The 53,915-nt window shown below is 42.5% G+C and overlaps 2 protein-coding genes across 2 annotated transcripts; one reads left to right on the top strand and one right to left on the bottom strand.

Annotated features, from left to right (window-relative positions):
- Nucleotides 1-16,252: 16,252 nt before the first annotated feature.
- Nucleotides 16,253-48,208, top strand: cdon (cell adhesion associated, oncogene regulated). Its single transcript, XM_085371042.1, has 19 exons — nucleotides 16,253-16,715; nucleotides 29,628-29,766; nucleotides 30,346-30,624; nucleotides 31,141-31,287; nucleotides 31,998-32,141; nucleotides 32,239-32,526; nucleotides 32,608-32,877; nucleotides 35,661-35,935; nucleotides 36,268-36,442; nucleotides 37,712-37,828; nucleotides 38,428-38,631; nucleotides 39,254-39,435; nucleotides 40,664-40,769; nucleotides 43,061-43,183; nucleotides 43,453-43,644; nucleotides 45,134-45,429; nucleotides 45,547-45,626; nucleotides 46,573-46,835; nucleotides 47,697-48,208. The coding sequence occupies exons 2-19, from the start codon at nucleotides 29,694-29,696 to the stop codon at nucleotides 47,849-47,851; spliced, it is 3,369 nt and encodes a 1,122-aa protein (XP_085227168.1). The 5' UTR covers nucleotides 16,253-16,715; nucleotides 29,628-29,693; the 3' UTR covers nucleotides 47,852-48,208.
- A 3,797-nt stretch (nucleotides 48,209-52,005) lies between these two features.
- On the bottom strand, nucleotides 52,006-52,816 carry LOC146619279 (uncharacterized). The gene is made up of 2 exons (XM_085370691.1): nucleotides 52,732-52,816; nucleotides 52,006-52,367 (listed from the first exon to the last, which is right to left on the bottom strand). Exons 1-2 carry the CDS (start codon nucleotides 52,814-52,816, stop codon nucleotides 52,006-52,008), a joined length of 447 nt encoding a protein of 148 aa, XP_085226817.1.
- Between the last annotated feature and the right edge of the window lie 1,099 nt (nucleotides 52,817-53,915).

Raw genomic sequence — 53,915 nt, 5'->3', positions numbered from 1 at the left:
ACAACACGAAGCAGCAGTTACTGCACTATCTGTTTCATGCTAAAAGCTCCTCCATGTGGTCATAATAACAGCTGAAAGGCACATCACACAAATCAGCTTCTGCTGCTACAGCTGAAGTAAACTTTGAGTTTTTGTTACATTATTAAACATTTAGTTTTGCATTTATAGTCACATAGAATCCAAAATTTTTATTTTCAAGTACATCCTTCCCAGGAGTGGATGTCCTATCAAATTCTCCCCAAGATCAGACTGTGCAGTGCTCTGAGAAATTACAAATTACTCAAGGTCTGATTCTCATACTCTACAGGGCTCAGTTAGCATGTTAAGTATTAAAGTTCATGATAACATTCTTCCTCTTCTTCTTCTTTCATCTGCTCCTTTTAGGGGTTGCCACAGCAGATCCTGTCCATACCCTATCCATAACATCCTCTCCTGTCCCATCATCCCTCTATGTGTTCTTTTTTTATTACATCCATGAATAATCTTTGTGGTTTTCCTATTTTCCTCCCGCCTGGCAGCTCCACAGTCAACATCCTTTGTCTAATGTATCGACTATCCGTCCTCTGCAGATGTCTAAACAATCTCAGACAGTGACGATATAAAAAAGACTGGACAAGTCTTGAGAAAGCCTCTTCTCTCTAAAAAGAACATGGCAGCACAACGTGTTTGCAGAGACGAGCAATGAGCAAATCACAAGACTTCTGGAACAATGACCTTTGGAGAGATGAGACCAAAGCGTAGATATTTTTTCGTTAATGCACAGCAGCAAATTTTTGGTTAGGTTACCTAACAGCTAAAGATTTGCAGAAACAGGGTCATGCCGTAGGACAGTGATGCCAAGCAGAAGTTAATTTAACTCTATGATAATGATTCATCAGATGCTGCTGAAATCAGTAGCACTTATTAGCAATGTTAGCACCAGCAGTCTTCTTTCACTGGATGTTAATGTCCACATAGATGTTATGCATCGGTCCACTGGCATGATTACATGCCAGTTTACTCTGATACACCTTTGATTCAGCTGTTGACCGGTTAGTGGGTTGTCATCTGCCTGATTTTCCACCCCCTTATTTTAAACTTACCTTTACACAGAAAGAAGGGTTTTGCCATCTGCATCATGGCGGGTGGCAGAACTTGTTTTTTTTAAGCTGAGGGTGGAGTCTAAAATATACCAACACCACTACGACTGGATAGGCATACCATTTGTGAATCATGCAGTGATTGAGCTTTGAAGTCCTGTTATATGTTCCACGATCTACTTGCTGCTTCTTCACTGTTTGGCCAATGAAGTGGGCTGGGCCTTGAATATTCATTATAAATCTCAATGTTAAAGATACATGAAGCTTTGTGAGCTGCCACAATTATAGAAGCTAATTGGTTGCCATATAAATTGTTCATTCTGCTTTAAAACTCTTGAAGTTTTTGTCTATTTCAAAATGTAGTTTTAGCACTAATCATATGACCTCCTATGAGCAAGCGCTTTGACAACAGTGAGAAGGAAAAAAACCCTTTTAACAGGAAGAAAGAGAGGGGGATTATTTTTTAATGGTAATTCATGTTTTAATAATCATTATCAGCTGTGTTCACATACTACTTGATTTTCTTTTCTTCTTCTTTTTTCCCCTCGCTAATAGAGCTAACTGCTAAAGATTAAACGAAAAGGATGCCTTAAGGCTAAAACTCTGACCGAGCCTGGCTTTGAGTGAACGAATTAGAGTGATTAGTGTAGAGATTACTTGTCTGTGTGTCATTTAAGCGATCCTGTTTCCCATCCTAGCAGTTCTGCAGCTCTTTATCCCTATCTTTGGCTTTTCTGCTACAGCAGATAAGAGTCCAGCATGTACATAGTGGTGATGCAGAGTCAAACTCAGCGTAAGGCTGAGCAGGCAATATCTTCTGCAATTTGGAGGGGGGGGGGGGGGGGATAGTAATTGGTCTGCTTTGCATCAACAGACTGATGCTTGCTGAAGGCTTTGGGTCCCCTACAAACCCTTCATGGCAGAGTTAAAGAAGCAGATATGCTATCTGGAAAAATCAGCAGGCTGCTCGCTTTATACAGTTCCCATACTTGTCCCTCTTCTGCTTGGCTAAAGATGCAGAATAATTGCCCACTTACTTTGTCTTTTGCTTTCCCCTTTCTCTTCCTGACAATTTTTTTTCACACAAAAACACACAAACAAAGAATCATCATGAGGTAAAAACAAAGATGAAAATACTGGCAAATCAAAAAAGGGATAAGTGACCTGGAACTAGTTTAGAATAAAAAATAAACATCTGTAGGTTAAGTCAGGCTAAGTCTCTGCATGATATCTTTTATTTCTAATTTTTATTTTATAATAAAAGGATATATAGATTTAGTTTCTGGCTTTATGCTGTTTAAATGTGCAGTTAGAGGGTTAGCTGGGGTTCATAAAAGTCTGCATCTAAATGTGCGCCTAGTTTATACATCCAACAAATCAGAACATTTGGAAAGCCGGGGTGTTTGGTGATAATCATCCAAGATTTATGGGTCCATGGACTGTGTTGCATTTTCTTACGTAGAAACAAAGCAGATGGAAGGCTATCACAATGGTTTTTATTGACAATATGGCCCAGCAAATGGAAAACCTTTCAGCCCAAGCCTTGACAGCTGGCATTGTATTCAGTATGAAGAGCAGAAGTGAAGTTTGGCAGAACATCTTTCACAGCTACAGGAGGAGTTTTATAACTATAATATATATACAAAAACATCTTCAAGGCCTCTGGTGCTTTTTGCTGATGTGTTTAAAGCTGATTTAAGATTCATCCATTGTTATTTTTCTCTACATGGCATATTTGCTGCTCAAATGTCTGTGTGTTTCCTCCATGTTGCTTTGCATGTTTTTGATTTTCCTGCAGCTTCAAATGATGCAGCTAATTCTCAGTGATCTAAAACAGGAAGGCGAACTCAGGAAGGAATTTCTGATTGATTGGAATAATGAACAGTTCAGTTTGTCAGAGTTAAAGCCAGAAGGTCAAAGGGCAATGCTTCCCGAAGAACAGACAGGAGTTGTCTTATCCGCTGAAAATCAGCCTGCTGTGGCTCTGATGTGTGTGCGAGTTTATTCTCTTTGAAGTGCACCGCTCCCGTAGGTGTAGCATGGCGTGACTCAAGAAGAAGAGGGTGAGGAGACCTATGAGGGGAGATGTTCTGGTTGTGGTTATCGGTGTGCTATGCTGGCATCCAGGCAGCACAGCATGTTGGAGAGATAACAAGCCTTTAGGGGGGAGAGTGGGGGGAGAAAGGGAGTCAGACCATCCAACTTTTAATACTATTTGACCAGGCCTCCATCCAGCTTGTGGACAATTGAAGTCTGAGCCAGTAATGCACATCTGTGCCTTATTTTATTGCTGTTCCAATTTTGTCATGGTATGCGCAGAGGGCAACAAACAAAGCACAGTTTCACCTTGTTCCCATATCACTGACTGAAATTTTCCCCCTCCCTCCAGTCGCCTTCCTCCTCCCCCCATATGGAAACCCATTTGGACACACGTAGCCATGCATTGGGGTGAATGCAAAGTTACAGATCTTATATTGAAGCAGCATTCCACTGGAGCCCCCATGGGGTACATGACGGGGTTTTACTTAAAAGAAAAAAGGCAGGCAGGGGGAGACTTCAAGTCTGAAGAGGATATTAGAAAAATACATTGAAAAAAGTCCCCTCTGGCAATTTTTTTTTCACTTTCAGGAACAATTTGTACCTTTCCCTCAGAGGGAAAAGTGTGTTCACATGAGAGGGGGCGGGAAGAAGGGATGGATACTGTTTTTCTTTTTCTCTTTTTTTGAGTAGGTCTGAAATGCAGAAGATGTAATGAAAACCAACTGGCAGGCCGTCACTATCTATCTGTCCTGGTTCAAGGAGTGCATTGACTTGGAGAGGAAAAACAGGCCCTCTCTAATCCAGTCAGGCCTGCACGTCTCTTTTTCTTCATTAGATTCCTTATTTTCCTTCTATTTTATTTTCAACATAGAAAACGGTGCTCATGTCTTTATTTTTGCAAAGCAAGAGAATGTCCTAGAAGAAGAAGAAGGCGACAGCTTCAGCTGAAATGAGCTAATTTGTAACTCGCTGAGGTTATACATTTTTATGTCAGCATCAACTAAACTTGATTCATTGTTTTTCCAAACATAAAGAGCAACACTATGATCATCTTCCCCTTTATTTTTCATCAACATGAGCACACATCATCCAGAAAGATGTCAGCTGTGCTTTGAAATATTAAATCTTGGCTATCTGGAAGGTAAACACATCAGACTACACTGGCTGACTCCTGAGTTATGTTGCATCCACCTGGCTGCACAGTGAAAGCCGTCTTTGGATTGATGCTGAATGGTGACCTGCAGCAGGGGGTTCAGTCTGCAAGGCGATAAGAGAGCTCTTTCACAGGATGGTGCTTTCTAATCCACCCTGCACAAACCCAACCACCAAGCCCAATATTAGCTTTTCTGCAGCTGGCCAGTGCTGGTAATGAATATGAGCATGTTTGTCTGATTGTGTGTGTCTTGTTCCTGAGCTCCGGAAGGAATGTGGCTATGGATCACGTTCTGATGCAGTGCTGAGATTTTAAAAAATTATACTTTATACATATAAATATATTGGATATATTTATATATACAAAGTTGTGTTATCTGCTTTGTACCATGACTCATGAAAGTTGATTAGTTAAACATTTTTTTTATTATTTTAAATAGGAAAAAGTCATAAATATGAGTCACTATAGTTTTGAGAGCCCAAGACTTTACACTTATTCTTTTGACGATTAATCCCAAACCTACAGGTATAAAGTTCATACTGATGTAATTTAGAAAACCACACCATTGAGAGAAGCTGGAAAATCCACAATTTTGGCACTTTTACTTTACTCTTACTTTATTAAAATGATGAATGATGACACTTTCTTAGTGAAGTTATCACTGACTCAAGTTGCAAAGTTGCAAAACTCTCCAAAGATATTAAGTGAGCTTCTTCCATGATTTTCAACGAGGACTCTTATTTTAAATGCAGTGATTACCTGATCAATGACTAGAGAGAATGAATTGTCATCTAAAAAAAGTCCTATCAAAACTACAAAAGCACTCATAAAGTGAGTGCCCCCCCAGGGATGCTATTTCACTTTTCTAAAAGAAGGCAATGACTTCCAACAGCCCCTTCCACCTTTACACCAACTTTCATGTGTTAGTTGGACTCTTGCTGATAAAAAGACGAGCTAAAATAGCGTTAAAACATTAACTTTCACTGACATTTAAAAGCATAGTGACACTATGTGATGCTAAAATCTGTTTGAGTCAAGCTGAATTGGATTAAACACTTCAGACAAGGCCCTTCTGTGGTGCCCATTTTAGCCGTGAAACATTTACGACTGCCAATCTGTAGTTAAATGTTTGTTAACACACCTTCCACTGTTTTCCTAATCATCAGTCATTAGTGACGTCTAACAGCCTCCCCTCATTAACTGTCCCAGGCTGACAGGTAGAGAGACCCTTTCATTCCCTCCATATTTATTATGGCCCATTTTAATGAGCACTTTGGACCATCACCTCCACGCTGTGATTCATAGCATTTCTAGCAGAGATCAGAGGGCCTGGCCTGTTTTGTGCCTGTGAAGCTGGCAGCCTTTCCTGAACACTGAGCCAGCTTGGACACTGAGGGGACACAGCTGGGCCCAACATGGCAAGAGGTGTGAACTCCCCGGGCTTAATGAGCTGATGGCTGGACGGGGGCCTCGGAGGTTGGCCCTTATATGCACAGAAGAGATAAACTCCATCAATATGTGATTCCACCATTCCTCACAATCAAAATGGCAATTCTGAATCAAGCTGGAAACTAATCTGTGTGCATTCACTACAGTGCAGTAGACATGCAGTGGATTTAGTTTACCCTCAAAATGAAAACTGGCCTGCCTTTGCCTCTTGTTGAAAGAGGTAAAAAAAAAAAAAGAAAGGAAAAAAAGTCTTTAAAGGTTGATCCACCACAGCTAATATCCTCTGCAGCCAAAGAATTTCATTAAGAAAAAATCTAAAATCTCATTATCTCATAAATTTCCCTGACAGCCACATGCTGATAAACAGGCCATTCAGTGGCAAGCAAGTCCTTTATTAAAGCAAATATGTGTGTGCAAGCTCACCATGAGCAGTAAAGAAAATAAACACGACGAGGAGTTTGTGTAAGGCACCAAGTTTTAAAAACTATTAAATATAAAAAACAATTCCTTCAGATACAGTTCGAAAAGGGCAAAATTAGACGAAAAATAGTTGCTTAGGTGTGTTTTTTTCATTTAACCAGTCACACCTATTTACAAGTATGAGCTGCTAAGAGCATTAAGACATAGTTTCACATAGGTAAGATTTTTTTAACCCATTTTTAAATACACCGCAATACCCTTTAAAATGTAGTTAACATTGCTATATAATAAAACAAAAAAAATTGGCATGAGCAAAACAAGAAATAACGAGGGTAATGTGGCTGAACACAACACCGAACAAAACAAAACATCCAGCATTCATCACTCTAAAAGACTACTCAATTCAATAATCCAAGAAGGTTAAAAAGAGAGCATCTGTGATGGTGTGGTGGTGCACTAGTGCACAAGAGTAACTTCATTAAAGCATCATTAAAGCCATATAACGCTTTCGAGCTACAAGTAGCATATTTTTCAGAGAAAAGTAACAGCCAGCAACTCCCCTGGCTGCACCATGGCATTTAAATTACTTACAAAAGCTCCTCATTGTTTTATCTACTTTTCACATATATTCATCATCATCATCATGAAATAAACAAAAGAAAAGAATCAAAGAATAACGTAAAAATGAGTCCTCTATGAGCTTGGTTGTAGCATTTATATAGTTTTTTTTTTTAAAACATTGTTAATCTTAGACATAGTCAAAGTCTTTTCATCTGAGACCTTACAAAACCTGACTTCAATCCACAGGAGAGTTTTGTTTTGTTTGTTTTTTTAAGTCAGAATACATTTCGTTTATTTTAGTTTATTTATTTATATAGCAACTTTTATTTACAACAGTGGTGTTAACTAAAGTGCTGTACAAACATACAAATTACACAATGAAATAACACACAATAAAATAGCAATATCAATTAACATCAATGCCAAATAGCAAATAACAAATAAGCAAATAACTCTCATGCAGTATTAAAAGCCAGTGAGTAGAGATGTGTTTTAAGATAAGATTTAAAAAGATTGAGGGTAGGAGCCTGTCTAATGTGGAGAGGCAAATAATTCCACAATTTCTGCACCACAACTGCAAACACACCTCTAAGAACCAGCCTCGACCTTGGTGCGGCCAAGAGCAAAAGATCACCGATCTAAGAGCTCTAGGGGGCATATAAGGCTGCAGTAGGCCTGACAGATACCCTGGGGCCTGTCCATTCAGCGCTTTATAGGTCACCAATAAAATTTTATAATTGATTCTAAAATGTACAGGGAGCCAATGAAGCGAGGCAAGCACCGTGGAGACATGTTCTCTTCATTCGATAATGTTAAATCAGAACAATAGTCAGCTGGGTGGAGGAGCTCAAGGCTGTTGATTTAACTACACGCAGTAACGTCAGCTGAAGCTTATTGTCACAGCCTTGCTGGAGAATATGATTCTCTGAGAGGTCAGGGTCATCTTGGCTGTGCTACTCTGTTGCCCTGACCCTGCAAGTATATCCAATCACAAGCACCTGGGATGAGTTAGTCATTATAAAACCATTTGAAAAAGTTGGTGTGATACTGCACCTGTAGCAGCAGTTGGTGGTCTGCTGAGTTCTTCTCCTCCTGATCCCAAACTGCCTAGCACTAATTGTGAAGTAAACTTGAGCTGCCTGACTGTTCCTAATCGTGTCCCTGAGAGCTTCAACCTGCCCTTTCTCTCTTTTAACCAATTTGTCCCGGATGCCTCATCTTGTCTTCTTTGTCATAATATTTGATCTGTTTAAACATCCGCATACACCTTTTCTTCGGGTGACTATGCGATTGCTTCTTGATTGCAATCACATAGCAAAGACCTAGAAAAAGAAGCACGCTCATGGTGCTGGAAGATGGAGGTGCACGCAGTTTCACACCACCCCCCAATGGCATTATTCAGTGTGTCATTTACATCATCAGCCTGCAACTCAGCAGTGGCTTCAGTCCTTTAAGGCAAGGAGGCAAAATGAGGAAGGATGTCCAGCGGTCTCATGCTGCGCTCAGACATTAATCGTGGGAACACACACGCCATGAAGTATATGCCTCTTTAGAGAGAGGTTTTTAATACCTTTTAAAAGGCTGTAAACTGCCTTTCATTGCCCTGATCAAGAGACCACATGCACAGCTGCAAACTTGCTCGGCCATAACACAATGACTGTCACCATCTAGAGTGCAGACAAACCAAATGTGGTGGAGAAAATATAAATTCATTTAACTTTATGGTTGATGGACTTTTGTTCAGCATGCCTAACTCGAAGCTGGAGCCTTTTCAGACAGCTCTATCTGGCTCCCAGTTGTACTGTCTTTCCAGCGGTCCCCCGGGAACTGCAATTTATGGAGCAGGGAAGAGGGAAGAGAAGCCTGCAGCATGGAGCACATTGTTCACGGATCTAGCTTGTTTACCTGGCATGAGGGAGAGAGAAAGAAGGAGGTGGGCAAGCGTTGTAAAAAAATACAGATATCATTATGAAGACATCAGTGTCTTTACTCCACATCTGCCTGAGATTTCCCCACAGCCCATTCTGTTTTGTTTAAACGTCACAAAAACTCCTGTGTCGCTGATTAGATAGGGGTCATCACTGCAATGTGGTTGGAGAGACAGAACATGCATCTATACAGTTACATATATACACAAACACACTAAACAGATCTACAGTAAATCTGAAAACGGGCAGCTATGTACACATACTTTCTTTGTTTACGCTCGGTACGTTTTCCTGAGGCTCCACAGTGATTATCTGGTGATATTCTGCAGTGATTGTGCACCTGGCCCCTGCTGTGGGCTGTGAAGCTCCACTTCTGCGAATGCAAACACATGGCAGATGGTATCTTCCTGGTTGGTGATGTTTGACCAGTGTGATGCACAAAATTTTTTTAATACTTCTCCTTAGATGAGGGCGCTGTTTTTATCAGAAGAGGCAAGCAAAGAAAAAAAAACAAAACAATGAGGGCAGCGGACGCTCTATCACACCCTGACATCCTGTTCTCAGCCTCCATTCTGTTTGTAAAACGCCAGGCTCTTTATCTCTGCTCATATCCTGAAAACAAACAAGCATGAAGGCATAGTAAAATATCCTCTAGAGAATACCACTCAAGGCTTGCAGTGATACCCAAGTGCTCTGTTTGTGGTTTATTTTAGCACCGGTGGGAATGCCGGTCCACTCCAAAGGCCACGATGAGGTAAGTTTAAATATCCAAATATTTTGGGCATGTGCTCCACTTAAAGTTGACAAATGTGCTCCACACTCAGGAATTCATGTTGACAGCTTGATGGATGGTTTCCTTCTTAACAATGCCACTTGGTAGATACTTGCATATTTGCACAGTGACATCTACAATATGCAGCTTACAGACAGGTGACAAGTTAAAGAGAAAAAAAAGACCAACATGTTCCTTCAGAGCAGCTTAAATGTAGTTTGGCATTGATTCTTCAAGTCTTCAAGTAGTACACTGAAGGGATGAAGCAAAATTGTTCCAAAAGGTATTATTGTTTTAATGAGATGTAACAAAATCTCCCTTAGCAGGGCAAGTGGTTTGAAATGTGGAGGCTGCAAAGCACATCATAGCAAACAATTCACACATTTCATGCTTATCAGACAATTCAGTGACCACTCAGGTCATGTGGATAGGTCCATGAAAATATGAAAATTTGCTTTATTCATTATATGATATAGAAATATTCATTTCCACCTGTTTATGTATGTAGTATGTGGGACAAAGGTGCAGATTTCTTTTTATTTTTTTGATGATGATCAAGCCTCTAATGGAAAGCCTTGAACTACTAAACATTTATTTGGGGGCATTTAGCCTTTATTTTGGACAATAGAGTAGAGCAGACATGCAGGAAATGGCCTGTGGTAAAACTGAACTGAGGTCCTTGTAAAGCCTTTCTGCACACTGGCACCCAGTAATCCTTAAGAAGGCATGTTGTCAGTTATTAATCTTTAAGAACACACAAAGGAAACTTTCTGAACACTTGAATTCAAAATATCTTATCAAATATTTTATGTAATATTAGATTTAAAATTAAGCAACTGCTATACTAGATAATTATCCTGGCCAGGTCACCTCCTTTCAAAAGGTGTCCTGGCAAGGATGGCAGTAATTTAACATCACACATTGTCAGGTGAACACATAAAACTATATTAAAAACAAGTCCAAGTCCATTCTTCTATGATAGTTTTATATTACACACACATAAACTTGTCCCTTTGTCTATGCTCCATATCAAGAAAATCATGAAAATAAGCCTAGTAGCATTTGCAGAGAGACAACAAGACAGAGGAACCAATAAAATACAAGGTTACCTGCACCAAGGTGGCAGGCCCTCTGCTGAGGTATTACTTAAGACAACAGTCTTGTAATCTAGGATTGTGAGTGACAGAAAAGCCTCACATTATATAACTGACAGGTATGTGGAACAAAATAAAAACTTGTATAAGAACAAAAAGACCTCATTGTCACTGTTGTCCTAAAGAACAAAAACAACATTTCTTTTTATCTAATTAACAATTTTTGTCTAAATTGTTTGATTCTTGGTTATTTCTCCAAAGAAATAACCTCAGATCATAACAGTTTATTGAACCCTTGCACCAGATGCACTCCTCACATAACAAAGCAATAGAGTTCTCATAGAAAAGTCAGCAAAGAAGTCACTTGGCAGAGAAAAAGCATGCTGAATGTGGAATTCAGGCTGAGAGTGTGTGCCTGATGGTTATATGACCAGGCGGGGTGTGAGTGAAAGAGAGTGTGGTGACCTGTAACAGCTCCATGACTCCAGTCTGGGGCTTTAAAATCCACACGCCAGGATCCCGGATTGAACCCACTGCAGACCCCACTACAGTAAAGACGAGGCAGCCCCAATGGGAAACTGATCGTTTATTTAACTGCTCTTATATGAAATAACTAGTGACAGGAAGTCCTTTAAACAGCAGCAGTTACTATTTATGTAGTCCCTTTTTGAAGTAAACACACTTGCTGCCCCTCCTCCTTGCTGTAGACACCCTGCCGTTGAGGAATGCACCCATTCACAAGCTGGTGGCCATCTTGGAAGCTTGCCTCTCACTTCCTGTTTCCATGGCTACACTAGAGCGCTATGGGAGATGATAAGCACTTGCAGGCTCAGGTCCTAATCCTCTTCATCTAGCTCATTTTCTACATCACTTCATGGCATTTGGAATGAGCTGGAAAAGCCAGTTACCCGCAACAAGCATTGCATTTTTACACGGACAGAAGCAAGAGAAGAAAATGCGGTTACCCTCTCTCTCTCTCTTTTTTTTTTTGCTCTGATCTCAGCTTCTCTGATCTCAGTGCAGATCAAGATAACCAGTGACTACGTATGAGAGTTAAATGTGTCTGGATCTGGATCAGTCGTATTCTGATCCGCTCCTCCAGAACTGCATCATAAATCACAAGGTCACCATGAGCCTGTGGGACTGGAGGAAACTTTAACGTTAAACTGGGATGATATTTCACTTCAGCCTCTTCCTGCTGCACTATTCCCCAAATGCCCACTACCAAGTCAAGAATGCTTTATCATGACAACGGCACATCAGTGCTGATTTGAAAGCTGCGGATGAGACTGGAACATCCGTCTTTGGCTGACAGAGCTCAGTAGACGTGAGCGTAGGCATGGATGGAAGGAGGGATGCTTTAATGACTTTACATGGGTAGACACTGGATATCTTTTGCAGATGCTAATCATTTCACAGTGTGAGACGCTCATAAAACAATGTAAATAAATAAGTGCGAGTGGAACTATTTAGTCTCAAAAACTCTTTTTTTTCTACGGATAACCAAGAAACACTAGTGACAACTTTACAGACACACTGTTTGTAAAAATGTGTGGAAATCTGACCTTTTGTTTTTACATAAGAAAACTGACTGAACTTAGACACCAAGCGTATTTCATATACCTAATAGCAATTTTCAAAATGTGAGCTACGCCATGTAAATGTATTCTTTTTTTGTTGTTGTAATAATTAATGATGTAATCGCTACTATCAGCAATCACATTACACTAAGATATAAAAAACAGATTCTACAAAACTGATTGGACTGCACTTCACAGTGCAAATGGCCTAATGATCCAAAGCATACCGCAAAAGCAACTCCCGAACTTCTCGAGGCAAAAAGACCAAAAGACCAAGTCTGTCACTTGATGTCAACCCTATATCTTCTTTATTTGCTGAAGATAAAACTGAAGCAAAAAGACTCGCAAACATGCAGCAACCAAAGGAAACTGCAGCAAAGGCCCGGCAGAGCATCTCAGGGACGAAACACAGCATTTGGTGATGTTCATGGGTTCCAGACTTCAGGCAGTTATTAACTGCAAAGGGTTTACTTTGAAGCCTTAACAACAATTACTCAATTACTTTTGAGCCTCTGAAAATGGGGACTTTGTAAACACTTTGTAGACAGCTCATTCAAAATGTTCTGTTACTGTCATATCATATTTAAGTATAAAAATAACCTTTGTGTTTCTGCCATTTGTGTTTGGCAGTAGTCGTATTTATGTGGATGAATATATTTGATGGATTGTGGACAACTTAGACAAAACAGGGACAGCGTTACAACCTGGAGTCAGACATTTTTACGTCCCGTGTGCTTCTCACAGAGCCATGATATCAGACGGGAGAAAGCCGTAAAGGATGTGCAGGGTCAGCGCAGTGTCAGGGGGGACTCTGGGTTTCTCTACTTGGTAAAGCCCAGAGAGATGTGTGAATAAGTGAGATGTTACAGACTGATGAAATTCCCAGAGAGCCCACGATGGATAATGTGATCCCACCACAGTGATGCAGAAAACAGATGGAGAGGGCTGCCTTCAAATTTCTCTTTCACCCTTGTCTTTTACACATCCACGAACACACACACACAACTGTAGCTCATACCCAAACCTTCTGAGAGACGCAGTGTACACATATATACGCTCATCGCACACACCTGTCAAAGACATAGATATATGGCTCTCTGAGGGGAAATCCATTGAGTCTATCTTGTAAAATATTGTGATTTTTCTCACTCTCGTATATATTTCTTCACCCGGACAGTTTTCCCTGTCTCATAAAAAGTTTAAAATAAATGTCCTTATGCTCGCTGCTTAGGACAAACATTTCTGTCTTCTACTTAGAGCAACACAGGACTTTTCATAGGGTTGCACTCTAAATTCACAACATCTGTTTTCAAGTAAATTATGTAAATTGTGGTGTCAGATCTGAGGCCTAGCAATTAGGCTTTGGTATTTTGTCCCACTGACCAACCAATAAACCCTGACTGGCTCAAACAGGGGATGTTTCTTCTGTTATCTGAAAGTGCCTTTTAATAGCACTGGGCGACAGGCGTCCCTCAGGCCCCTGCTGATAGAGTCAACACAACACACTGCTGCTTTGCAGGTCATAAACACTCTGTTGACAGTGCTTGGAAGCTTATTATCCTCACAGCAAAGGACAACATGCTGAATGTACCAACTCCAAACAGTCCCAGCCTGGACTTTAGAGCTCAAAGCCTTTGTAAGACAGTCACGTGCCATTTCCCTACCTTTTCAACCTCGGTCAGGCTCGGGAAACTTGATTGCATAAAGTGTAAACTACAGTGGCTGTATGCTCATTAAAAAGTAATCGGAAATTGGCTAAATGTGTTGTAATCTATTGGTATTTGGAATAAACGCTGATGTGAGCCAGGAAACAAGCCGCATATCAGTTAAATGTGGGCCAGAGGTCAGAGCTGCTTTGTGTGCTTAATGTTTCTGCTGCTTCTGCGCTCAGTGAGCAGCTATCTGGAGCTGCTGTGGCTCAACAGCGTGGAGCTGGCAGCTCCGTACAGACAAGTGAGTGTATCCCCCAGGGGGCCAGAGACAGCCGAACCCTCAGTGCATGAGAAGTGTCTGTGCTGTCAGCTTTGGTTCCCAGCGTGGCCTCTCCTCCTTGGTTGCCCCACCCGCCCCCATCGAGGCCCTCCATGGCCCTTTGTGTGTGGACCGTGCTCCCTGTGGACTAGCCGCTCTCTGGCCTTTCACATGCGACTGTGTCCAATCACCCCGTTTCCCCCCCCTCAACATCAGGAGTCTCTGTCTCCATCTCCAACCAGTGGCTGACCCTGAGAGAGAGAGGCTGTCATTAGTGAGCTGAATACCTGCCTGAAGGAAAATTAATCATTTGTGGAAAAAAGATGAGGAAAAAAGAAAAGAAAAGCGGATAGCTCTAGCTAATAACATTGACTTCATAAAGGTTTATAAGGTTCAACAGATTATGGTTATTATTGGTTAATAAATTGTGTATAACTACTTCAAATCGCTATATAAGCAAATAAAGAAACAAGCTTTTGGCTGTAATAAACCCTAATGTGCTTTTGTGATAAACCCTTCTTCTGCCAATTGCATTTATTTAACGTTTAAAAGTGATCCAGCTAAAAAAGGTTCTGATGGTCTGAGGAGAGGAGTAGCAGTCTGTAGTCATCAGGATCTGGTTACGTTTAAGCCACTTTCATACATGTACTGCACCCCTGAAATCTTCTAGACATTGCCTGAAGGAGCTGCACATGAGATCACTTGGACCAGATATAATGTCTTGTTGTATGCTACGTCTGTGAAAGGGCAGATTTAGGCAATTTCTGGAGAAATTTGTCATGATTTTAAAGGTAATTTGTGAAAATGACTTATGCTGGGCAAAAATAATTCCTTAACCAAAATAAGGACCTTGTAATGCCAAAATAAGCAATTTAAAGTCTGTTGGAATGTTTTTTAAATAAAGGTTAGGACTGTCCAACTCTTCTGAGCGAAAACAGAGGTGTGGCCTCTGTCCTTCATCAGACATCTTCACCACCTCCTCCATGTTGTTTTCCCTCGCTCGCTGTGTCAGAGATTTGCTGGTTTGTTGGCTTTGGCCGTGGCCATCTAAAGCCCTGACTGGGTTGACCCAGCCTTGGGTGGACTGGCTCACACCTTCCATTAGAGTCAGCTGTCAGATGGTGAGCTGCACCTGCTGTCTAAAGCAGGGTGGGCCCGCCGTCGCTGCCTCCACCGCCCAGCCAACGCTGGAACACATAATTACTACCTCAAAGATGATTATGCTGTTTACTCATGCCCATACGCACAGCAGATGACTGTTTCACACTCACAGCTCGCTCTCCCCTGCCTCGCTGAGAAGGCGTCTCACCTAGTGATGAGGAAATTGTAGCAGCCAACCAACATTCAGACCATCCAACCAACAGGCCTGATGCCAAAGAATGACCCACAGCTATTAGCTGTTCAAACACCCTCCCTCCCTAATAACTTTGACTCAAGTCAATAGTTCCAGTGAGAGCTGGTTTAGTCTACAAGGAGCAGAGAAATCTGATGAAAGTAGTCCCTGAGACTGAAACACAAGATTAAGACAGACAGACAGAAATTAAATGAGCATTAAGCAGAAGCATGTTAAATATGTGTGGTTATAGCTTTACACTGTAGCTGTTCATTTTACTTTGACATACCAAACAAATACTTCTTACCTATAAATGTGTCTCCTCACCATCTAACACAGACGCAGACTCCTCTTTGTGCATAATTCAAACTGAATATTGGAGTTTCTGGAATTGTAAGTAGCATTACATGTGTAGTAGGTTTTCTTGTAGTAATTACCAAGCTGCAGGAGATCAGAGTTTATTGTGGACTATTGAATCCTCTCCCTGCTTTTCACTTTATTAAAAAAGGGCCCAACTTTTAGCCAACTTAGACCAGGCCAGTATTTCAAAATATCTGTGCTGTCATTTTGTAATTTTCGAGATTCATAAGTGACATAAAATCCATCAGTTTTTTTGAGAAGCATTGATTGTTTACAGTAAAAAGGTGATATCAGTGTGCATCATTAAGGTGGTATTAAATAGTGGGAGAATGTTGTGGTAACGTCCTGATAACGCTGTCCACGCGTGTGCGCAGACGAGGAAGGAGGAAGTTATTTTCTCGTTAGACTGTAAAACTTGTTAATGCACAGTCTATACAGGGCAACACCCCCCAAGCCCTCTGCTATTTCTCTCCCTCCCCTTTTCCAGGAGTCGTATTGAGCGTCGGGGCTGGGGCATTCCTGGTTTGACGACTAGCTTCGCCGCTGCCATGATTTGCGGAGCAATTCGACACTGACTTCAAAGATGCGTGTGTGGAAGAGGCAGCGGTAGAGACGGAGACCGAGCACTGCAGAAAGTTACAATAAGACAGACATACAGAGACAGAGAGAGAGCGCCAAGTCGGGACTTTTACTGAGAGAAACGGACTCCAGAGAAAACTCTCCACCACCGACGTAACGCGAGTTTCGACCAGGGGGGACTTGGCGCACCTTGGCCCCGACGCCTGCGCTGCTTTTACGGGTTTGAACTCTCTCTCTCCCCTTTTCAACCTCTCCGACTGCTTTCATGTTCCTCAAGCCGTCTCGCACTTTGAGCCCGTTTCTAATGGAGGGCCCGGTACGGATTTGCCAACAGAAGAATGCGTTTTGCTGCTAATTCACCGGACGTCTCGCAGCTTTTGCTCTCCTGCAACAGAGGTAAGACGGCACGGAGGGGAGGCAGAGAGGGGAGTCCCGGGCTGGCTGCCTGACCGGCTGGCTGGCTGGGAGAAGACCTGGGGTAGGATTCAATGTGGAAAGCTCGAGTTTTCAGGGAAAAACAAAAGAGATGCTAGGATAAAATAGGCAGAGAGCTCCACGGTGCCGATTTGATCCATGTTGTCTCGTTTTCTTAACTTTGAATTGTGGCGGAGAGACCAGCGGCGCGGAGTGGCACTGTGGCGAGCGGAGCGTGTGTACGTTTCCATGAATTAAGGGCCCGCACTATAAACCAAGTCTGCTATGACTTTAAATAATTATTGCCCATAATTGTACTGGCGGCACTGAGTATTGAGTCTGCATTGCTTTGCGTGAAGTATAAGAATATGATGTTATGGTCCTAAAAGAGCTTGAAATAATCTCTTTTAAATTCTAATGCTGAAATCAATTCATAAGACTCCTTTAAGCAATTCTTTTGCCTACAGCCATGGTTTGTATTTTGCTTGAACACGCACAGAAGCACTCAGATTAACGTTGCTATTCAGCAGTTCTCTTTATCCTTTATGTATCCCCTGATTTGAAGCAAAAGAAAATCCAAAATATTTGTTTGGTAAACAGTTCTGGCAGCTCCTTGAAGGCAGCTACGCTCGAGTTAACATCCCACAGTTGAAATCAGATGGCCTGCAGGCTCCATTTCTTCTTTGAAAGATGAAAGAACATTTTTAGAAAAAAGGCAAACATGTCACTCCTCTGACACATTGGATTCACCTTGGTAAAAGCTGAAAATGGACTGTCAACAAGTCATACTTTTATTATAGAGAAGATCCACAGAAAAACTGCTCGAGCTGCCACATTTACCACTGTGCAGAAACATGGTGGCTTGGACTAATATTTGAAGTAGTGTGTTTTTTTTCCTACAAAAACAGAGAGCCTTTATTGTTTCAGATGAATCCCCAGAGGGTGTCATAAACGTTGGTTTGGTAAATCCATGTTACCATTGCTCAGACACTTGGCAAGTGCACAAATCACTGTGCAAAGCATGCAAAAGCGACTTTACCTGCCTGGCAGACAGAAGGTGTCATTATTTACTCAACCAGGGGCATGCTTTTGACAAAGAGTAAAAACATTAGAGACAAAGAGAAATCTTTGAGTATACTGAAGAAAAAATATGCAGGTGTGCAAATATATGGTCATGAAACAGCCTTCACGTTGCTCAATTCTCCTCGGTTTCATGTTCCTTCTCACTCTTCTAATCTTACAAATAAAAAAAACAAAACAAAAAAGTAGAAATAAAGACGGCGCTGCTTTGCGCTCAAGACTAGTTGTACAAGTGTGGGCATGAACTAATTTTATTCAGGCTATGCACTTCAGGAACTTAAAGATTTATGTTTTCACAGTCCTATGCTGATGTAACCCAGTTTTCTAAATCATTGTATTTATAAAACTTTCAGCTAAATGTGCATATGAAAATGTAGTATGCACCATAAATATTGTAAGTGATAATATGAGATTAAGACTGTTGCTCTGGGTGGAAACGTGGAAAGCGGCAGAGTAAAAGTGACGGTAACGTGGTGGCTGCTGATGCCAGATTCCTCAACTTCCTCTGTCTGCTGTTCATCCTTATCATCAGAGCTTCACAGCGACTATTGTTACATAGGGGTGACTCTCAGAAAGCTGAACACTTAAAAGTTATCAAGAACAAAGTCTTGAATCCCTCTCGAATGCATGACATCGAGTCAGTGGGACACACATGGCTGCACTCAGATAAAACACTTTCAAGTTCAAACAGTTGCTCACGCATTGTTACGTTGGTGGGGGACAAGAAGACACTTCCGATGGCTTTCAAATCCTTTCAGTGCTTCCCAATATTGGGTGAGCTTTTGACAAGGGCAGAGCGAGATTTGCTCTTTGTGTTCAGGGCGTTGATTTTGAAGGAGAAATCCTTCCTCAGGTTTGAGTCTGTTCCAAGAAATTTTTCTTTTTATAAATAAACAAAAAACTAAGGTGTAACTTTTTCTGCAGCCGCTTTCCCTCATTGTAACCTAATTGGCTCTATGATCCTTGCATTGCTTTCTACTCAGTCAGTCCTCTTGGACCGACTACTCCTTTATTCAGAAAGCTCAATTGCCAAACGTATCTTTGTTTTATGGCAGCAGAAATATGTGTTTACAGTCTTTATTTGCTCTGTTATTTTTTTTTTAAATACCGTCTATATGAGGCTCTCTTTTGTGTCCAAACTATATTGCTGTATGGTATAGTACAAGTTCCTGATTTTAAACTTTCCAGAATGACTTTAATGTATTTAGTACAATTGACTGTGTTTATCTATAGTAGCTTTGTATTGGGAATGTGACTGAATTGGAGGACAGAGCCTCAGACCCTTTTTTGTGTGTGTGTGTGTGTGTTTGTTTTCCCTGCATGTATTTAGGGAAATTAATAAACCATTAGTGGCTCGGCGCTTATCAGACAGACCTGAACAAAGCACAACGATGCCATTAAGCGAGTTGGAATAATGTTTGAGCCATTAGGGTGCTCGTTAATGATAAACACATGTTGCTGTAGGAGAACTATGTTAAGTGGGCAATTTGGACATAAGCACGTGTAATGATACCAGCTCCGGCACTTATAATGGCTCTCTTGATTTTTCTGATGCAGTACTATATTCTCACAACCACTTGCACACCAGCAATGACAAATGACTGCTGAATGTGGTTTTGTTAATGATTAAACCAAAAAGTAAAGTCATATATACAGTGAAATCTTGCAGTTCCTGAGATTATAAAACATTTTTTAATACTCATATGATTAATTAATAAGTTGACTGACAATTAAAGTCATTAAAGAAAATGTAAAAAAAAAAATCTAATATCCTGAGATGCTTTTTTTTCCTCTTACTTCAGACTCTGGGAAAGTCCAGTGGCCCTTCTCATCATTTTCTCACCATTTTTAAAGTAATTCTGCTGTTAAAACTAATTGTGAATAAGTAGTTTAGTTGTAGATTTGTAGATGAAGGTTTGTCTGAGGTGAGTGTGGAGGAAGAGGGAGACTCGAGTATATTTTGGCCATCTCCCACATTCTCCCCTTTTCTAAGCCGAACAGATTTGAGGCCTGTCAGTAAACCTCAGTTCTGGCTCTAAAGTGAATGGAAGTGAGTTTAAAACCTAAATCACAATGTGGCTTGCTTGTTTATTTGGTTTCGCGCTCTGATCTGTCGTATTATTGCACCATTGGATTCAACCTTTGGCTGAGAAGAATGTTATGAGAGTCATAAAGCAGGAGAAAATTTAGTTTTTGGAGCGGTGACGTTAGTTTTCATCTCCTTCACAATATTTTGACTGCTGGAATTAAGACTCATTCATTTTCTAAATCTCTGATTACTAATCCATTTCAGCTTCTTAGTAATAATAATGTAGAATTTATGAAACTGTTTTATGGTTGACGTTAAAACGTACAAGTAACTATTCCCAAACCAAAACCTGGCTTGTTTTAAACTCTTGACATATAGCCCTCCTTTTACTCTCATTGCTCAGGGATTGAGTCATACTGCAGCATTTTTACCATTTTCTATTGCTGCCCTTTACTCTGAGAGCTTCAGCTCCCATTCGTCAAGGGTAGAGTCAGACCTCAGGCCCCATTAGATGGACAGAGGGGAGTTGTGGGCAGCATGCCAAAGAGCCCCCATGTTCAAGGAGCCATGGGGGGTGCTGATTGACAACACCCAGCAGCCATGGGCAGGGGGTCGCTGGGAAAGATGGGCAGGTCAGAGTAAGAGTTTGAGCTCTTGTGACTGCTGGGTTGGTGAGAGCGCCCTGCAGCTGCGGTGCTAACAAAAAAGGCTTTACTTTCCAACTTCAGTTTCCCTCTGTAAATATATTCTGTGGGCTGGCTGTGAGCGGAACTGGGTTGGAATTGAGGTAGCTGTAAGGTGTCGCTTGTGTTTATGTGAAGCAGACATAAGTAGCGCTTCTTATCTCCTATGAGCTCACACTGTCATTATTTTAACTATGCTACACACATTTCTCTCTGCGGGACCCCCACCTCCCCCACCCCTCCCTATTTCTTCTATTCCCCCGACTCTGACAGATGATCCAAACACAGCAGCACAGACTCGCCGTACTACGCAAACTTGTTTCTCCTGTAGGTTACAGATGAGCTGCGTGCTTCCTCTGGTACGACTCTTCCGAAATGTCAAAGGTGAGCTGACTGTAACTCAACGTATACACCAGCTCTCAACAGATCACCATATTGAGTTTCTAAAAATTCAGAACCTTGAAGGACCTGAAACTGGATAACGACTTTCAGGAGATTTGAGAAATAAAATGAGAAACATCAGGGCATAATTGTTAAGACAAACAAACAGTTTTTGGAGCAGCAGAAACAGATGTTCCAGCCAGCCACTGAAATGCAGCGGAATGAGGAGATAGGCAGGGTGAAGAGGTCTGCTTGTTCTCTGAAAAATGTTTGCATACTGTTAATGTAATGGAAATACAGGCCTTAGCTAAATATATATGTGTCCATGCTTTCAATATGATAAGGGAATGTAAGCCAATACCACACACGTAGCGCTTTAAAGCACAAACGCAGCGTCCAGGCGGCCGCGTAGATTCTGAGAATACCCCAAAGGCAGGTTGTGCGACACAGTGGGATGCACTTTTTACCACAGGAAAATATAGTTGGGTTAACTTTGATCCATAGCTTGGGGATGTGGGGGTTATATGGATAGAACAAAAGATGAAAATGGACTAGAATACTTTAATGATCTCGAGCCATGGTTTGAAGTACGTCGCTTTCTCTAGATGCCTTTATTTATGGGCTCATAATCATCTGAGGGAGTGCCTCTTGGCTTGTGCAGCTACAGTACATGTGTCTTTAGCATGATGCAGAGCACCACATGCACGACAGAGAACAAAATTTTCCCCGGGAAGGCCTAACGTGGCATTTGCGCGTGCAGATACCCGATGAAAGCCATCGTCCTGTGTTGTTAATCAGCCCCAGAGAAGATTTCAGGGAGTGAACTTATGAACTGGACTCCTCCTGCAGAGTATTTCAGAATATTTTTTTCCCCTTTTCTTTCTGCATCCTCAGCGTCTTCCTGTTTGCAAGATTAATTTCTTTTCCCCTTCCTGTTAGCGACCCCACTAAATACGCCTGCATTAGTCCGTCACCTCGTCGCAGGCTCCAAGAGTTAGCCTTTTCTGCTTGAATCTGCGGAGCGACCGCAGCTTTCTATTTCAAATGTTGAACCAATAAATCACATCTGACATGGGTTTTCTGCAAACCAGAATGTGTGTGCTGCTGAAAAGCCAGCACAAAGATCAGCAAGACTATATTAAGGCAAAACTAGCGGCTGGCACTCCCCTGCAGCTGACAAACAGGCTTCTTGTTTGAAGGGCTGTTTTCCTCCCAGATCAGAGTGTGAGGCAGTGTGGGTACTGCTGCTGCCTGCCTCTGGGCTTGTGGTTGTGGGTGCCATTTTGGGCCTTCCCTACTCTGAGATGTGAGCCTTTAGGGAACATTGGAACCCCCTATTTATAAAAGATATTCAAAGTGAGTGGAGGAATGTAAGTCAGAGGGATAAAACATAGGGTTGGTCCAGCCTTTTACATTGTTCGGAGAATATTTTAAGATGGGAGCAGACATTCTGCATCCTGCGGAGTATAGTTCTGCCTTGAGATGGATAGATAAAACTCTGTTTTGACTGACTTTAACAAAGTAAAGTAAATCACTGTCACCGTTTCGCGGCGCTTTCACACAGTAGCAAACACACGAACCCAGACAAGAAAAAACAGAGTTGCTGTAAGCCACAGTTTTTCTATTTCCGCTGTGTTTTGGTGTTGTCATTGAGGTTGCGTTTCTGTTGGCGTCGCTGCAGCACTACATCATCTCCCAAAAGCTTTTCTCACCTCCAGTGCTGCAGCAGTAAGCAGCGGGGACCCTAAACATTTCGGAGAGCTTTTTACAGTTTGACCAGGAGCCAGAAGTGGAAACTCGGATGATGTGAGTGTTGATGTATCGCCACCGAGTTTGTTTTGCGATCATTTGATGGCTGCGCAGCAAAAGAGGAGCGTTACAAGGAGAGACGGATAAACATTTAGACAAACTAAATAAAGCATTTACACACTCTGTTTGGGACTGTATATTTATCTTTGGGTCTTCGAGCTTGTACGTGTAAGGGGGGGTTGGGTTGGTTTGTTTGGGTTTTTGCAAGAGATTTGTGGAATCTGTGAAGAAGACTAATTATATTTTAACCTTTTTGCATGTCTTTGTTTTTGTTGTGCCGGTGGCTGGGGAGTTTTTAGCAGATGAGGCTTTCCTCACCCCGTCCACACACACACACACACACACACTCCTCTCCAGCATGAATATGTTGCCATTACTCTGTTATACTTACAAAGTGCATTTATCATTATGAAAAAATGAAAATGTCTGTGTGCACTTTCTTTCTCACGCCTCTCGAGTGACAAATGAAGAAGAGCTGCTGAGGCAGCCCAGTTCAGTTTTATTTCTGGCCGGTTTTAAATCCTGACTTTGTGAAACTGAGTTTCTTGTTAGTATCTATTTGGACACCTTGTCATTTTGTTTTCGCTGCACATGTTTGAAATTACATTATTTAATGTATGTTTCAGTCTGAAAGTGCTTTTGGTTGGCAGCCAGGGACCTATCAGGAGGAGACTGAACAGGAATTGTTTGTCTGCGTCTTTGCTGCTTGTTGCTGTAGAGACACGGGCAGTGATGGAATCCAGGAGAGCTGGGGAGGGACGGGAGACTGCGCTTAGTGGAGAAAGGGTGGGGGCAGCTGGATCGCTGTATGCCCATGGTTTATAGCCCACACAACAGCATTTAAAACACAGATAGCATCTTGACTCCCACAGCAGAGCTGGACATTTTCAAGTCTTTTGGCAAACTTGATCATTTTTCTCCTCCCCTGCATCAGCATGTTTTCCCATCATCTCTCTAATCAGGACTGATAGTGGGGAATGTAAATCTGTGGCCTCCTGCCCCCGGTGCCACGGCTGCACAAGCTCCCAGCTCCCCTCGCACTTGCCATGATGAATCAACGTCTTGGCACATGCTGGAGATCAGTGTTATAACGCACCCTGCGGGCAAGAAGGCCTTCTTCTGCATTCCTTCTTTCCATCAGAATTACCTTTTCGTCTGAGCAGACGTTCCCCTGTGGGCTGAAAGGACTGTGAAATCAGTTGGAAGGGCCCAGAGAGCTTAGACAATGGGGTAGGGTTGTTAGTTACATGCGCTTTGCAAAAGGTCTCGAGGTGGCCTTGTATGGTGGCGATACCCAGGGATCTGTTTCCAATGTCCGAGGCTGCTATTGAGTTTCGCCCCTGTGGTTAATCCTGCTGTTCAGGACCTTGGGAAACAACCATACCTCCCTACTTTCCTGTCCCTCCCCCGCACAGATTCCCAGGAAAAACAAGACATTGCAGAACAATCGCCAATTAAGATGGGTCTTACATACTGTACCATTCAGTCTCTATCCCTTCTGTCTCAATCTTTTTACCCCCTCCCTCTTTCTATCCACTCTCAGCTCTCTGTTTGTTTCCTTGGCCAACAAGCCTGAGGGTAGAATTAGCACTGTCTCCCAGGTCCCGGCCCTGGCACTTTGGGAGGGTCGGACTCTGGTGAACGGAGGCGTTGTTGGGAGGAGGTGGGGGAACGGGATGTGTGTCCTTGGTAAACAGGGCTTTGTGGGATGTGACTGTCTGATCCCCAGGGGCCTCTCCTTTCATTGCTCTTCTGTCCCGTACAACAGCACTGTAGTCAGGACCTTGGCGTCAAGATGCTCTGGGACCCGCTTGGCCTCGTCATCACCCTGCGCCTCCCGGACTGATGGTTGTCTGTCAGCTGCACACAGACATGAGAGAAACAAGTGTCTCAAAAGTAGCCTGTCCTTGAAGATGTCTGCTGTAGAAAACTCTGTTTAAATCTTTTAGTGAGACACCTTCATTAACTTTCTCAGGCTCAGACAAGTGCAGTCGATTTGTCTCATGGATAGACTAAAACCTCCTTCTCATTGTAAAACAAAAAGGACCCTCCCTTTCTTTCCCTAATTCCCTCAGTTCATTCCAAATCATGTCTGTCTTTTTCTCCCTTACTTTAGCTCACCCCCTTCTGTCTAAGACAGTCCCACTTTTAATAAGATCTCAGTCTTCAATCAGACAGAGTAAGGCCATACCAGAGGCCCAGTGTTTCCACTCATTAGTTTTTCTCGGTGGCCCCGGGCTGCCTCGGTGGACTCACCCAGACCAATACAAGAAGCCCATAATGGTCCCTTAGAGTCTGTTCTATGAGTCGGGTCTTCCAAAGTTTCTGGGCTGAGCTGAATGTAGCTCGGCTGAATCATCAGTCAGTTTTGGATGTCTTTATCTGTACGCTTCTATCTCCGAGCCAAATAAAGGAGGAGAAAGAAGTTTGGGCTTGGCCACTTTTCACCTCCTATTGAATGTTTCACCTTTTTAAATCCTACACATCTCCTTTTACTTCTCTTCCAGAGAGCCTTTCTTTTTATTTTTCTGTTATAGCTTTTTTACCCCATTGCCTCTCATCATTCAGAATTTATCTCCCATCTCTTGTGTGTATGTGTGTGTGTGTGTGTGTGTGTGTCTTTCTCTGTCTTTTTCTGTGTGTCTGTCATGCTCTCTCTTTGTGGAACTGAGGAATGTGTGTGCTGCAGTGAGATGTGGGGCGAGTGCAGACAGGTTTGGGGTATAGCATGTGAATCCGCTTCGGCACACAGGTCAGATTAGACCATCATACCAGAAAAGACTTGCCCTTTCTCTTACACCCCACTGATCATTTACCCTTGACATCTTTATCTCTAAGCTTCAATTGGTTCTGGTCACCTGTAACAGTTTGCTCTTTCTTAAACTAAACCTTTTGATTTAATGAATTTGTGCTCTTCTACTATTCATTATTAGTCATTTATGATAAAAACATGATATAAAATTAGTGCATTAATGTTGGAGGGCTGCATCATGGTGTCTGTGTTTCTCTGTGAAGCAGAGAAGCCAGGCCCCTGTCTCAGTCAGCAGCACCAGTTGTGACCTGTTCTTCCTCTGCCCTCCAGGTCTTTGATGCTTCGCTGCATTGCTTTTGTCCCTGTTTACCCAATATGACAGGGATATGGGCCAGTCCCACATGGGGGCAGATGGGGCTTTAAGTAGTTCCTGCAGAGAGGGGGCCAAAAAAGAGATGCAGGTGCTAATCGCCCTAGAACTCAAATCCCTTTCTTTTCCCTGAGGGCAGCCTGTCAGTGTGTTTATTTTCTCCTGTGTCATCACCAGGGATCCTGCTTGTCCTGTGAGGGGGTAGATGGTTTTATTCCTCTGTTTGAATGTCTCCCTTGATAGAAAAATAAAGGTGGTGCCTCTCAATCATATATCTGTACTGTGGAGTTGTCCGGAAGGGAGTATGACAGATGAAGTAAAAAAACAACACAGAAAACAGAGTTACAAAGTCTCAGGAGATTGATGTTTTTCTTGCAGTTGCACCGTTAAGCCAAGTGTCAGTCAAAGATTTGCCAAACACACATGGGTCAACCCCCCACACCCAAAAAAATAGGAACGTTTCCACTTGAACTCGCTGACACATCCACCTAATTTTTTATTTTAATAAACTCTTTTTCGGTGTATCATCTTTCAACGGTGCACAGTTGATTTTTATGCAGGATGTCACTTCGATTTATAGCTGCTCGATCCTGCCTTGAGAAGGGCCATGCATCCACACCGTGAGTGCAAAAACAGACAGTATCATAAGATCAGATTTTCGGGAAGGAGAGAAAGAAAACGGGAATACCACATATTTTCCTTTTAGGTGGTAAAATGTGGAGGAGTGAGATCAACACTCCACCATTAACACTGGAAAAGAAAAAAAGAGTCTCAGGCTGATCCGGCTCCAGTTGACAGGGACTTCCCCTTTGTAAAAGGACCACTCCAACTTTTGTCTGGGTGTCTGGAAATAGGAAATTGGACTTGCCTTTCCATGCAGCCAGTGTTGCCAGCATTAGGACTAGTCTCTGATGAAAGATAAGAGATATCCTCACAGTGTCTGTCTCCACTGAGGAGGCTTCATGGTGGCGGATGTCAGGGGAAAGCCAAAAAGATAAGAAACAGGAATGATGCCCTTGTGTTTCCTCGTTGTGCCAGATCAATAGGGCAGATAGGCAGCTGTGTGTGTGTTTACACAAGGGCATCCATTCAGAACTTTAGTGCCCAACTGGCCCTCCTGATGGGAGGACTGAACAGGTTAAAATAAGAGAGCGAAGGAAAGGTAGCCAGAGGGAAAAAAGCTCCGGTTTCTCACCGTACTGTGTGCCAGTGTGCCCATGCTTGGTTGTTCATTGTTTTAGCACTGTTGTTATTATTGTAATTATATATCATTATTCCGGCAGAGAGAGAAAGATAGTTTCCACTGATGACATGGGGGTAGTGTGCAGGGCCTGTTGCAACTTGTGGGCTGGAGAAACGCCAGCCTGCAAAGATGTAAGTTTGATCTGTGTGAAGTAGCATGGACACAGTTAATATGGAGCCTAAAATGCAAAGAATACACCATATGCATCATGGCATGTTCCTGAAACTCGGCAGTTGTAAACTAGCTTACAGGCTAGAGGGTTCACAAAGAATTCATTTTTAAATATTAATTCTTAAGCACTTTATTCTTGTTTTGCTTTAAATATTTAGTTGTGTGTGTGTCAGTGTGTGTAATTGAAACGGAGACAGCTGGAGGTAACCTCTGGGAGCTGTCCCAGAGCCACCAGACACCCGCTGGTTCATCCTCTCGCTCTTTTGCTACTCCTCCATAACCTTTGACCTCTGGGTGATCAGGGGCGTGAGCCTAGAGCTGGAAGAGTTTATTATTTCCTGCCTCTTCTATCCTTCTCCTCTCAGTATGCCCTCTGAGAGAATGAGAGAGAGCAAGATGAAGAGAGTGGGTATGAATACATCAAGTGAAGGCAGCAAAAGCCCCAGCATTCAGAATGACCTTAAAAAATGCACAGTGTTAACTAATTAGCAATGCATATACATAGCGTTGGCACAATAAATCATTTGACTTGCCATTTGTGGCTTTTATAAGAATTTATGAACCTTTCACCACCATAAAGCTAGAAAGCATCTTCTGATTATATCGAGCCCCACTATAGATTGCATATAAAATATAGACAGAGGTGCAGGGGTGTCACCTATTGGTCTTAAATGCTGCATTTTGAAGCTTCAAAAGGACCACTTTACCTGCTTGGTTGTATAATACAACTTGTCGATGTCACAAACTTGATGGAGAGGTCCAGTTCAGTGGGTCGATTTAGTGGAAGTTTGGCCTGCCTGCTAGAGTACCTTGTGTTGTTCTGTCCATTAAAGTAGTCACTCTCTTGATGTCTTTAAATGAGCAAATTATATGTAAAAAAGCAAAACATTCACACCCCCTTGTGTAGTTGTCTCGAAAGGCCACACTATCCATGACAGTAACCAAATTCAGAGACTGCTGTTTCGACTGAACCCTTCATAGAAAATGTTTTTACCCCAGTTAATCATATTTATATACTATACACCAAATACAGTAGATGAAAATTTAAAGAAGGTCTGAGGAGGGCGTGAAGTGAGAGTGGGATGGACTCCAGCGCTATTTACTCGTGGGTTAGACCACACCTATCATCAGACTTGACCTTCACTTTCATCCCAACTACACTGCTCTTCATGGCAATAACTTTCAGAGTTGCTATTGGGTGTTTAACATGACAAGGTAAAATTGTATTAGTTAATCTTCTTACAAAGAAAGCTTCATTGGTTTTAGTTTGGTACAATAGGCCTGTCTCATTGTGGGAGGCTCTGAACCTTTACAGTATAAGCTTGAGACATTAATTACAGTTTGCACATTACTAATTGTGCTCCTAATACACACAGCATTACTGTAATTACATGTAAGCACTTCACATCCCTGTGTTTATTTTTTGGCAAAGTAATTAGCAGATTAATTGACGACAGAAATAAATATTCATTGTAGCCCCACGCCAACAGGTCTTTTTCAAGCCCTACTGCACCCTCGAGAGGAGGCTAACCAAATTGACCTGCTTGATTGTCGGGCGGACGAAACAATGTTTTAGTTAGAGAATGAGGGTTAGAAACCTGTTGAGCCTCGCCGCTCCCACCCAGGCATCATGCTTTTAATTTGACCCACCCTTCAGCCTCGGTTGGCCCTTCCGCTAATGTCTGCGAGCCACGAAGCACCAGTGTGAATATCACAGCTGGACAACCATTGTCCCGCCAGCCTCAGGCTCAAACCCTGGTTAGCAACCAGGAACCTGGGATCAAAGCTTGCCCGGATTACTCTTAGAAAAAGGAGGAGGCGTTGCATTCGGAGGGGGGTCTGGTTGAAAAGGATAGAGGAATGCTCCTAATTACGTGCCCTCCACTTCTTTTCTGTCTCTCTCTTTGGCTCTTCTCTTGTCTTACCGTGTGTGTCTGGCCTGCACTTCAGGCTACATTGAACCTATGAGGAAGCAACACAGTGTGACAAGAGAGTGATATTAAGAGTGAGGCGACGGTCTCTCCACAGATACTCCATTATCAGGAGATCTCAGCGGTCTTGTGGGAAGAGAAGGAAGCAGAGAGGCTGGACATTCCAGCCTCCACACAGACACTGAAGTGGGTGAGAAGAGGGGTCAGAAGAGAGGGTGGGAGGTGTAGATCAAGGAGTGTGTAAAGAGGATGTGTCGTGAAGATTAGAGGGATTGTCGTTCAGGATTCAACGGGAACTTAATTGATTTTTTTCCCCCACCTCTGGTTTCCTCTTCCTTGCTTTGCTGTTTGTTTACATGTCGTCTCTTGCGCTCGCGTACATGACGCCATGTTTCTCTGCAGAGCTGCGGCCTGATATGTTTTTCTACTCATCTGTGTGTTGCAGGTTTGCTGAACAGACGTGGACGTACTTACTGGACAACACGGCCTCTGGCAGGGGTCAAAGTGCACCATGGACAGTGGCCTAAGGGTCCTCCTGTCCACTGTGCTGTGTCTCAGCCAGTCTTTGCTGATCACCTGCACATGTAAGTTGTTGTACAGCTCTATTTACTTTTATTAGCAAAGAATAATTTTTTTTAAATGGAAGAAGATCAGCTTCAAAGCTGACAAACACAGTGGATGCTGTCCACAAATGAGGACACACAGATAGTTAATAATAAAGGCAAATATTTTCAGTGTCAGGTGGATGATTTAGAGGCGTGTTCCTGATTCAGCTCCTGATTGGCCATAAATTAACTTGTGCAACTCAAAGTAAATATTTTGGACCTTTTAATTACACATTTTGGTCTTCCCTAGCAAAAAACAAATTAATACTGGAAATTATTGGTGTAAAAGCAATTCTGTTGAAAAAAGGGAAATTGTTGACAGGCTGTTGGATTATACTCTTTCTAAATTATTGCAAGCATCTTTCTGCCTTTTACTTTAAGAAATGTATTGGCAAATACTGCACAGTAATTTGTCAGTCAGTCTCTATTGTGTAAGTTTATTAAAACAGCTTTAACAACAATGCGACAGTTATAATTTGATTTATAATTTGAGCAAGCCTGCCGTTTATTAATTCACATGTCTGAACCTGTTTTTCTCTGCTCTCGTCTTCTCATCAGCTCAATATCCATCTTTCCACTCTGAGCCCGCCTCCTTGGTTCAGAGTCAAGGCTCTGTTGTCCATCTGCAGTGCTCTGTAAGTCCTCCATCAGCGGTGGTCTCCTGGCGCTTCCGAGGCCTTCCCCTGGACCGGGACACTCTGCCTGGTGTGGAGCTTGGCAGTGGCTCCCTCACAATCTCCTCCCTTATGCCCAGTCATGCTGGTGTCTATCAGTGTGTGGCACGCTTAGACCACGGGCCCGCCATCGCCAGCCGCTACGCGCGTGTTGCCATAGCAGGTACGGATGCAGAGAATTAGAGTCCTGTGCATGCTCCCGCTCACTTCAAAGCGCAGTGATGAAGAAAGAGAGGAAATGGCCTTGAGAAAAGGAAGGCTATTTCGTGATTGCTGAACACTTAGAAAGAATGCCTATCCTCAGCTGCCTGCTGCTGAGTGGCGGAGGGGAAGGAAGCAGTAGGAGCTTTTACTCGGGCATCGTTCCAGATGCCTCTTGACCGGTATCCTTAATGAGCTTTGGGCTTTCCTGTGTGCAGCATGTTCCTGCTGGGATGCTTCTTGCTCTTGGACAGTATGCTAAGAGGCTGACCTTGCTTTGGAACTGTATCAGGCATGAGTCGAATCACTCACTGCAACAATAAACAAGCCAAGTGGTCCAACACAAACAGCTCAGCTCAAGTAGTGCTGATCATCTTTGTCACTGACTGTGCAGATGCTCAGAAGATATTAAATGTCTGATATTCTGGACTCAAGGAAAGTTGAACTAAGGCAATTGTGTTTATTTCTATCCATGCAGAAATATCAAAATACGAAGATGGCCAACGGCGGTCATTATCAGTGCAGGAAGGGAGCACTGCTCTTATAGAGTGTCCTCTACCACGTAGCATTCCTCCAGCTATTCCTAGACTGAGGATACAGGGGGGCTGGGTGGAAGCTTCAAAAGGTATGTTTGAAACTCAGATAAATGTGTAGTTTTCTAACTGTATATGCTGTTCTCTGAAAAAGTCAAAAAGTGTTCAATTGTAAAAATACCACTTATGTCAGTTTTCTTTATTTATTCATGAGCTCTAAATAGACTGTAGAATATTTAAAAAGTGCAACACTGCACTACGCTAAATATTATTTATATATACTATCACTTATCAAAGGGAGATAAAGGTGGCTCTCATTTATGAGGCCTTTTGAGTATTTTTGAGCTTTATGAAAATTTTTCATTACATGTAAATTTTCCATGTGATTTTGTGATATAAGTGCAAGGCAGAGTTTTAGATTTAATGGAATCTGGTCAAATGAATTTTCCTTGATTGGTACATATTCCTTCTATAGTATTCTTGTTTTAATAAATAAACATTTGATTTTCTATATTTCATTTTTATTGCTTTGTTTTTATTGATTTTAAAAATAATTTGTTCCAGTGTAGAGACTCTGATAAGAAGTGAAGACTACTTTGAGGGAGTTAAGTAAAGTTTGGTGAAGCCATCTGTGAATATGATTTCCTCAAAACAGACACTTCCATTTGGTCATTCATTTTGAAAATTTATGAAGGAATCCATGCATTTGTCCCCTTTTGTTCATCTGCTTGTGGTGTGATGCATGCTGGCTGTATACTGTGGAGGCCTTCCTATTACTTTAATCCTTTCCTTCTCTTTTCAGATGACTATTTAATACTTCCATCTGGCAACCTCCAGATTATCTCTGTTTCAGCCCAGCACCAGGGCATGTATAAATGTGGTGCAGTGAACCCTGTTACCAAGGAGACCGTCATACAGTCTCATGGCACTAAGCTGTCCGTCAAATGTAAGTTAGATGATGTTAAATCAAGGAGAAGCGTTTATATGTCTGCTCTGTTATGTCGGACCAACGAACGTCTTTGTCTTTTTTTTGGTTTGTTTAGATTCAGACCCCTCCTCCTCAGTGCAGATCGTTTATCCCAAAACCCCAAAGACTGTTTCGATTGAGAAGTCGCAGCCGCTGACCTTGGAGTGTGTTGTGTCTGGTAGTCCTGCACCTGCAGCTAAGTGGTTTAAGAATGGCAAGGTCATACCGGGGCCTTCTCACCAACGACAGCACAACAATCTGGCCTTTGTTGGGGCGATGAGAAGCGATGAAGGCAGTTACACCTGCGCTGTTGAGACGGAGCAGGGGACTCTCGTCAGCGCTAACTATACTGTGAAGGTTCTCGGTAAGAAAAACACAATGAGAGAGGAGTGTGAGTGGTGACTGTTTGATGCAGATGTTTAACATTTCACGCTCACCTTCACAGAGCCTGTTTCCATCATCGAGGGACCGGGGAACCAGCTCGCCTCTCTCGGCTCCTCTGCTCGTTTTATCTGTGTAGCCCAAGGAAATCCATCTCCAAACATCACCTGGCTGTTCAACGCAGAGCCCATCACCCCTTCACATCGCTTTCAGATCTCTGGATCCTCACTTGTTGTTTCAGATGTGACACGACAGGATGAGGGAGTTTATCAGTGTCTGCTGGACAATGGCTTTAGCTCAGCGCAGTCCTTTGGAATGCTCACAACTCAAGGAGGTATGTATGATCAGTTATCTCTATCAAACAACAAAAGCTGTACCGGATTGCCTTGTTGATTCCTAGGTTGGGAACAACTAAAGGTTGTTTTCTTCTCTTAGGTTTAATTCATCCCAAAACCAAACATATTTATTTTTCATTCAGCCTTTAGTGACATTCTAGATTGTTTCGGTGTCTGGTTTTGGAGATTTCTTCAGTAACTGGGTTATGATTTCACTGCTGATATTTTTTTCTTTTATCACTTTGCGCACCACAAGACAAGTGCCATCTGGTCCCATTATGTTCAAGAGAGTGCAGAGATCTGACAGCCAGTATATCCAAAACTTACTTAGACTTTTCCCTGCATTTGCATCACAAATGGAGGAGTCTTAGATTGAAGATGTTCCACACACCGAAAGTTAGAAGTTCCAAGAAATACACTGCATTGCAAATGTTACAAAAAATTTAGGGTATTGTTAGAAAGGGTTAAGGCATCTTACCAGATGGGATCTCTGTGGGGCCTGTGCATACAGTATCTGCAGGGAGCCCTCGCTTTGTGAGTGTGAATGTACGTGTTTCTCTAAGGACTGGCAGGGGAGGCTTGGCCAAGGCCGCCCTCCTCCTGAGCCTTGAACTGAGCTTGAGCGTGAGAGTGAGCTTTGTGCGCACCGTCGGGAATAAGCCCCCGGACGCTGGAATGTAAGGAGTAGCCGTGGAGGGTTATGACGAGGACCAGACCACCCAGCTGTCAACATCATACACAACTGCCTTTTATTTATTAATACATCACAACCATCCCCCTCCTCCTCCTCCTCCTCCTCCTGCAGTCTCCCCCAAGCTTTCCTTCTACTCCAAGGCCCCATTCCTGAGCTCTCCTTGCTATCTTCAGAATGATTAATGCGGCTACATGCAGAACATAGGGAGTACAAGTCACCATCAGGTGGGTTCACTGCAAAACGTTTGCTTCCCTCCACAAACTGCAGAAATGAATATTTTTTGCTGCAGACCACTTTTATACACAAAACAAGCTGATAATTCAGTTTGTTATCAGGTACCAGGCACCGGAGCTTATCAAATGCTATTACATTCAAATTAAACAGTATTATTGATTTATGTAGCCTGTGATAGTAATTCATCAAAGAAAGAAATTTGGTTTGACAGCACCCTGTATTTACCTGCTGATGTGCGTTATTCTATCATGCTGTGGTCTGGGTTTCTTTGACCTTTTATGAATTAACATGCAAACTAATCACAAAGTTATCCACTAAAGTCATTATTTGTTGGTTATCAGTGACAGAAGATCATTAAGTGCAAGACTTGGCCTTTTTACTGCCTGAAACTTGTGAAACAAGAGGAGTCAAAACACTTTACTCTTTACTGGATCCGTCTTCACAGGAAGGAGGTATCCACAGGTCCTCCAGCAGGCTCTTTCCAGGCTCCTGTCTCTGTCCTTAATCCTTCATGATTTACCACCACATTCACTCCCAGGTGCTCTCCTCTAATGCCATGACCTTTTTCTGGGAAGAACCTGGCAATGTATCTTTTTCTTGGTTTACTAGCACTTGTAATGTACCACTCCTTCCCATCAGAATAGTGAGGTCGCTGTGTCCTTAATCGCCTCCTCCTCTCTCATTGTGTCAGAGTAGGAGTCCTGGCTGTGGTTGAGCTATGAGTCAGAGCTGTGGAGAGGTGAGAGTGTTGCAGGGCTGAACGAACAGGAACGTGTGGAGGGCTGGATGTAGCGCTGAGGTCTGATTCTCTCCGGTATTTTAATGGTTGGTGTGTGGAATGTGTGGCAGCTGGCCACAGTCCCAGGATCAGGTCTAGTGTTACCAGCTCTAGGCCTGTTTGTTTTACAAAGTGAACCGGTCCCACATACACCAAAAACAGCCTGAAACTGGACCCAGGACCCTGCAGTGTGTGTGTGTGCCTCTGCGGTGTTTACCTCCTTACTCACTTGTTTTGTTTTTTAATATTCAGCTGTGACTCTGTTTGACCTCTGAGATGTGGCTCAAAGTTGAGCAGTCCCAGGTTTTGTGGCTTCTAAATGTCTGTGAAAAAAACCCAACAGTTCACCTGAACTTTGCCAAGCTAATGTCAGCCATAATAAGACTCCCAGCTCGCATGATTTGCCCAGGTGGACCACTCTGGCTCTGACAAGGATTTAATAAAAAAAGCAAAGTGTGATTTGATGTAGCACTGTACACATATTTGTTCCAAATGTAAAACTTTCCAGCAAGTTGCCCTTTGTGCACAGGCGGGGCCACTGTGTTAGTCAGCTTTTCTTGGTGCTTTCTCCTCCTCCATGCTGTACAAAACTGAACAAAGATCCACAATTGTATTGGAAAAAGTGAACATACACAACACAAAAATGAGATCAACAAATATAGTACTGTTAACGGTTATTTATGGCATTTGTTTGCCTAATGCCATGAAAAGCATGACTTTCCAAAATCTTATTTTCTGCCAAAAGTATGAGCAAAGATAGGCGTTTCCATCTACAGTCATTTGTATTTAATGGTATGACTCAGGAAAGTTGCACTAAGACCCCCTACACAGAACAAAGCAGGCATCACTGACGGTAGACTTGACGTTGATTAAGTCTGCACTGAAAAGATGAGTCACCTGTGGAGGTGGGTTGAAAAGCAGCTTGCAGATTGCATGTGTAAAAGGGTATCAGCTGAGACTTGAGCTGATGTGGCCTGGTGATCATAAGTTAACAAAGTCTGTTGTGAATCTGACTGATCTTTGATGCGACTGTATCACATCTCACTTTAATCATCTCTGATCTTCCTCACTGACAGATTCACAGTCGGGTTCCACTGTTGGTGCGCTGCCTGAAGCTTCACCGTCACTCCACCCGATACAGGGCGACGAGGGCCACGAGCGTCTCCTCACAGAAAACGAAGGAGATCCGATTAACCTGCCGGCTGATAGGAGCGGCAACCGTCCTACCCCAGAGGCACCCATCATCATCAGCCCACCTCAGACTCACAAGCCTGATGTGTATGATCTGGAGTGGAAGGCGGGGCGCGATGGAGGCAATCCCATCAACGCCTATTTTGTTAAATACCGTAAGGTAGGGAAAAATCTTTTTCTTTAGTTTTTCTGAAATATTTTGCTCATATTTTACCCTGAAAATATGAATATGAATAAAAGGCTGTTCACTTTCCTTCTAAAATATTTGCTTCAGAAATCGTCTCACTCTGACTATAAAACTGCTAGTTAAACTTTGTTGGCAGGAATCGGTTTTGCTGGAGTTGGAAAATGTGACTGTGGAGCACCTGTGTAAATCACAGCCTTTGTTAGTGATGCTGCTCAGGCTTCTAAACTAAACTGAGACTAAATACGAAGGATTATTAACTATCACTGTCATTTTTAGTCATGCTGTTGTATGTGTCTGTGTGTCAGGTTGATGAAATGGGAACGGTGGTGGGAAGCTGGCACACGGTCCGTGTGCCTGGCAGTGAGAAGACCCTGCGGCTGTCAGAGCTGGAGTCCTTAAGTCTCTATGAGGTGCTGATGGTGGCTCGAAATTCAGCAGGCGAGGGTCAGCCGGCCATGCTCACCTTCCGCACGGGCAAAGGTCAGCCCAGTCACTGGCTTATAATGAAGAAAACTCTCAAACACTATTTAATCAGTATCTGCTAATATTCCTGGGAATTGCTAAATGCTGTAAGAAAAAAACTTTACTCTCATTTCCACCAAAGCTACAAAGATTGAACAATAAATTAAGGGCCATGCTGAGTTAAGGAGGGTCTGGTTGTTTTTGGACATTTTGCACTAACATTGAGCAGACGCTAGAGAATACATTTGTCGGAGAAGAAACAGAAGCATGTTCTCCGCTGATAGCAGTCTCCGTGGGACAGAAAAATGAGCAAAGCACAATGAATTTTTCGTTTAAGGTTGCAAGAAGATTTACTGTAGTTTTTGCGCAATTATATTAATTTGAGGGATTTAGCTTGATATTTGTGATTTGTGTAAGGCCAAACAAAGTGCCTTCAACTTTTGGCTTTTGGCACAGAATGAAGAAAAAATGATAAAATCTTATGCAGATCAATGAAGACAGTTATTGAAATTTTATTATTATATGCAGCCATTTACTCAGTGTAATCGTAGATTATTACCTTACCTGTTCAGGTATTCCAGCAGGTCGTCCAGTCACCATTGTGAACACAATCATAATGACCGGTGTCAGTCATCGTAGACAAGCGTGAACATGCTTTTTGTCTGTTTAGAGACAAATAAAAGAAGAATGACCGCAAGTATTCCAACACAATAACAATTGTGCTTTACCACAGCAGGGTTACAAAATATTCCCTGGTCAGAAATATGCAAAGCCAGGGATACTGCCAAAAACCACAGATATGATTATATCTTCGGGGTGGTTCATTTACAAAATAGTCCAGGACCATCAAAATGCCAACCTCTGGGCTCCTGCGTCCAGCCAAACTCTACCAGAACAAGAAGAAGAGTAACGTGCATTTTTATGTGTCTTCTGTTTACCTCTTCCTGCTTTTAGGAATCCAATTCTGGTAGAGAAATACTAAATCCATAAACTTTTATGCTTCCACGAAGTCTATAAAAATATACAGTCCTTTACAACCATTACAAGTCACCAAATAGATACAAAGAACTCAAATACCCACAAACAATTTCAAAGGCCTGCCGTAAACTAAGAAATTTGCAGGTTTTATACGCCCATTTTGTTTAAAACACGTCCTAGTGTGCAATTTAAAACACAGATCTTTATGCAGCCGTAAGCAGATTTTTACAAAACTGATGTTTGAAGTGTGTCCTCTGGTGGCAGTGCTGATGTTTTTCTTACCTCCAGCTTTTCTTCTTCCTCTCTCAGAGAAGAGCACCTCCCCCAACAAGAATCCCTCCAAGCCTCCCGTCATCTCCGTGCCACCCAAAGCTCCAGAGGACAAAACCCCCAACACGCACTTTGGAGTTGTCATACATGACAGAGGTTGGTGCCGACACAATCGCAGACTGTCTGAAAGGCCCTGCGTTGTTGCTGCAGCTGCTGGACTCTGTGCAGACAATGATTGTGGGATGTTTCTGGGGAAAATTATGGGGCTTTCTGTCTTGTAGCTAGTTACTGTGGAGTTCATGACCAGACTGTGTTAAACAGATCGCAGAGCTTAATGTTTAGATGTGGTCTGCTTTGTTTCTTTGTGCCTCAGAGTACAAACAGTCAGATGATAGTTGACACCCCGTAATGACTCTTTGGGAGAGAGATGCTGTGAGATTACACACAGCTTTAGGGTCAGAAATGAGTGTGTGTATCTGTGTGCGTGCATTTGACTTACTCGCGTCACAAGCAGGCCCTACTTTGCTGAGACTCACATTAATCTTTTCACTAACCCTCTTTTCTTTCTGTCTTACTCGCTCCTGCCTTCTCTAACTCTGTGACTAAGGGGCCAGGCAGTAAGTATACATCCCTCTGTGGCTTCCCTGTGATGTGCGTGCTTTACTTTTTTTTCTTTTTCCGTAATCACGTTTGCATGAATTCAGATGCAGTAATGACAGGTACGAGTTTAATTCCTATTTGCTTTTTTTCACCAGTTCCAGAGGCTCCCGATCGCCCGACCATCTCCATGGCGACTGAAAGTTCAGCATACGTCACCTGGATCCCGAGAGCCAATGGCGGCTCTCCGATCACAGCTTTCCGCGTGGAGTACAGACGCGGCCGCAGTGCCGAGTGGGTTGTGGCTGCAGATAACATCTCACCTCTGAAGCTGTCTGTGGAGGTTCGCAATCTGGAGCCTGGTGAGTTTACACATCGTTCACAACTTCTCTCTACAGTCCAGTGATGCAGAAAATGATTGATCTGCCCAGAGGAGAATTTCCTTTTTTAAGGAGATTTGAAAAATAGCACAATTCTTATAAATAACTTTATGCTGCCGTTCGGCTCGCAAAAACTTTACCCCATCACTGACAATGAAATCAACAATTGATAAACAGCAATTAGTTGTTGTTATTATTTCTTGGTCTATGTTGATTTGTAGTTGTCACTGGTCTGCAAAAATGCTGATGTGAAAATAAGAGAAAAAGTAATAGTGAGAATAAAATAAAATACCCAGGGACAATTATTAATAAGGGAAAATAAAAGTTTTATGGTCAAAGCATTGAGGGCTTCTCAAACTTTATAAACCAGATAAAACAGATCATATCATACATCAGCAAATAGTATATATATTATAAATAATATAAAGTTTCAACTATTAACAAGATTTCAGATGCTGTGCCATCAGCTGTTTTTCCCCTTTCAGTTCCAATACACCAACTAACAGCATCATATGAGTGTTGCCTGCTTAAGAAATCCAACATTAGCTTTTGCTTAGCAACACTGTACTGTAACACTGCTGCTCCTGTTGTATTTCTCACTCAGGATCCACCTATAAGTTTCGGGTGGCAGCCATGAACATGTACGGTGAGAGCCCCCACAGCATTCCCTCGAAGCCGTACCAAGTGCCGCAAACAAGCCCTCCTAAGACAGACCGTCCAGTGGTTGGGCCTCATATTTCATCCACGGATGCTATCAGCGACACACAGATCATGCTGCGCTGGACTGTGAGTAGTACATCATGGAAGTAGTAGTGGCATTCAAACAAGCGCATTTAGTAGTGAAAACAAAGATAAACTGTCAAAAATTATCAGTGAGTTTTACACAAAACTGCTGTATTTACAGTAATTGTGTCCACGCAGTATTCTAGTGCATTGACCAAAATTAGCATTTAAAAGGTTTTTCAGTCGTGTTTGATTATCTGGCTACTTTTGTTTCCTTGTGGATTTCCTTTCTGTGGATACTGTGAAACAGTGATGTCACAGCTACAGATATGAAATACTGTTGAAATGGAAGCAAGAAAGTATAAAAATGAAATACTAACTCGTTTACATTCTAGTGGCAACTGTTAGGACTCAGCACCTTTATGGCAGTGGCTCTGTTCGGTTGCTTGGGCTGGAATTTTAAAGTGAATGAGTAGAGAGCCAAAACGTTTCTTTCAGTGGTCACCGGAACTTAAGTCAGATCTGATTAAACCGTGCTTAAAAAGTCTGTTGACTTGTGCAAAATGCCATGCCATTGTGGATTTATTTACGCTTAAATACAGGGTGCCGACATGATCAGCATCTCCGGTTCAACCCACTGGAGCGCTGAACAATTGCTGTGGAAATTCATGTTATGTTAGCCAAGAAAAACAGCGCGTGCCCTTACCTACATGTGTTCTACGATAATGAGTGGAGAATTATGCCAGCCGCAACATGGTTGATAATGTTTTCCGCTTTTACTGATGATTCCTGTTCAGGCTCCTATAAGAGTTAAGTCTCCAAAGTTAAGTGCGCATTCATCAAAATGATCTGAACAACTTCCTGTCCCTGCATAACAGTGGAAAAGTTTGGCTGATGAAGTGACTTTTCCAGGTGGCTCACCTGTGTTTGAACTGATCGTGGTTCTTTTGCAGCCAATCAGACTGTACTGATAGGAGCTCTGCTCCAACAGCAAGAAAGGGAGGCCCTGTCCCTCTGGGTTTTGATTCTTCTGTCTTCAAAGCTGTTTCTGCCTTACAACAGTTTTGGTTGCAGATGGATGTAGATAGTTCCCCACATTTACTTAACCTCAGACAGCCTCATTATTTCCTCAACTTCAGACAGACAGTGCAATCACAATCTAGCTTGCAGTCTTGTACATCTGCTGATAACAGGGCCCGCTATTAGGTGCTGGAAAATTTCCTCTCTTTGTATGATAATTGCTTACCAGATTGCTGTAGTCCAACATAATCTTTTTTCCATCCCCATCCAGTATAGTCCCTCGACTAACAACAACACTCCGATCCAAGGCTTCTACATTTACTACCGGCCCACGGACAGTGACAATGACAGCGACTACAAAAGGGACGTGGTTGAAGGTAAGTGGAGCTACATGTTTTACCGCGTGTATGTTTTTCCACTGCATACCGAGTGAGTAACGGTGTAGAGTGTTTGTCGACAGCTTCCCCCAGTCCTGTTGTAGACGTAAGCTCGTGCTTTACAGATAAACTTGGAAGTGTAATGGATACTGTGTCGAGAGTGGTGTGCATTTTGGCGCGTTGATTTATAGAGAGTGCACTGCTTTCTGAAATCTGTTTTTAATAAATGGTTGCCAGCTAATAGGTCGGAGATGTAATATGAGCCCGACCAGACGAGAGCAGCTCAGGTTGCTGGGTGGAATGCTAACAGTTGAGCTGGGTGCAGGAAGGGAGGGAGGGGCATCCATTCACTTTGCCCATCTCTCCAGCATCTGAGTATGTGACTTTCCACACCGCCAGGGACAAATGTCTGTTTGGTCTTTGTCCCCAGCGAGCAGCTTGTTATTACACCGAAGTTACAAATTCCAAAAATTCAGTCATTAAAGAGAGAAATTTTAAGATGTGGATAGCTGCGTTGCTATAACATTTAAAAATTAGTAGATTTAAACAGGAACCTCTGACCAGCTTACACTTAATGTCAGATTTTAAGAGCTGAAAAAATGGTAATACCCATCAAAGCCCAGTGTTATAGTGTTATGGTATGCTCATAAAATTACAGTTTGGCAAATAAAGTATCAAATCAGACTGAGCACAAGATTTGGACTAAAGAAGAATTTGTCTTATTTTTTGCACTAAAATGTTGCCAGTTTCAGAAGAGTGGCAGAAGAGAGAATGGCACTTGAATCAATTGTCTGGTGATTAAATTGATTTTTTTCACATTTGCATGTAGCTGAGGCCAACCAACTGGTGACCATGAGGTTTAACTTGCAGTACCCAAAAAACTGACCAATTTTGAACCCAAGGCACAGTCGCTGCAGTCAGTCTCAGACAGGCTGGCAAAGGTTTGAAGATAACTGCCGACAATTAACAACCAATCTTATTTAGACTGTGCTGAGTTGAACATTTTGGATTTCTGTTCAATGTGATTTTCTGTGTATTTAGATGGGAACAGATTTGCAGCAGACAATAACAGATTTGGAATTTTTGCTGTTTTATCACAGTTAGTAATCGTGTTAGTCACAAACAGATTGCGTGCAACTGCCAGCTTAACGCCATTCAATTGCAAACCGTTAGCAGACTGATAGCCATCTAAATGCCCTTTTATTGCTGTCTTGATGCACTGAAGTTGCTTTGAGGACGGCAACTGACTGCCTCCATCTTTGAAGCAATGATATCAAAGGCAATTACGTAGTCTGTTTATTGCACATGGTGCAATAATGTTGGTTGTGCCACTGTCTCCATTCATTGTTTTCCTTAGTGTGACTGTAATATTATCCTGGTAACGGGAAATTGCCGACAGGTTTCTGACTGATCTCTTGTCCTGTGTGACTGAGGCCACAGTTGGAAAAATAAAAAGCTGATAAAATTGGACGTAGTGACCATAACATCACCTATTGACGTGTTAAGTCCCATTTTTTAGTCTTAAGCTAAAGGTTTTGGCCTTTTATTTCTTTTGAAACTACACTTGACGAGGGAAGGATGGGTCAGATTTAGAATACACTCATGCCATCGCTGCTTGCCGATCACAAAGGAGACCTGTCCCATAGCATACCCAGCCTTATCCTTATTTTCTAGAAGAGACCTTTTCTTGCAACAGTTTCTAAGTCGCTCACTTGCCTAGAGGCATTTTTGTTACGGTGATACTGACATTAAATACTGAGATTCAGTGTATGCTTCCTCTCTAAAAACGTGTTCCCACTAAAATTACCTCGGGACATAGGTAGTACATGTGCAGCGATTTATTATACTTGTTATGAAATGAAACATGACAAGTACAGCAGCTTATTTCAGCCTCATTTGTAGGAAATGTGGCATTTCCATGTTGGAGACTGTAGCTGTCTCATCTGTGATTTCAAAGCACGTAGTAGTGTGATAGTGTGTAGTAGTGCAGCAGTGGCGTGAGTGTGGAGTGGGAATACTGGAGGCAAGCCAGGACAAACATGAAGCTGCCATATATGGAGCTTGTCTCGAATAAGGCAACTGTCTGGGTCCTGGTGAGACTGTCAGAGAAGGAGACAAGGTTTGGGTGTGAAGCAGAGAGAGAGGGAAAGAACATGACCTGAGTGAGAAGCCTGAAGCGAAGGACAATAGGAAGCGAAAAACTGGCTGTGAGTTTAAACAAGTTGTGTCAACACTGACTTGTAGAGGAAGTGATTTCTCACCTTTGTCCCCCTTTTTTCCTGCCTTCCCAGGTATAAAAAACTGGCACATGATTGGACATCTCCAACCTGAGACCTCCTACGATATCAAAATGCAGTGCTTTAATGACGGGGGAGAGAGTGAATACAGTAACGTCATGATCTGTGAGACCAGAGGTAAGGAAACACAACGCTGTAATGCAGAAGAAATGACTCACACTTTAACCAAACCTCTAGTTTATCAGAAGTCCAGGCATGTTTCTGCAAAGGCTGTAACTTTAATGACGGGTATGATCACCAAAATTACACAACATAAATGTACTGGGTTTTATGAGCTCAACAACAATGGCTTGCATTTTATGGTTTGGTGCTGTACCTTGTTATTTTCCTTAACGCAAATGGGTAAAAGGTTGTTCCTCATGTCCCCTTCTTCCTCTCTTCTGCAGCACGCCAGTCTCCAGGATCACCCAGCCAGCACCCTATTACCCCATCTGACCCCCATCCTGTGGATACCCCAAGCCCTCCTGGAGGACTGCTCTACGTGATTGTGGGCTCTGTTTTAACGGTGATGGTGTTCATCCTGGTGTCCTTTATTATCATCTGTCTGTGGAGGAATCGTCAACAGAACAACATGCACAGTGAGTTTAATATCAAAGTAGACTAGACTAAAAATCAATACCCAAACATTGCTCAGGGTATGAAAAGCAAACTTTTTCTCGTAGCATGCTCTATCTTACACTGCTGTTCACTGCAAGATGAACAGCAAGCATGCAAGAGTTAACTCATTTTTGAGAATAGCTGGCCCCAAGACAGCTTGTGAAACATATTCCAAGTGTTCATTCCAAGTGCATATACAGATCCCACAGTGCCTGCAAAAGAGTTGGCCATTGTTAGATGAGCTCTTTATCAGACCCGCTGGATCTGTAAATAGCTGAAATTTTGTAGCTTAAAGATTTCGTAGACTGGGTCACTGGTTTCCACCTTTTATGTAAGTATGAGGGTCGCATATGATTCATCGCAGTTCATCAACATCTTAGTTGATCAAACAGTTGGGCACATGATACCTGTTACAATATGATATTTGAATTATGTCACCAGTGCTGAAATGCTTGTTTGGTTGCTTGTCTGGGGGGCTGTAAACATCATCAAAACTGGCAAAGCCACGCATACAACCCCAATTCCAAGAAAGCTGGGATACTCAGTAAAATGTAAATAAAAGCAGTGATTTTCGGGTCTTGCAAACCTATATTTAATTCACAATAGAACACAGAAAACATGTTTAAACTGAGACATATTAGTATGTCATGAAAAATATGAGCTCATCGAGAATTTGACGGCAGCAACACATCTCGAAAATGTTGGGACATGGGCAACAAAAGGGAGAACATTTTGAAACTAATTGTTACTTAGCAACAGGTCAGTAATGTGATTGGGTATAAAAAGAGCATCTTAGAATAAAATAGAATAGAATAATCCTTTAATTGTCCCACAAGGGGAAATTTGGTTGTAACAGCAGCCAGAAAGACACATATACAACAAACAGTACACAGGACACAGAACAGAAACATACACAATTTTTTTTCTTACATATTTACATCAAGGACAATGGTTACTATAAACAGAGTACTGTACAGTTATTAAATTAAATAAAATTAGAAGAGGCAGATAGGCAGAGATTCACCAAGTTGCGTCTACAATTTTTAACATTGTCAGAATAATATAAAATTATGAAGACTACGTTAAATAACCTATACTAAATAATATAATCAAAAGACTCTTGATGCCTGTGACTTTCAAGCTCACAGATGGAGCTGTATTGAAAACTAGAAATCACTACGTGGGCTCAGGAACGCTTCCAGAAATCATTGTCTTTGCCATCCACCAAAAATGCCACCATCACCAAGTGGAAAACTCTACTGCGGTCAGAGCAATCAAAGATTTTTAAATCATTTTATTTTGCTGTTATTTACAGCTTTCTTGGAATTGTAGTTTTACAGTTTTTTTTGTCTATTTAAGCAATATCCAAAACTATTCCAGCTGATGCCCTAAATAATTTTTCAAGCTAAAGTTACTCCAGAGCTGAAACTGGTCTTGTTCCTATCTTGATTGTAGCCTCTCTTGCTGCAGAGTTTGATGCTCCCGGCTACCTGTACCAGTCACCAGAGTTGAACGGCCATGTGCTCGACTACACCACGCTGCCTGGCAACAGTCGCGTTAATGGGGGTATCCACAGTGGCTATGGACACAGTGGCCAGATGTTACCCCAAGGATGCCATCACCTCCACCACAAACTTCCGAATGGCTTGGCACTGCTCAACGGCTCTGGGAATCTGTACACACCAGGTCCCCCGCATGGCCACAACGGCACCTTGCCGCACAGCACGCGGGACTGCGAGCACTCACACCCTCACCACCATCATAACGTGAGTGCTGAGGTCGTGGTGTCCATGTCCATGATGTTTTAAATTGTGGTATTTTACATGCACAGGTACAAATTCCATTCAGTGTGGCTTAATCTGGTGTTTGTGTCTCCCTGTCAGGGTGGAGGCATGTACACAGCTCTTCCCCAAACAGAGTCTTCTGATTGTATGAGCTGTCAAAACCTCTGCAACAACAACAGGTGAGATAGCATAATCTAACTCTTAAGCAAGGTGTTTGTATGGGTTTTTGATCTATTTTACACTTGGCAGGTGAACTGAAACGGGACTTTTCTTAATGGGCTTTGTAATACCAGTTGTATATCCTTTTTCTTATATAGTTATGTCCCTGTACAGTTTTCTTACATCTTCTCTTTTTTTCTCCAATGAAAATATGACATCCCCTTTTTAAGATTATTTACTTTCAATTGCAGTGATCAGTGTGGAAAATCAAATGAAATAACAAGCAAACAAGTGAAAAAAATCTGGAAATGGAAATTATTGGGATTTCAAATTAACGTTGTTTACTTCAAATTGGGCCTAAAAATACAGATCGGTCATATTTCTACTAAGATATCGCTGAGAAGTGCTCAAGAGCCCCTTTTGAGATCCAAACACACACACGGACACATTTGCCTTCCTTTTAGTCCTGTTTATGTATTTAAGGGTCCCCAGCATCACAGTTTACCCTGTGTGCACCCAGCCAGCAGACCTAATGAGTCCTGTGTTTATTTACCTCCGTCTGCTGGGAAAAGAGGGGGGTGAGGTCACAATCCAATCGTGTCCCGATTGAGGGAAGCTGAGTTCGGAAAAACAGGGACAACTTTGCTGCGTGCAACTCTCTGCTTTTTGGAACTTCACTGAAGAGCAAAACCACAATGTGTCACAGTTACTTAGAGGCTGTGTGGCCTGTAATCTCTGATGAAAACAGTTTTTGAAGCACGATGAGAGCGCTCCAGTTGTGTTAGAGCTGTCATTGTTTTGTGGACTAGTAATATTAATTCAGAGTTTTTCTGTGTCTGGTGGCAAACCTTCAGAGAGAAAGAATGAGCATGTAAAGCACTGCTAAGAGCTGTCAGAGAGTGAACACTCAGCAACGCACGGGCATTAATGAATGTTTCCCTTCCATCTCTGTTTGTCTCTGACCAGATGTTACAACAAGACCAATGGCACTTTCTCCAGTGGCACGCTCCCTCTAATGCATCGCGTGGCGCCGTGCCAGCAGGACGGGCTGGAGATGGTGCCTCTGGGCCAGGTTTCATCACAGTGCCGCGGCCACGACAGCCACACGCATTCTGTGGACCAGGAGGCCAACGCAGGATACCGATCAGATGAGCACAAAGAGTCCTCGCCCTCACAGCATTCCTGCTGTCTGATCAGCAACAATGAAACCTATCTAGCAGACAACACTGGTGAGACACGTTTTTCCAGAAAAAAAAAGTTCTTTCCATGTATTTTGTCTTCCATTTCTGCATCTTCTCACTGCACCTATTATGCAATTAAATTCCCAAGTTATATCCAAGCTTCTCACATGATTACAGATCATTTAATTAAATTTGCTATCAGTCGAATAATGAGGCTATAGAACAAGACTTAGGCGGGGACAACCTTGTCGCCTTAACATTATGTAGCTGTTATGATATCCCGGTCTCATTATTGCCCTTGATCATAACTCAAGAAGTGGGTGAAAGAGTGAGTCACTATTGCAAAGTGGAAGAGTTGAAGGAACCACGTCAACTCGACCACAAAGTTTTAGACCATGTAAGAGCCGCTGCAGAGTGGGGTCGCTGAGTGCTGAGGCACTTAGAGTGTAAAAGTCACCAGCAATCTGCTGACTCAATAACTGCAGAGCTCCAAAGCTTCTCTGCCCATCAGTGCAAAAACTGTGCAGCAGAAAGTTCGTGGCATTGATTTTCATGGCCAAGTGGGTGCAATGTGAAGGTGACCCAGTACTTACAGTGCTGGTAGGCTGATGTTTTCTACACATTTCCTAGTGGGAAAAAGATCCCATATGTAGCTTTTAACAAGTTGCTTTAAGAAATTAGCGCATTAATTTAAAACATTTACTTCTAGATGCTCACGGTTCAGCACTGTTGCATTGCTAGTAGATTTTTATATCACTGCCAATCCTGATGTTGTATGCAGACAAACTATGCGGCGTCACCACAAATTACACTGTGGGCCTCTCCAGAATCTCTGCTTGTCTTTTTTAATACAAATAGTAAACCAAGGCCTCTCGCTCTCTCTCACTCTCTCTCTCGCTCTGTGTGCAGCTGGGGAGGAGCCGGAGTGTGTGGACACGGAGGGGCCTGTGGTGCGCTGGGAGAGTCTTGGCCTGCCAGACTTGGACTGTGACGAAAAGCCTGGGTGGATCTCCAGCAGCAGCCTGGCGGGAGAGCTTATCCAGCCTGGCCCGCAGGAGGCCTGAACATAGCCCACACACAAGCACACTCTCCCACAGTTTGGAAGTTTAGAGAAAACAGACAGAGAGGCTGAACGAGAGCTGTGGAAGTATCAAGAGTGGAAAAAAGGAAGACCAGCGAGCGGTGGGATAGTCAGAGACACTGCATGTTATGGTGACGAGGACACTAAAGTGTTGATTGGACTGAGCTGAGATGAGCAACGTGGGGGAAAAAGAGGGACTACAAGAGACTGAGAGCGCAGTCAGACGGAGAGAAGCGAAAAGACACTATATCCCACTGGCGGGAAGCGTCTCATAAAAGATCAAAAACTCTTTAGATGACTTATTTATTTTTTTGTAGTAGTAAAATATTATTTCATATGAATGTATCTGTTTTAAAGAAAAAAGTTTGTCTTTTATATTATTTATGCCTTTTGAATGAGAAATACTTTTTATTTTTTGTTGTGTTGTGTCTCTATGTGTTCCACTCAAGTGTGGAGATTAGCAGTTGTCTGTGTAAAGTTTTGTAATAATATAAAAAAAAAAGATGTGGGAGAGTCAACAACAACCTTTTTCAATGTCTTTCCTGACCTCCTTCATGTGCAGCACCCGATGAATGATTGCCGTAGTGAATTTCCCCGCCTCGATCCAAACCCATCGATATTTCTGGCAGGCCTTTGATGTGGCTGTGTGATGGGCTGTTCCACTGCAGTGACCCCTGAATGGGGTGAACGCTCCCTGCACTGTTCAGATTAAGGCTGATGCGCTTTGCTTCACTGACTGTTTGATAAGTCATCACTTTACACAAAATCCAGTTAACTTTGAGAGCTCTGATGACCTGCTGACCGCAATCTATTAGAGAAATTGAGTAGTTACATTAAGACAGAGATGTTAAGTGTGAGCAGCCTAGATAACTTTGCAATGCATCAGTGCAAATGCTCGGCCACAAGCAGAATGTTTCTACGAACAGCAGGAAATACTATGTGCAAAGAAATCTTAAATCCTCTCGTCAGTGTGGCATCACTAGTTCTAAAAACGAAACGTCAACCACTTTACAAAGAAAACAGTTTTTAATGTCTTATTTTGCAGGGAAAATGGCCATAACAACACAGTGTTATTAAGTCTGTAACACTATTGTGTTAGTCTGCAGAAATGTCTCAAAGATGAAAGAATGAAATGAAACTCACTGCGTGGCCAGGTATCATAAAGGGCTAATTAGGAGAATGTAGCCAGTTTTCTTTAAACCGAAACTCTCAAGACATCACCTGACAGAGTTACCTGTGAGACACAGTCAACAGCTGGTCCATGTGACATCAGATTAAAAGTTCGGTGTAGTTATTTGCTAGAAGTAGCAAAGATTCTAATGCTTCTCATGCTTGAAAGTGCATTTTGTGTCACCAGTGAACTGAAGCTTTTAGTGGCTTTTGTCGAGTACCAGAATCTACTGCTGCAGTTTTACAATTTCTGTGAGGAAAAAACCAGAGTGAGAAAAACGTGACGGGCAGTGAGAAAAGCACCAAATAGAGGAAACCAGCAAATCAGTTGTGAAAAGTTGCTGTGTGATGTTCCTGCTGTGCAGATAACTCATTCATAAAACACTTGTACAATATTCTTCTCAAGTTTCAGCCTGTGTTGCCCATTTTCTAAAGGCTTAAAACCTCTATTGGTTTTAAAAATAATCTTCATGGTGTGTTGGCTGATTGAAGTTGATAGGGTTGCAGCAGGCGGATGACGGGGCTGGCTGTGCTTCACTGAGGATGACTGCGGTGCAGGCTTTCCATGCTTGGTGCCTGTCTGCCTGTGATTTTTGCCAGAGTTGGCTGCCAGTCCTCAGGCCCTGGCTCGCATGGCATTTCTCCTCCCACTGATGGTATACGGGATATTCCTGGCTCCTGGATTTGCTCGCCTACTGCTGAGGCGTGGCGCAGCATCTTCCGGCTGTTATTTTTATTTTTGATGGAGGTTGTTGTGCCATTAAGGCAGCCAGAGTCCATTAAGCTGACTTGAATTGTTTCCCAAGAAGAGTCTGTAGAAGTGTTGGCAGCCCTGAAACTCTAGTTATTTAAATTTACACTGATTTGATTGTGAGAAAGAGAAAAAAGTACCTATTGGCTCCAAACTCGGCATTACAGAAGCAGACTCAAGTTTCCTCTTAGCATTTATTTTATGTCCATACAGTGTCTATTGTTGCTGTTTGGAAAGAAAAAAGAGAACAAAACAATGGATAGGAAATGAAGCTGGAAATGAAGGAGAAATTATCCGGGGAGGGAGAGGGGATGCTGACAGAAGCAGCCTGGGATGATGAGGAAAAGATAAGGACAGGGTTGTCTCTAAATGAGCTGCTTCTCCATCTCCCACGTCTGTCAGTCGGCACTCTCTCCCAGCCCTGCCCTGCACCCTCTACCCACACAGCTACACCCCTTCATTAAGGAGCCCATGGGAACAAGAAAGCTTATTGTCCGCCCTGGAATTTTTGCCCCTTGCTGCAGAGCGGACCTGTTAACGCCAGTCTCTCTTCCCTCCGCCCACCATTCTTCCTCTCTCCCCTCTTCAGCACACCCTGAATGAATGCAATTCTTATGAATCGGGCAGTGTGCTGTTAACTCGGTTGATTCAGCCACGGGCGGTTTTATCCTTGAGATGTCACAAACCACAAGTGAAGCGTGTTGTTGTTGGATGAAGTCCAGCGGTGTTCCAACGGGCCCCTGCAAAGGATGAGCTCATGTGCAGAATGCTTTAAGACTAATAATCAAAGTCTCCCTCGAGGATATCTGGTCTTTATTTGCAGTCAGCCTTTGTAGCACACAAAAATGCTGCAACGTTTTCATTTTTGTACTTTCATGCTGTTGGAGCAGCTGGCTGATTATGAGCTGACTGCACCTGTTGGATATAATTAGGGGGAAAAATACTCTTAATCTTTATTTAACCTCCATTCCCTTAACTGCCCCGTTTTTCCTGGTAAATTTGCAATTTCTTTGATCGGACTGATCAGGATCCATAATGAATATACTGATGATAACTTGTGTTGACATGAGCTAATCTTCAGAGTCAACAGTATTAACAAGTAAGAAAAAATTCACCCTAGATGAAAAATAAATGAGGGTACCAGCGCAGGAAGATAAGTAGCGATATGTTTATTTTACAAATTAATTATTTAGGAGAAAACTTGTTTTATGTGCAAGCGTTTCTGTCATTGCTAAAAGGCTAAAACGTTTATTCAGTTTGCAGCCTGGAGCGATGTGCTTTAAAATGATGAAGTGTGTCAGTCTGCTCTGCCGCCGTCTCTCAGTCTGTTGATAGCAACAACACACAGAGGTTATCTAACGATCGTTCTGTACTTAAGGAAGGAATAACAACGCAGGATGGTGGTTATTGGAGTTCAACTGAAGATTTCACGAACAGTATATGTCACTGAAGAAAAGAACAAGTAAAATGAGTCATGTCCAGTGCACAAAAAAATCCAGATGGCTTTAATAATCAAGAAAATGCAAGAGTGGAGAAACACTGAAATGAAAACCACAACCTCAGGTCTACATGGTGTCACACGTTGTAAGTTTATATGGCTACAAAGATTGCAGGAGGCAACAGTGCGGTCTTTCACTGATCAAAGTGTTTGAGTGTCCTTCAGCCCAAACTGGTGTTTTCCCTGTATTGGAAGATGGAGTAAGTCGGTTAGTCTGGATTATATACACAGCAAAGTTTCTTTATTAAAAATACACAAAGATATTTATCTCGATTCACCAGGACGTCATTTATAAACAGGAATAATAAAGATGATGTTTATAAAGGGAACGCATTTTGAGGTACATTTTGTTCAAAATATGAATCAAACTTCTACAAACCATAACAAGTTTCAAACTTCACACCTTCAACGTAGATTTCTGGAAAAGCACTTGCAATCTTTAAGGCCAAGCTTTCTCAGGTTTTCTCATATATGACAAAGTAAAAGTATATATTTGGAAATTGTTGTAGTTGTGTAGAATTGCTGTAGGCTCCCTTTAACTGTGAAATTGTCTTCACCTGTATTTAAGAGCAAAACTCCTCTCTAACAACGTAAACTCTGAGACAAATTACATCAAAACTATTTGCGTTATTAAATGTTAGGGAACTTATTTGAGGGGGGGGGATTTGCATGAACCGCTTCTTTAGAGCAGATATATGTGAAGACATACACAACAAAATCAGCTGTCCTCTACATCCAGTCCAGTGAAGTAAAACGTTATCCTGGCCCCTTCCTCTGTATCGTACAAAGCCTGGCAGGTGTACGTCCCGGCTGCTTCACTCTGAAGCTCCTCTATGACTAAAGCGGAGGTGTTCACGGGCACGTGCATGCGACCCAAGTCGCTGGACTGAGACTGAACCTTCGGGCCTTGCCCGTAGTTATAAGCCAAAGCTATATTATTATCGCTTCCTGGTTTGGTGAAGCCCCAGATGAAGATGGTCGGCATAATGGAGCCACAGTCCAAGGTGACCGAGCCTCCCACAGTTGCGTTGGTATGGGAACGGATGTATTCCACCTCCTCGGGGTCAAATATCTCCAGACCTGCAACACAAGACAGGCAGAGTCAGTTACCTGCCTGTGACTGTGTGCAAAGAAAAGCTCTTTTTTTCTCAAGTAGACCAAAGCAACATTATTGACAGATTTATGCATTAATTGGTGTCCTTGGAAAACTTTTTTAAGACCTCACAGTTTGTTGCAAAGGAATCGTGTCAGCATAAACAACACATAATTAAACACTTACAGCTTAACGCCTCTGGCCACTTGATAGATCACATTTTATGATATCTCCGCCTGAGCTTAGCAATTTGACAAAATAATGATACCGGTGTGTGATAAAGAGAAATTCTCCTTGCCTCAACTCGCCTCCACCTGAACATTTTAAGGTTAAAGTACAATGAGCCTTTACCGTGTAGCGGAAGAGCCATCCAGCAGAGGAGAATGCAGAGATAAGGAATCATCCTCAGTCTCTCTGCGGTGCCACAAAGTTTCATCTGGAAATCTCAAGCCAGGGGGCTATTTAAAGCCTATCACAGTGCTGATAGTGTGTCCCTCTCCACTCTACACTGCTGTACACACTGAGAGTGACTGAGCGAGGCAGGGGGACTGACAGGGAGATTTCTTTCAAACTACACTGGATTCCCTTTAAATTATTCATCAATGCTTCCACCTCCCCAGTGTTGCTCCATTTTGCCTGTCTCTCCAGCTCTCCACTCATGACTGGGCTAATGGCTGGACCTGAGAGTAAAAGGTGTAGGATGTCACGGTGATGCCATCTCTTCATATATTATTAAATAAACCGGTGCAGATAGCCTTTTCAGAAATTCCATCACTTCCAGCGTGAAATGGAAACGAGGGTCTAGCAAGGTCAGAAAATCGCTAGCTCCTATCACAACGAGTTATTATTTACCCTATGAGAAGCACGCAACCTGAATAAATCCCTACACATTCACACAATCTTCCTAATGCATTGTGTCATCCAGTCTTTGACTCATGGAAGCAGTATACCCTTAAAAATGCATGTCTTTGCATTATTCATGTATGGATATTAGTCCAAAAATCCTTAGACTGCTTGTTCAAGTTGGACATTCATTCACTTATCTTTGTTGTTACAAAAATAGTCTGTGTTTGGACTAGATTTGGGGGGAGACAAACGTGAATATCATTAGCAGAGCCACCCAGCAGCTTCCAGTAAAAGCAAACTGTGTTTCTCAGAGCATCTGGCTAATGTTTGGGCCTGCAAGCTGCAGCAGTAGAGGCTGAAGCTGCACTCCATAAAACTGCTCTAACTGTGCACAGCTCCAGACTAGGCTGTGGAGCAAGCTCTAATTACTAAGGGCTTCATCTTTAACTCTTTTTTAGAGGGGAAAGGGGGACTAAATTTAGAAAGTGTCTGGAAAACAAACACATATAAAACAAACACATTTTGTGAGGACTTTAACCCCTTAATTCCATGTGTATCTTATTTGATACATGCAGTTTTTTGAGATATCTCCATCACAAAAGTTTGTAATGAGTTCACTGTCTTGGAAACCTTTTAACATGGAGCTACCTTTTAGAAGGAGGTGTTAGCATATTTTCTTACATACCACT

This window comes from Diplotaxodon limnothrissa, linkage group LG14 (genome assembly GCF_057381915.1).
Source record: "Diplotaxodon limnothrissa isolate DT_005_m linkage group LG14, D_limnothrissa_male_GT1.1, whole genome shotgun sequence".
NCBI lineage: Eukaryota > Metazoa > Chordata > Actinopteri > Cichliformes > Cichlidae > Diplotaxodon > Diplotaxodon limnothrissa.
This window is presented reverse-complemented; position numbering and strand designations above follow the sequence as displayed.

What these genes read in the sequence shown, in the direction of transcription:
- cdon (XM_085371042.1), top strand. Translation starts at nt 29,694, where the DNA reads ATGGACAGTGGCCTAAGGGTCCTCCTGTCCACTGTGCTGTGTCTCAGC. An exon ending in AGTTGTCATACATGACAGAG is followed by an intron (nt 37,829 to 38,427) that starts GTTGGTGCCGAC and finishes TTTTTTCACCAG; the next exon opens with TTCCAGAGGCTCCCGATCGC. An exon ending in AGATCATGCTGCGCTGGACT is followed by an intron (nt 39,436 to 40,663) that starts GTGAGTAGTACA and finishes ATCCCCATCCAG; the next exon opens with TATAGTCCCTCGACTAACAA.
- LOC146619279 (XM_085370691.1), bottom strand. Translation starts at nt 52,816, where the DNA reads ATGAAACTTTGTGGCACCGCAGAGAGACTGAGGATGATTCCTTATCTC. An exon ending in GATGGCTCTTCCGCTACACG is followed by an intron (nt 52,368 to 52,731) that starts GTAAAGGCTCAT and finishes CTTGTGTTGCAG; the next exon opens with GTCTGGAGATATTTGACCCC.